The following is a 72,089-nucleotide window of genomic DNA, read 5'->3' on the forward strand; positions in this document are numbered from 1 at the left end:
TCAACAGAATAATTAATCGTCGAATCTTTAAATGATTAAAACCTGATTAAAAGGTGCAGTTTGCACAGATAGATGATGTCTTTAATCTTCCAAATTCGCAGTTTAGTTTCCGTAACTCGAAATGATCATGATATCATGATCAATGTTAATATGTAATTTGTATAATTATATTTCTTAATTTACCTAATTTTAGTGTTTACTTTACGTCGATAATAAGGCTATACAGCACATTTATTGTATCTGACCGTAGACAAAGAACCAGGAATTACCTTACACTCTATATTAAACTGTTAACAGACATTTTGCAATCAATAAATTATTAATTATTGACCTATGGGAGTGAAAAGAAAAATATTGTTCCAATTTTACGACAATAGTTGATTAAAATAGAAGGTACAATTAGATATATTGTTGACGCAAACTCTTTATTTGTCTGAGGCAAAGCAATTCTGGTGATTTTATTGTCTAAATGGATTTTGTAATTATCAAAAATAAGCAAAATGTTATCGTTTAAACACCATTTCAACAAAGGCATATTATTCTGGAGCTTTAAAGAATACATTACGCAGATAGTTTGCATACTTTTTTTGTACATTATTTTAGAATTCATAAATGTTCATTATTGTATCTTGTTGTGATACAATCATGATAAAATAATAAGCAGAAGGTTAAATATTAATAGGCTTTTCATAAATATAAGGTTCCGATATTTTGTCTCAAAAATATGCCTTTGGTAGACGATCACATTTTCGGACGTTTCTTTGAGAACGGTAAATGGAAAAGAAATTGACCAATAAACATGTTATTTCTGAACAGACACCACGCTGGAATGGCACGTTATATATTGCACAATAACAACTGGACAAGATGCACTCAAAGTGTGTCAACAAGAAGCAAAATGTTGTTCCATCCATCACAAATGTAATTAGACAATAAAGTGTAAATCCGCGGAATATTATTATTTATTGCTAAACATCACGAATTTTCAATATCAAGAATAAAATATCGCTTGGCATTTGTTTTATGATAGATAGATACAAATATTAATAAGTGAATTAATTTTAATTGTTATCAAAATATGAAATATATATTTGTAGAATATAATTGCTTGGCATTTCTATGATAGATAAATGAAACTGTTTAAATTGATTTCCATTGCTAGCAAAATGTGTAATATATATATTTTTAGATTAAGGAAAAAAACTACAATTTAATTAACAAAACTTTGTTTACTGAAAGGAATGTTAACTATTGTAAAATTACAAGGACGACTAATATCTGACATTGTGTTACAATACTTTAATCCCCTCCTTAACGTACTCTATTTTGTGCCCCTTTGTCAAGCCTTGGCTTCATTATTGTTTACTTCAACCAAATTCAAAAGACGATTATATTGCATGACGTCTCTTTTATAGCATGTGCACGTAATATGAGAGACATTGACGAATAAGCAGGTCATTCTGAATAAATCGCCACGTTGGCTCAAGATTGTGTTTACAACAGCAACATATAAACGTTCATCAACAAATAAAATATATCGTTACTTGCAATCAAAGTGTGTCAACAATACGCCCGGTGCTGTCCCATAATTCAAAGACGAACATATATTTTTTATTGGATTTCCATTGTAATATTTCTTATGAGAATATGAAAAAAACGTCGGTTTTATTTTAAAAAAAACGTTGTTTGCTTATTGTGAGGTTCTAACGCTTGTAAAATTAAACTCAACGCCGGTTTGATAACGAAACATGCTATTTTATAAATATATATAATATAAAACGATTGATTTAAATCATCGTAGAAAAATGGAGAAAAACATGTTGATACTAAACAACAATCAATCAGTTTTTCGTAGAAATCGTTTGTATTTTTGCCACCTATTTTGATGTTGACGACACAACGGAAAATTGTTCAATAGCATTAAGAATTGAAAATTGAACATATTGCGCTAATGGTCAAAATTGACAATCGATATGGTGTTATATTATAAAATATTGTTATTACGTTTTATTAAAGTCTTGTAACAACCGTTTTTTGACGCTATTCGAGGTGGTTCAGGATGTTGCTATCTGATGCAAGAAACGTGCAGATAAAACTTTGAAATACACATATCGGATAATTTTAATGAAAATGCTTTTTATAATTTCTGACATTTCGCGAAAAGTTCTAATTGTATTCATATAACTCGAAACATGAATCATTGTAAAGCCTCAAGTGCTTAACAGATAAGGTTTATGTTCAAAATGCCGTTATTTGTATATGTAGGCATATAAGCATCAATGGTTGTGTAACAAATTTTTTTTGAAACCTTCGCGTTTACTTGAGGACTAATGAGCGAATCAGTAAAACAGCTGTAAAATAGACTAGTACATGTCAACTTATAAATAACTCTGACCATTGTCTGAATCGTAAGTTTCCCAAATAGCATGTGTGCTTATCAGTATCAATTATATTTCCGAATTATCTAGGAAATTATGAGAGAAGCAATTTGTTTTGTAAACAAAATTAGTGTTTAAACTTACACTAACTTTTAACACAAATAGTGTACTGTTTACTACACAGACTAGTAACAAACAGCATTTCAAACGGCAACTAATATAACTATCGTTTGCTAAAATCTTTCAGTATGTTATGATGAAATATTCACAATAATTTATAAAATGCTTAGTTTGTTGCCTGGGTCATAATCATTAGTATGATTTTACAAACAATTAACAGCTTGGCATATCTCAGTAATGGTTATTATCTGGATTCAATGGAATCCACATAAGGAAAGATTGCTTTCTCACTTTCGTAACTATTACAAATAGCCATTGCCATCGTTTAATTGAGATTGACACCGTTTACCAGTGTGTAGTGTACTATTCAAATACAGACATGTAAATTGTGTAATGTAGTTTATGGCTTTTGAATATTGAAATGTGTCTTATCAGTGGGTATATTTCGAGTTGATTTGGACAGATACATTATGGTATCAGCTTAGAGATTAACCCTCCCACAATAATATCAATGTTGCAACATAAACATTAATAGCTATCAGCAGCATTATTTCGACCAAGGTCCCCTACCATGTCTCTGTATATATACAACTAGCACGCCCTTCCCAACAGTTAATTATAGAGGAAAATGTATTTGAAGTTTCAATTAACCATTCAGAACTGTTGCAAGTATCCGTTCTGTACTGATAATTATTAAGCGTAAAACGTTGTCACATTTGAAGCGACCAAAATGTAGATCAACAATCAAAGAAATCAATACGAAAGTCTGTTTTGCTTCGACTTCTGTATAAAACACAATAACGCAAGCATGTATTTACCAATACGTATTTCCAACACGATTGTTGTATTGAGCATCTACACAAGATTCTTTTTAAAAAATCTGACTGCCAGTAACTTAATTCCGGCTCATACTAAGTTTACTATCATCTTCCATTTGTCATGGTGTGTCCTTCTTAAGGTACAAGAAATATCACATTCGAAGCCCTCTAAAGACGGTTCCTGATTGAGAGAAAAAACATGTGACGAAGGTTTCGCTTTTCACATCGTTATTGAATCGGAGTGAGGTGCAAACACTTTCTATATGCACTAAATTCGATAAATAAAGGGTTTAACGGGTTAAAAAACGGCCTTTTGCCTCTAATATTTATTTAAAAAAATAAAGTTATAGGCGAATATATCACGCATATGTAGCACATATGATGTTATTGAGATGATAAACGTGTCATTAAATAACTCGCCATTACCTGTCAGCATACACTACAACGCTGCTACTTAATGAAATTAATTATGCCATCTAAAAGCAAGTTATTTTGTGAGCGACCTGTTGCCATTTGAAGAAAAGTTTTCTGTATTGTATTAACAACACATACGAAACCAAGTCAAACACTAATGTGTGATACAATAACTAACTCACTCTTTGTGTAATATGTTAGTGAGTGCAATAGCAAATGGACATTTTCATAGACAGACAATTTCTGTTTGTAGAGTTAAATATGTTTATGTCAAAGTGTTGAATTGTTAATTAATTGAACTGTGTTAATAACCAACACAATATCAAAACTAGATTTTTGCTGGACCAAAGGTTGATAGTTAACAACGTAACATATAAGTTATGTTCATTTGTTGAGGGCCGTATACACAGGTCGTCGATTCAAATAATGTTAAACATAAGTCTTATTTATTATTTAACTGTATTATAATTACATCAAATGCACAGAACATAAATATGTCGAGAAAAGAAAATACACCCCTGAAATAATTTCAGTGTAGCATACTGATTTTACGCTGAGACTATTTAATTGTAAGTGTAAGGCAGACATAAGCTGACATGACTAGGTTTACCCGGTGGGGAAACTTCCCAAATTTTAGGGAAGGGGTGTCCCACTGAGACTTCCGAAATGTGAACCTTTTTTATACCGGAATTCTGATAAAGTAAACCCATTATTTATTGAATTTGCTATTATATGTTTATTTGTAAATTTCATATATGTATAGTACAACTTTGCCATTTAAAAATATTTCTGTATATTGTAGTCATACAACACAATTATTGGTTAATTCGTAAAGGTTAACTCTGTCCTCATTAGCATAATTATTGTGATTTTCAAAGCACATTTAATATATCACGTAGCTTTGTACTTTAATAATGTGGCTATGTTTGCTACACCGATTCATAAAATATTGCATTCCTCTTGCAAACAGACTTTCGTGTACCATCACTGGATGTGATAGGTTCTATTGTCAAACTTCTACGTCCACCATCATTATCACTACAACTACTTGGTAAGGGGTTCTTTGACACACGGACCTTAATTTTCTTCATTTTGTGTTTTAGAGCCACTTTGATCAATTTAACACATCCATTTTGATACTGATACGTTCGAATCTATATGCATTTATATACAAGTAAATGTCTGATTTCAATACTCATATATATATACTAAGCTGCTCCAAATCCAACCCATATCTATAATTTTAATCGTAAAACAAACACCATATTTTCGGCACACCCCTATTTACCGCATATAGCAAGGTACCCCCACCCCCGGATGTTTTGCTTCACGGTATTATAGAAGTTAATCAGTATAAGAATAACAACATGATTTATGACAGGATGTATCCGTATTGATGGCATAAAATTATTCATAATTCGTAATATGTAAAATATGATATTGTTAATAATGTATTACATTTGTTTACTGGTACGATGCCTCTTTCTTCCTGTTTTGCGAGTGTTTCATTGTTTTTAGTCCCCAAATGCTTAGCATGTACCATTCAAATGCAGGTGATCTAAGTTTTAATAGTCGTATATATGTGGTTGGTGTTCTGTTATTAAAGTAGTGGACAAAAAGAGAGTTTCTCTCTTGATAGAGATTATTGCGTTTCATTGATTGGTATATAACATACATAAACGAGACATTGCATACATTTATTATTTTTAAGTCAAAAGAATAAATCATCTATACTAATTAATATGTGTTCATTACATGCAAATTCACATAACTGAAATAAACGCGATTGCAACAAGTCCCTGATAACAAACGTTGTATTCTGCTGATCGCGACAACTACTTTACTTTCTTGTGCTTGTGGTCAGTGGGGTTCAATGCTTTAATAAATGAGAGGAAATACGAATTGGACCTCACACACTGAGAACTATACATAACGTTAATTTCTTCAACGTCAATCTTTTCACATGAAGCTGAGAGTATTCTGTGCACTTACAATCTTCAAACAATAAAGCATGCCATTCTGAATACTGATGACAACAATTGACAGTTATTTCGTAGTTATTAAATAAAAAAAAAACAATACGATAATGGTTAATTTCAGGGTGATATCAGATGTAAATAGAGTATTGCCTATCAATGAAACTCAACACTGCAAAAAAGGCGTCTTACTTGACTCTATGAGTCCATAAAAACTCCTTAAAAACTGCTGCATATCATTGAAGACCAAACCAGACAAGACGAGAAAATGTATTTCTAAGATCATATTTTATACCAAGATCTCGTCCATTTTTTAAATTGCTATGAATCCTTACAACTTGTTACTTTATACTTAATTTCGTAAAATATCTTAAGCTTTCAATGTGTCGTCACTTAATGTAATGACAACTTCAAAATTAATGCATAGCAAACTCATCTTTACTGCTATTTATTTGAAAATTGGTTTGCGGTTATTGTGACGCGGCAACGAGTAACGACATACCGTACGCGTGTACTCTTTATTCAATAAATGAACAGTATTTCAAAGTGTAATGAAGTTAACAACCGTATGTTTGAAATATCAATAACAAACGTCACGCGTTTCCCGGTGTGGTTTTTCTTGGCACAACCAATATTTATACAATAATATCTTGGGCCACAACAAGTTGTAGATTTTTTCTATGGAGTCTAGCCCCCCTAAAAAAAAATTGGGCGAGCGAAATAAAAATGAATTCATGTTTATTGTATTTTTTATCACAGGTGACCGAAAAGCGAAAAATAAAAATACATATATTGCTATATTGCTTATGTTAATTGATATATATTGCCAAATAAATGCACGATATCTGCAAAAGACCAATACAAGATCCTTTAATAGTAATAACTCAGTTTTAGCTATTATCCAATGTTTGTAAAAATAAATAAAAAATCTCCAATAGCTGTTCTGCTTACTCACACACACCAGTTAGTGACTCTTTAAATATTACATGGTACATCGCTGGAGATTTCATTATCATAGTTATATTAGAGGCTCGGCTTTCTGTCAAGTATGGTTAAATAACATACACACATTAATAATACAATAAACATCAAGAATAAGCAGTGATTTTTACTCGCGTTATATTTTACAGCCTGTGCCATTTTTATTGGGGAAAAGTGCAATAACCCATGAACTTGGGAAAATTAAAACATTATTATTATTATTATAAATAACAGTTATCAGTATAGCAATTGTTAATAAGTGCATGTTAAACTGCGTTCATAAATTTTTATTATAAAATGCTATGGAACTTAAACTGCTGTATGACAATTAAATTGCGCATTTATACAAAAATTTTGGCTATTTTTGTTTTCTTTTTGAAATTGGGAAACAGCCTTTTTTACTTTTTGCAATTTGGACTCAATTTTGGGAGAAAAAACAAGACTAATACAAAATCTCTTGAATATGTATTATTTCTTAACATCGTAGATTATGGTATTATACAATAGTCTATGCATTACTTATGTTAATTTAGCACTGCTAAAATTAGTTATGAGAAGTTTAAGTTGTGTAAAGTAACAAAGCAACATAACGTTCTAATGAAAGAAAAAAAAAGACATGGGTAGTAAACGTTTTGTATTTTAATATAACGAAAGTCAATCAAATCCAAGTAAAGTTGTTGAGGTCCAATAAGTTTCTTTACTTTCGCGCCTATGTAACTTTCATGTTTTTGTGGCATTAAGTTCACCTTATACTAAGTACTTAGCCATCAACATTTTGAACTAGTATATAGGAGGCGTTTACTATTGATATAATACTCGACATCGTTTTGTGTTCAGGCCAACGGCGACACTCAGTTGCATGTAATGTTTGCTATTTAAACTTAATCAATACCAACAAGTTTATTGGAGATTTGTACCAAGCGTGCGAATATCAGCGACATTTCAAATCCTGATGTAGATGCGGCTTAAATAAATAAATTACTAAGATCATCTGCTACCTCATTATCCCGGAGGATATTAACATTTCAATTTGTGTCTTTTGCCGACACAACAAGACAGACCAACGCCGCCATGTTTTACCATTAACCAATCTTAGTACGCAAAGCGTTTTAACAGTCTATGTCGTGAAATATGTAGGCTATATGAAAATCAATAATTTAATAAATAGGTGCGAAGCACACTTTTTGCTGCTGGCTAGAAATCAAACATAAAAATATTTTATTCCCTTTTGAGATGTTTATGTGCAACAAATCCGACGAACATTTAATCAATTTGGTGTGGTCTTGCCAACATATACAAAATACAATACAATAATATCTTGCCAACAAATTTATATTTTGCGAAAAAAAAACACATGAGCATTTAAAAAAAACAATCATTTCTTTATTGGCCTTTTAAATACATGAAGTGCAAACTATGTGAAATCCATGAACAAATTGGTCTGATTATTTAACACTTAATCAGATCAAACGAGGAACACAAAACAATAAGAAATACACATATTTTTAAATATATCACTTGAGTAAATGTGCATGTACAATTAAACAATGATAGTTCTAAAATATTCTGATGTTCACGTATTACTAAACAGCAACCACTTCGCGCCTAAAAAATACATCCAACAGCGAAAAAAAGGGTTGGAACAATATACCTTGCAATACTAATGGCAGTTAAACACAAAAAGCATATTGAGATGAAAAAACGCACATCTATAAGGTGAATTGGTGAAATATATGGAATATACCTCCAAATTGTACTCACAATGAAAATTGTGATTTTAAAACATAAACAACGATATTTGCAAACCACATACACTGATTAATAAAAATGCAACCCTGCTGTGGATTTAAAAAACATTCATAAATATTAAAAATATGAGTTTGTTTTGCTTCAGTTGAAAACAAATTATTAGACTATTTACACTTACTTAAAACTAAATGTGTTCATATGTCATACACGTAAATAAATGTACACTCTGATGCGATAGTTGTTCAAAAACAAGTAAACATTTAAGAATATTGTCAATATCAAATATACTATACAATTGGATCGACATAACACAAATATTCATTGTTCTATGTATTAAAGGGTTATATTTCGATTTAATCCCAAAATTCACCAAATTGTAAATCATCGAACAAATAAGTGTTTAATATATAATAAACATCAACATAATTGAATAGTTTACATTCTGGCTTCAACAGATAGGTTAGTGTTTTTAGGAAAATATTCCAGGACTTTGTAATTGTATTGCAATAAATCTTATAACACTCACATACTAGTTCTGTGCACGTTTTAACGTGTGTAATAACACATCTTTTCCATAGCCGTTTAGTTCAACGCCTCCCTAGCAATTAAACAATTATTTAAGTATGTTCATTCGACATCACAAAATCATTGTATCCACTTTGGAAAATCACGAACAAAATGTGTGCGCTCATTGGGGTCGAATGAGTCAACCCCACAACACGCAATACTCAAACGTAATATTTACATAATACTGTCGACTTATTTAAGTATGATTACATTATTTGATTACATGTATAAAAGCGTGTGAAGGCTATATAGCTAAACCTTAAAGTATTAAACGCGGAAACCTTGGATACTGCACGATATGTTATGCGTGGATCTAAATTGTTAAATACAAATAATCACGGTATTTGTCAAGTCAATCAAAAAAGGAAGTAATAGAGCTTTTAAAATTTTCAGTCAGATCAACATCTATGCGTGACAACATTATAAACGTGTAATCATTTGCGTCCATTATTGATATTGACGTTTGATATTGTAAGAAAGAATCATTAAATTTTTAATTCTCTCACATCGTCCATAGGGATTCGTGATAAATACGCCAGAGAAAACCGTTACCACGTGGCAGTGTTTCCATACAGAGGAATCAAATGTTGTTAATTCTAGGCCTTTTAATTTTGGTCAAGTGCATGTAAGCATATCGTGTATGATATGTGTTTTTCGGCAATGTGTTTAAGATATTTCAATAACCTGTATATGCTTCTTAGTTGTATTCACGCTCTATGTAATATTCAAAGACACCTACAAAACATTTTGATTTGGAAAGTTTGGTAAGGAACCGTTTTACCCACCCATTATTTCCACTTGAAATGTCAAACAGCTTTAGACTCAACATTCAGATTATATTGTTACACAACGCAATTCTGCATCCATAGAATTATCGATTGGTGACGAACAAAATAAAAAGCTTGTGCGAGCACTGGCGGATGCACATTCCCAGGTTACACAGAGTAATTGGCAAACTACGTCTTGTAAACATCGGCGTCCCATTGATTTACGATCCCCGATATCGGGAACTTAATGTTGATGTAGGAAAGTATGTTGTAATTCTCAAAAAGCGCATCATAAGCGATTATTGCGCAATAGACTTGACATGGTTAAATATGGTACATATAACATGTTCATACGATCTTATTCAACGCAAAGGCTATGACCAGTAGGGAACGCCGACACCCAAAACCCCTATGGCATAACACATTCTACCCAGTCTACGGTAACACTTAGACTTTTCCACTATTTAATACCTTTCCCCCGTGCAGAGTCGATCTTTCTCGAGCTTGTCGCATATTCGAGTAAGTCGATGGTTTAGACAATTCTACATTTGTTAACCACGTGGTTTATTACAAATATAGAAGTCTCTCTTTTCAAATGAGAACTTATTAAATTATGGACAGTTTTATCTAGTTTGTCAAGTTTACATTTCGAATATAATGTTCAGTATATATTTTGTGGCAGATAATAAATATTGGCGTGTGTTTTAAATTCAGGTAGACCGACTGCGTGGTTTCATAAGTTTGTTTTAAACTCTCCATTTCCAATGGAGAGATATCTATCTCTTTAGTTGTATATCTTAAGTGGATTTTTTTATAGTACAAACAAATCATTGTTTATTCTGGGAAAAATATTTAATAGTTTGCGTTGTTTTAAAGAATTAAGATAGACTGACTACGTGATGGTGTGCTTCTGAAAATTGTGTTTGGTTATTTAAATAAATACTCGATAGTCAATTGCCGCGAACCAAAAGACAATGCTGTATTCTTATATGTTTTATTTTTTTATTAATTTGAAATAATTCTCTTCGACACGATTTTATTAACAAAACTTGTATGTTTTATTTGTATAATGCCACCATGGACCAAAAACGTCGGGTTGATATTGCGCAGCCGTCGGAAGCCATTGGCACGGATATTTGAATGGGAACCAATCGCAAGGAACCGTAGGTAACGGCGCCGAAACTAGAAACCGTAGAATCGTCTGAGCGGGTTTCAAGTGAGCAAGGTCGGTTAAAGGTGTTAATGTTTCATGTATCGCAAAAATTTGAAATGGACAATTTTAACTTGTGGTCTATTTCACAATTCATAGAAATTGCACAGCAAAAAGTCTAAAAAGTAGCATTTATTGTGTCTGATTCAAGCGTCATAAAATTCATTAAAGGCATAAAATGGGTGGTCGAACGTTTTCATGATTTATATGGCTCGACAACTTACAATTTTTGGAATCAGTACCAATAATTTTATTTTAACATTTATTGGGTGTCAAACTCAGAAATTATAAGAAATATATCAGAAAAAGATAATTGGCATTGCTGTTGGTGTGTGTTTTGGTTAACATCAATCGGTTCAGTCAAAGACCGCAAATCTCCCTTTCTATGTTCGCAATCCCTAACTGCATTTTGCCCACAACAATAAGGGGGTTCTCCGCCACTTTGTGGTGGCCTATTTCTCATGCGAGATACTTTTGATTATATGTATATATATATATATATATATATATATATATATATATATATATATATATATATATATATATATATATATTTGATTTAAACACATAAATACGCCGTGAAAATTAAATTAAACCATTAAAGTTAATCCGTATAACTCAAACCATTCAAAATATTTCAAATATTTATACACGCGTTTTAAAACAGGCCATTTTGTTTAAAATACATTATTTATGTATTTATTTGCATGCCATGTGCGCATGATAATAGTTGAATAGACGCACTATTTTAATCTAACGATTATTATTTTTCTCCCAAGTAAACAATATAACGTTGACATAACATTGATTCCTCGCAATAAAATTGCATGAAATGCAATACATAAAAAGGGATGTTATGATATCACCGCTGCAACAACAGCTGTGTAAAACTAAAAACCTTAACAGTTTAAAGGTCAATTTTATACTTCTTTTAAGTATCAGGATAATAAATGGAACAACAATACTTAAACAACAACAAAAACTCGTGACAAAATGAAATTTAGTAATTGCTAAATTGAGAACAGCCTTTAAGTACAAACGCCATTGTGCTGACAATGTGACAAATATAAATTAGCACTACGAATAAAACGATTTATCACTTAAATTGTGTCGGGCTACTACCCTTACGCGAGTTTGTCTTGCCTGACTCAATGTCAAAAGTCATTGCGAGGTCAATATAATAACGGTTAATAATGGCACAATAGTATGCATCAAGGCTAAAAACGTACAAGTATCATTGCTGTGATTGTGTTCGTTTGCATTTAGAGTAACCCAACTGACCTGCATTGTCACAATCCCATTCTAGTCTGTTTGAAGTATCGTCCAGGCTTACGGAGCCCGCTCCTCTCTCACTTCAATTACAGCCCACTTACCATTTATCGAATTAATGAAGTTGAAAAGAAAGGAGCCTGCGCAACGAGCGTAGACAAAAACCGTTACAAATTCCACTTTTTTTATAGATGGTGAATCAATCAAGTTGAGCAATGTCGCTTCTGTACCCGGGATCAAAGCCAATCCGACCCATGCAAGTATAACATTCTTTAGAGGCTATTATTTTTCGCCAACAATTGAAGGATGCCTACGCTTTTAATTCTCTGTCTGTGCTCAATCGTCAAAATTATAGGCTAGCATGACATTAATTTTAAACACGACCGGGAAATAAAATCGTTTCTTTAATATGATTTAATAGGCGTATATATGTACAAAAAACAACAACAAAACGCGAATGTTTATTTCTGTCCATTCTAATGCATGTTGATATTACACTTGAAGTCTGATTTAGTAAAGCTAACAGACTCATACGATGGGTAAAGCAGAATGGCCTATTATACCTTGGTAAAAGCGCATTTCCATGGTCTCTATTGCAACAAAGGCTTAATCAGCTAACAACTATGTTATCGCAGTCATAGTCTTTATACAAAAATACCAAACATACTGTGGTGTATTTAGATAATGTCTCTAGGTCACGCCTAGCGTAGCAATGCTCCGCTCCCAAGTTATATATAACTGCATGTTGACCTATGATCTTTGTTAGTTAGTTGTTAGGCATTGCTCGCTTCTTTCGTTGAATAAAGTAGCCACTGAAATTATATGCGTCACACTTCGCTTGTTTACCCAAACATAACACACTGGCAACGAGTATAAAACTGTGTGGCTTTTATGTCGAGAATTTTATCCGTTTAATAAGAAATTCCAGATGTAAACACAAAATGGCAACGGGCCTGATTGGGAACATTAACGCATATGATAGCAATGTCAAAACATAGACTTACTACCAGGAACAACTTGAACAGTACTTTATGGTCAATGACATCGATAATGAACGAAATGTGGCAGGACTTTTAACTCTTCTCGGTGAAAAGACGTACGGTTTGTAAAGGAAACTTACCGTACAAGTGAAGCCGTCCGAGAAATCGTATACATGTGGAACTTCGTTAGCATTTACAGACTCATTTGCGCCCGAAACCGTTAATAATCGCGGAACGATTTCGAATTCACAAGAGAAATCAAGCGGTGGGCGAAAGTATGATTTTTTACGTAACTTCACTTCGGAAGTTTTGTGACTTCGGATCGAATTTGAACGATTTGTTAAGGGAAAGGTTCGTTTGTGGACTTAAAGATGCAGGAACACAGCGAAGGTTATTGTCTATCGCTGATTTGACACTGCAAAATGTCATAGAAATAGCGCTTGCCATAGAAGCTGTACATAAGGATGTCGCCGAGTTACAGTTATCGTCAGCCGCCGATGAGCCCGTTCACTGAGTTGGAGATTCAACAAAACCCAAGGAATGGAAGCAATAAAAACATGCCAAAGAGAGCAGGCCAGCAAGTGCTTCCATTGTGGGAAAACTAACCAACATTCCGAGAAACGCAGAAGGATGCAGTCTGTCATAATTGTAAGGCAAATGGACATATAAAGGCTATACGTAGGAAGCTTAAGTCGGTGAAGTATATGGAGGAAAACGTTTCAGGGATGAACACTGTGAACAAAGGAGACAACGGGAAATTCATCATTAAGCCGAAGATTAACGATGTCGAGATACCCATGGAGCTGATACAGGAGCAGCAGTTATTCTCATATCAAACAAGAATTTTCGAAAACGATTCGGAAATATGAAGCTCGATCATGCTTATTCAATACTGAAGACATGTTCAGGCGATGTCATAGAGCAACAATGGACGTTATGGTGCATGTTAGTTATAATGGACAATCGCAGACAATGCGACTTTGCGTCTTAAAAGATGATGAGCCTGTACTGTTCGGAAGGGACTGGCTGAGTCACGTCAAACTGAACTGCGACACACTTTTTAAAGTGAACTCTGTGACAATGGAAGGCCTGAGGTAAAGTCTAAATTCTATACTTGAAAAACATAAACACGTGTTTAGTACGGTATAGGACTGGTGAATGGAATTAAGGCAAGGCTCACCCTAAATGAATATGCTCAGCCACAATTCATAAAGGCTAGGCCGGTACCGTACTATATTAAACCTAAAATGGAGAGAAAGAACTGGACAGTCCTCGAGAGTCAAGCAATCATCTCGAAATTGGACACCAATGAATGGGCGACACCGATCGTTTCTGTCGTAAAAGGAAAAGGCAATGTCAGAATATGCGGTGATTTCAAGGTTATCCGTAAATCAAGCAATCAAGGTTGATAAATATCCTCTCCCAAGAATCGAAGGACATTTTCGCCAATATGTCAAATTTGCGAAAATACAGCAAGCTTTATATACAATAAGCGTACCTTACAACTAGAATGCGAGAACAAAACAAAAGAGTTGCTAACGATCAACACCAATCGAGGATTGTACCGTTACAACCGACTGCTATATGGGGTTTCTTCTGCTCCAGCTAAATGGCAACGCATAATGGACCAAATTCTTCAAGGAATCTCTGGAGTCAAGTGCATGCTGGATGCTAGGCGGTATTGAATACACCACCTCCATGTGATGTTGAATCACTTAGGGTATATCTCGAGGTAATCAATTATTACCATCGTTTTCTGCCAGACCTCGCGACCGTAACACAACCCATGAACGCGTTGCTTGAGAACAATCGAAATTTCGTCTGGTGAAAAGAATGCCAGAGCGCGTTCAAAAAGTCGAAAACACTTATAAAGTACGGAACCGGTTTTTGCACACTACAGCCCGGAACTTCCGGTTAGGCTCGCGTCAGATGCCTCACTGTTTGGTATTTTCGGTATATTGTCACACGTTATGCCAGATGGCTCAGAGAAAGCTGATCACGTTTTCATCAATGTCACTTACCAAAACTGAAGGAAATATGCTCAAATCTATAGGGAAGCATTGGCAGATGGTCCACTATTATACAAAGTAGATATCGGGAATAATATGGCATGGAAACGCCATGTTGAATAGCTTCGCGCCACGGAAATTCAGAATTATTCTGGTATAAATGTACGGGTTTTCACACCCTTAGATACTACTTTAAAAGCCGCGGACACAAATGTCAGTGAACTTCAGCCGGCACCGAAACCGATGGAAATAAATGAGTACCGGGATAATCGTAGTAATGAAACGGATTTACGACTGCAAGAAAGACGCTATCCTTTACGAAATAGAAAACCGCCCGAACGCCTGCAGTACTAATGACACTGATGGTTTGATGTTAAGCCAATTACGTTTTATAGTTGCATAAAGAAATCAACTTTATTTGGCAGAAGAGAAAGACAGGTTATCGGTTGTTTTTACAACCTGTGTCGAATTCAGACGCTCACTAATGTTCTTAAATTGCATGCTATAATGAAGAAAAGGTCATGCTTAGTTAAAGAGGTCATGAACGTGAAATGTTCAAGGTTTTATTAATTATTAATTATAATGGTTAGAATTGTGTACAATGATATTTTACATGTAAACGCATTTGTTTGTATGTTCATTTTTTATTTACAGGTATGATCAATGAAATTAAAAGGGGTGAATTGTGGTGTATTTATATAATGTCTCTACGCCATGCCTAGCGTAGCAACGCTTCGCCTCCAAGTAAGTTCTATATAACTGCATGATGACCTCTGATCTTGGTTAGTTAGTTTTTAGGCATTGATCGCTTCTATCGTTGAATAAAGTAGCCACTGAAATTATATGCGTTACACTTCGTTTGTTTACCCAAACACAACACATACTATATTCATTCATGTGCGGTGGTGCGCATATTGCAACACCTGTTATGATTTCCATGCAACTTAATTATAATAAATACATATAACGATGATAATAGTAACAAAATATAACATACATTTATAATATAACTATAAATAACAAACGGCAATATATTGGTATACATTCTTTTGTTGTATCCTAAATATACGTATTCGTGAATTTTTAACTAATGGTGTTTATACGGTGTGCTTATGTTTAAAATGCCCAGTAACAAATTTGATTATAAGTAAATAATAGAAAAGTGACGTTATCTTAATCACAAATATGACCATAATGGTTTATAATCGGTTCATGGTTGGTTGATTGTGAAAAGCCAGGAGATCACTTTTGGCAAATGTAAATAAATATCAAATTCTTGTTAGATACGCCGTCCCCGTGTGTCTAATGGAATCGGGTACCTAATTCCGGAAGAACATCAAGGTTTTTATATACAATGGCACATGGTTGGTTGAGAATGCGATAAATGTGCTTCTATATTTTCACAAAAATAGTGATTACACGATTGTCAATTTGCTTATGGTGAATAGCACGTTGATCATCTTTGGTTAAATTAGATAATTATCAGATTATTGGTAGATACGCAGTTCCAATAGTTTACTGGTGATGCAGTTAATGTGCTTATGTATTTTTAATTGGCGGTGGTAAAACGATCGCCAAATGGGCTTTTGGTAAAAAGCCGTGATCACTTTTGGCTTTAAGTAAATAAATATCAAGTTCTTGGTAGAAATGCCGTTTCCGGGTGTCTACTTGAACCGGGACTTAATCCCGGAATAACGAAACGGTGATTATATACAATGGTTCATGGCTGGCTGATGATGCGATAAATGTGCTTCTGTATTTTCAATATTATAGTGATTACCAAAATTGCCAATTGGCTTATGGTGAAAAGTCAGGTTTGAGTTTTGGCTAAAATAAATATGAGGTTCGTGGTAGTTCATGTGTCTTCACTGGTACCAGGACTTACTCTCGAAAGAAAAAAAACAAGGTGATTATAAAATGGTATATGGATGGTTGGTTGTGCAGTTATTGTACATATGCATTTTTATAATTACGGGGGTAAAACGATCGGCAAATGGCTAATGGTGGTCAATTTTGGCTATTAACAAATATAAAGTCCTTGGTAGATACGCCGTTTTAGGGTGTCTACTGGAAACCGGACCTAATTCCGGAGGAACAAAACGGTGGTTATATACTATGGTACATGATCCGTTGGTGGTGCGATAAATGTGTTTGGCTTATGGTGAAAACCAGGTAGTCAAGTTTGGCTAAAATAAGTGAATATCAGGTCCTTGGTAGATACGCAGTCAATGTGTCTTAACTGGAACCGGGTCTTAATTCCGAAAGAAAAACATGATGGTTATAACATGGTATATGGTTGTTGGTAGTGCACTAAATGTGCTTATGTATTTTTAAAACTACAGTGGTAAAACGATCGCAACATTGGTTTTTGGTGAAATACAGGGTTATCACGTTTGCCTATAAGTAAATACAATTTCTAAGTAGATACGCCGTTCCCGGGTGTCTACATGAAGCGGGGCCTAATCCCGGAATAAGAGAAAGGGTGTTTCATACAATGGTACAAGGTTTGTTGATGATGCGAAAAATGGGCTTCTGTATTTCAAAATTATGGTGAATGCAAGGTTTCTAAATGAATACGTTTACGGTGAAAAATCCGTTGATCAATTTCGGATGTTAAATGGTAAATATCTGATTCTTGGAAGATACGCAGTTCCGCTTTTCAGAGTATTGTTATATTACGATATCTCTGTGGCTTATGGCGAAAAGACCCGTGATCGAATTTACAATAGACAATCAAAAGGTTCTTCGATGATCTCTTTTGGAGGCCCGGAAGAACAAATTCTATCAAACAAAACACGAATATAGTTGGACTACCTTGTGGTTAATTTAAAAGAATAGGAGCTATAATTCGCTGCTCAGTAATAGACAAATAATTCCGTTTTAACAATAATTCGTTCGGACAGTACGTTCAAAAGACGACGGAATGTGCTGAGCTTTCGTTGATAATGTTAAATGTAAACGAAATCGATGAATCACAAATTCTCAGTTTCACAATAACAATATAGCCTTGTATTCCGAAGTTTCTCAAAAAAGCCCTTGGTTGTCACCATTGGATTCATCAGCAGTAATAAAACTCTTCCAAATATCATGTACAAGATGTAAAGGTCAATCTCGATATATATTGGTTCTTCTTGATAAAACAATGTCATTTAACGTATTGTTGAAATGAAGTAAACTCAATTACATATAGTACAGATGAGGCAAAAGTACAATAAAGTATCGCGTTCGGTATAACATTACTGTTATTTTTCGAACACTTGAATGAAGATATTATATTGTCAAAACCAACTAGGCGTCTATTACTTCATTTTTGTGTGGTATATATGTGGTAAATATGTTCAGGAATATAAGAACACTTTCCATCATCATATTGTTCAGGGTATTGCACAATTGATTAAAGCTCCAAATTTATGAGGAAAAAACTCGACATGCTCAAATTAGCACAATTACTGCTTTGAGGAGCCTTTTTCTGAGATATAGTGTTTGTCTTGGGATAATCTCAATGCTTGAAGACTGACAGTGTTATTGACCATGGTCAAGAAAGATTTCCAAACATAATTTACACATAATAAGAATGTGTTAACACTCAATATTTGTTATACACCCACTTTTAATTGAGAACGACGCATTTAATATCGCATTGTCGTTTAAGTCAAAGATTAATTTGCAAAACGTATACTTAACCTACGTATTTGCAAGAATAATATTGTCCTCCGACGCTATCCCAAAATGCCAGCAAAGCAACTGTTGCACACCACATAGATATTATATACTGTAGAGGCATTTGATCACTTGCCTGAAATAACGAGCATGTGGTTGTTAACAAGAATTCCTCAACGTATTATGTTTCTAAGTTTTCCGTACCAGGGGGGCACGCCTATACGGGAGCTTACCGCGTTTAAGTGAGAAAGTTGTTGCAAAACTTCAAAGATGGCGTCGTTTTTCGTGAAGGATTAGCGGATATTTTCACCCGGTAAGTCAGTTTATATTTATATTTCTTTTAAATGAATAGGACCTTTCGGCTCTACGGTGTGTGTTCTTCCCTCGGTTTTTTGTTTCAAAACCGTAGACGTCGGAATAAGAAAGTTATTGAAGCAAAACCGTCAACAAATTTGTTGTTTAATTTCTTGACCTTCGAGATGTAGGATGTTCGAATATCATTTTCTCTCATAATAAACAGTATTTGTGCATGTGTACAGTTAAATATAACATAAATCACGAATATTTTATTATCTCGACGCGTTGTTATGTCTATTAATTCATTTAATGCCGAATTATAACGGGTTAACCCCCCCCCATTTTTGGAACTAAACTTCCTTTTAAGCACATTTTGGGACCTGACTTCCAAATGATTAACAGCTCTTTCCTATGTTACAAGGTTTTATGCGAAACAACTTTCGTGAATGAATTCCGAATTGGTTCGAATGTCTTGGAAATCATTTTCACTTGAAGAAATCAAGAGTTTTCTTTTTTTCTATTAATTGTTTTATTATTAATTTGTATTATTATATGTTTTATCGCGTACTTAACGCTAACATTTAGTGTGTGTAATATAAGACATTTGACGGTATTATAAACACAGTGTTATTCTTACCTGTTTATTTTAACACATATGGACATACTTATGTTTGAATATGCATCCAACGGAATACTATGCTTACTATTTCCAGATATCTAGACGCCAGTTATATATGTTGAGGATGCCAAGAATAAAAAAGACGGCGTAACGAAGTGTGTACCGCTCTTGAATGCGATAGGTACACGAAAACCCACCAATCAAACAAAAAAGATTACGTCGAAGTACCTTGCCAATCAATCACATATACGTGCAATAAAAGTGTAATGAAAAACAGAAGAGGGTAAAGCCGGTTTGATACTAGTATAAAGTTGATGTAACCAAATACTGCCATTGTTGCGATTCGGAATACATAAAGCAATTTGAAATACCTGACATCTGCTTAAGAGATGCATATCGGTTGATGTTTTTTTAATGATACTTAACTATGAATTGTTTAATACAATGACATTTGACACGTTTTACTATAACGATACTGATACATGTATGTGACTTTGATGTGACACATTTTGGACGACCTTCTTTTAAAAAAAGTGAATTTGTAGTGGATAGAAAGATTTGTGCAAATGCAATACACGATATGATTTCAGTAGAAGTGATCAGTATAATTTGTATACATGTATGTTTTTTCTCTTTTATACCTATGTGAATACATATTATTTATGACTGTTGTATTGAGAGAATAAAGTATTGGTTCACTTAGAAAGATTATTTCGTTTGTTCCTAACATTGCCTTCTAATCGTAAGTAATGTTAAAATGTCAAATGCATAACGAATTAAATCCGACCCAAATCTTTTTTTAATCATGTATGTAAGTGCTGAATACAAGTGAAAATTTATGCAGAGACATCGTATGAAGAAATGACGTAACACAGGTCATGGTTTATTTTCATAACAAAGTGAGAAACTAGCATCATGACATATACGGAATAAAACGTGTAAGTAAGTAGCACTCATAGCAATTATATGTCAGGCGTGTCTATGTAGACTTTATAAATAAAACAAAAACACTACAAACATCAGCTGTACATGTTTTGTTATGTTCGTGTTTTTTATTTGCTGTTTTAGTCCGGCTCTGTTGACAGATTCTTTCTTGCATATTCTACATTTAAACTCATGTGGTCCATGAATGGGGCATGATATCTCAATCCTCCCCTGATGTAAAATTCCTCATTACATATACTGCAATGAAAGATGCACTTATTTTCGCCCTTTAACCTGCATCATCTGAAAAGACAGTAAAAGAATGGTTAAAAAAAGTTCATAACAGAATAAGGTCGACATGTCATAAATACATGACTATAATATTGAAGTACACATATACACTTTATTTAAGATGGGTAGGTATATCATGTCAAGCTCTTTTACATATGAAAGAGCTGTTTGTCATTTGGAAGTAAGGTCCCAAAATGTGCTTAAAAGGAAGTCAGTTCCAAATAAGGGGGTTAAACCAATAATATTTGCCAATAAATTAATTATCAGTGATAAAACGGCGTCGGTAAAATGAAATAATCATGATTTTATTTATATTTAACTGTTCACGTGTGTCAATACTGTGTATTATAAGAGAAATTATATTTGTACATCCAATTTCTCGAACATCCCGTAAGTAGACAACATATTTGTGTACGGTTTTCCTTCAATAACTTTTTTATCCCGACGTCTACGATCTTGAAACAAAAAACCCAGGGAAGCACACACACCGGAGAGCCGAAACGGCGTATTCACTTTTAAAATAATTATAAATACAAAGGGGCTGACCGGGTGACAATATTCTTCCTTCCTTTAAGAAAATCCAACAAACGACACCATCTTTGAAGTTCTGCAACAACTTTCTCACTTAAACGGGGTAAGCTCCCGTATACGCGTGCCGCCCTGCTTACATACATTTAACATAAAATGAACAATAGTGCAAAGTAGGAACATACCAATATATAAATATACCCAAGATTGTTGTGACTTTATTGACTTGCAATAAAGTTTTGTCATCGTTGGGTGTCATTTATTATTCATATAATAAACTGTCAGACTACAAGACAACAGGGTGTCTAAATGCTAATAAATAGGCCATCAAAATTCGTGTGATTTTGTTAGGCGTTGCTGTTGAAGCTTTACCAGGTCCGTTATTGCATCAACAACAGTCATGTTATCGAGCGATGTATTTGAAGCGACTGATACACTTTATAATAACATGGTCGGTCAATACTTTGTATTATAAAATCAATTGAAATTACTTCTGAGGTGTCCAGCTTGTTTGAAAAAAGGTTGTCGTAAGTTATGAACAATAAGAATCACATATGGTTTTGAAGTTTTATAAATCATATTATATGTTGTTAGTGCATGCAAATAACATGTTAATGACACCAAAGCGGCAAGTTCTTTACAAATTTCAATGTTACCAATACGATAATAACATATAACCAGACATACATCTCGCTCAGTGCAATAGAGCATATTGTTGTATTTTTTTTCAGATACATTTTTTTTTATTTGGGACCGGTTTGAGTTAACTTTTTTAAAGTAATATGTGTTGTAAGTTTAATGGTTAGTGGATTAACACAAGTTAATTATTTTTAATAGCAATTGCAAAAAAAATAATTACTTATGTAAATCCACCAACCACATAATTATAAATGGTCGTCTAAACAGTGAACAAGAAAACCAGTTCACATTTTCATCAACACGTGGCTTGAGTATAACTGATTGCTTAATTATAAATGCGAACGATGCTGAAAGCATACGTGAATTTGAAATACTCGACTGGACATGTTTTCCGATCATGCTGACATCCTTTCCTCTTTAAAATGTATCTCAAGAAACAAAGAAAAACAACTCGAATGCACAGAAAGGACTAAAAGTGTGTTCAATTCGAGTCTGGTTGAGCAATTCCAAACCTCCCTTTACGAAAATACAATTATACTATTCATTCAACACTCACAACAATATTAATGGCGAAATAAAATGTATCACATAATTATATCATATATAACAATGGGGTCAAAGTATTTGGCAAAACTATAAGAGAAAATGAGCATTATAAAAATGAAAATAAAAATTTTCATTTGTGAGGACTTTGAACTTAAAGAGGCTTGATTAATATATACATAGTGTTGTTTTATACTTGCCTATATATATAATACATGCTCATTTTCATATGTTAGGGCTATGAACTTGTATAGGGTTTATTGATGAATACATGTTGTTTTGTTGTATACTTGCAAATATTAAATTAAAGCTCATTGTCATATGTGAGGGCTAAGAACTCCTAAAGGCTTTATTGATGATTAAATGTTGTTGATTGTTGTATATAAATCTCATACCATACACAAAAAAGAATGGTATAATAATATGATGAAAATTAGCATTATGGGATTTACTTATTTTTTTAAGTAATGTATTTAAAATATTACACGTAATAAGATTGTAGTTATTTCAGAAACAACCATATATAACATTCGTTATCATAAATTTTTATTTCTCCAAATGATTGTGAAAATTATTCTTATATATGTCTTGTAAGTAAATTAGTAATAGAAGATGTGCAGTTGCAATATTAGATGCTATTATGTATTCCCTGCATAACTAACTATCTTAAACAGTTCATAACACTATCGTTCAATTTCTATCTTCTATGATTACTTAAACATTGAATTATGCATGCATAATGTAGGTTACGGGCTTGTATAAGCTTTACCGATGAATAAACTGGTGTTGTTGATTGTTGTTGTATTCTTTAAACATGGGTAGATGGCAACTATGGGCATTATGCAGGTCATTTCATTTCGTTCTGACGTCAAAAATTCTGGTTGCTATGGCAGCAAATAGACTAGAAATACTGCTGAAAATGGTTGTTTTCTGGATCCTGCAATAATGTTTAAAGATTCGAAATATTTTTTCATTAACTTGAAACATGGATAGATGGCAATATGGACATTATGCACTGTCATTTCATTTTGTTCCTAAATAAAAAATTTGATTGCTATGGCAACAAATATATATATAACAATCTGGTATTTCTGACAATGGTGGAGCCGGTAGGGGACTTATATTACTTGACAATAGTCTTGGTGTGACTGTTTTCTAAATTGTTTCTATCAATTGTAAAAACATAACATGTATCTTAACACTCGTAATGAAAATTAAAAGTAACGTCAAGTGAATATATTCAAGTGTGTGTGTTTTTCGCACAAACGACGATGTTAGGCTCAACATGCAATTAAAAGTAATGCGCACGCACGTACTGGAGGTGTCAAAGCAACGAAGTTTGTTTAGGAGGATTTTTGCATTAAATATGTTTACGACGTGAACGTTAACAATCAATTTATCCCAGCGAGACACTCACACATTTATAATAAACAATCCGACAATTGCAGGCAAACATAATTCTGAAAGTATAAATCAATATAATAAGTTCAGTATTTGCATAAAATGTTGGCGCGTTATTTTAGAATATTGTTCACATCATCGTTTCTATATAAAAAAACACGAATTTAGTTCGATGCAATCATGGTAAATTCAAAGGAATTTTTGAGCGCATAATACGCTGTTTAGTAATATACAAACATTTCAAATGTATTGTTTTTCAAAAAGTACGTTTTGAAGACGAAGGATTTTGCTGACCTGTCGTTGAGAATGTTAACTGTAACATCAATCGACGAATAACAGTACTTTCTTTATAGTTTTTCATCTACCATTGGATTCACGATATCTCAGTTTCACAATAACACCATACCCTTTCAATCTGAAATAGAAAACAATCGTTTTGTGCAATCAAAGAGCTTCACAAATAAGCCATATGTTGTCCTTGCGGTCAACAGTGGAATCTGACCAATAATGATACAATCCACAGAATATGATTAAAACCGTGCCAGACATCTCATACAGCGGATTTACAAGATGTTATGGACGCTTGGCAGATATATTTCGTTCTTAGCGATAAACTAACAACGAGACACAATGACCGATTGTAATAGGGAATAGAGAGTCAACGATACAGTAAAATATTGCTAAAATATTAAATTGTTGGTTCACTTTCAAAACACCTTAAATGAACCGAACTTAAATTTGAAACGTGATTATGATTTTTTGTTGTTGAAGATGTTTTCAGAAATACATGAACACATTCCATCGTCTTATATATTAGGGATTTTGCATGATCATTACACCAACATATGAACTCGCCATGTTAAAATTTGAACAGAAATTTATTTTAGAAGACCTTTTCAGAGCTACAATGTTTGTGTTTGGAAACTCTGAACGCTTCAGGACGACGTCGGTATTGATCATGGTCTAGCAACTTGTTCGAAAAAAATAACACTAAAAACGAGTGCGTAAACACATAGTAATGTATAATTCGACTTTATATTTCGATTTATGACAACAAATCAAAGGCCAAATTGTTGTTTGAGTCGATGATATATTCGTAAAACATATACGTTACGAACGCGTTTACGAGAACATTGCTGTGCACCGACGATGTCCAGAAATGCCAGCAAAACAAATCATGCAATGCAAATCGGTGCTTTTATCCTGTATTTTATTGGAATTTGATAACTTGCCTGAAATCCAGAGTCCGAGGATTGAAGGAACAAGTTCTTTCTGGATTGTATTCTGAAATTGCACTATTTGTATTGATCACAGTAGTGCATAGAAGCAACAGACATGTTTCGATATCAGAGATCACGGTGAATCTATCATTCTTCGAATTGCTTGAGAGCATCTGTGTGTGTCGTCATTTTACTAATTTAATTAATTGTCAGCTTACAAAACAACAGCGGTTCTTAACGGTACAAAATAACCCAACAAAGTCCATGTGATTTTGTTTGGAGTTGTTGTCAAAGCGTCAACAAATTCTTTATATTGTCAACAACAGTTATATAATCAAGCGTTTAATTTTAAGAGACATATGCACTTGCAGTGCTTAAAATATATAAGTGATTTAGCTAAGTCATTGTATGGGTTCCTAAGTGTCAACTTCTTAAAACATCTGACTGTGAACAAAATAATGATGTCATATAATTAGGGATACAACTCGCTTGTCTAAAATAAGAAAATATTCCATGAATATACATTTACAAAGCAGTTTATAATATGGGACCTTTCTGTTTGAATTTGTTTATATTCTGATGTGGACATTATACTTTTGAGTATTCTTTTTATTTCAGGTTGGATAGGGTTATTTACAAAGTTATTGGATATAGCCGTGTCTATTGTAAATGCTTCGTCCGCTTCTCAAGTAGGTTCGATGCGCACATGGTGTTCTACTTGTTCTCGTTGTTTGTTTTCTGATAATTGTCTTAGTTTGTGCTGAAGTTTATTTGATTTAATAAATGAATATATTGTACTAGATATAGCAAAGTGCGGTTTTGCAATTTTAATATGCTAGTCAAGCATCTAACGTGTCATGAAGGATAATGACTCATATTATATCAAGCGAGCGTCGGTGTTTCCGTAGCACGTTAGACGAACTGATATCGTACTGACGATGTTGCCATACATGCATTGTTTTTTGTAAGGAAAACACGCTTAAACATTACTGTGACAATTAATATTTCAACCAAAATGTTTAAAGTGGCTTTGGTATCGAACAGGTCCATAATATTTAAAATGATAATTTGAATATCGACGTTTCAATGATATTTTTTTATTTACTGAATCACTAGTGAACATTATCTTGGAATCATAAATTGTTAAATATCAGAATTTTGAGTTAGCAATTTGACTTCATTCATCTTTTTGTTTCATAAATTTCAGTAGACAATTATTAACTTGCGAACGGACGGTCAAGAAAATCGATCCGCTAATAATTTAAACCCTTCAAGACAGCGTCGTAAGTTGAGTGAGCAATACGACGTATACTGTGATTGATCTCATTGATAGTATTGTTGTTTTGGAAAGTATCGATAATATGATTAATCAAATGTGTTAAACAAAACTTAATTAACGTCTAGTAAAAATGTACACTCTGTCAGATACAATGATATCGTTTACATACGTTTACAACGTTTACAAGTTAAGACATTAAACATTTGTTTGGATTGCTTTGAGAATGCAGACTGCTTGTCTATTAGATATAACTTAATATGTCAGAAAAATAGTTCCGCACTTGCGCGACCTTGCTCAGAAAGATTGGCATATCGTCTTATTGCTAATCGTTTGCGTCATGTTTGTCTTAGAAATCTGATGATCGTATTCTTGAGGATTAAAATGAGGTTCTCGTGATCAGAGAGAAAACAAACTCATGAAGTAAAGTATTAGTTCCTGATCTCTTTCAATTTCTTAAATTCCTTTGAAAGTAACAGAATGGACAGGGCTATTTTAAGATCAATGTTTACGCTCTTCATTGACTTCTAAATGTGTGTTGGAACTTGTTGGTTGGAATTATTGTCTCTAAATGTTAATATATTTAACTAAAAAACACATATTGCTGAATATCGAAATAACGTCTAATTTAACATATAACACAACCCAGAACGCCTAGTATAGTGCCAAATTGCCCAGAATTCTAATTCTCATTATTTAAGTCTAGAAAGACTATAAACAAACGAAACGATTCTTTTATTTTTCAGGGAAATTGGTTTCATTTCAAGTATTGCGGTTTCGGTTACTGGCGTAAGTATGTGCACTTAGTTTTTGTTGACAACCTTACCCTGGAAAGTGTGCGTTGCTTGGCTGACCAATAGGATTAAAATACCAATGAAAACGACGACCAATCCAACAAAACAATCTGAGCGTGACAGCAGTACGTAAACACTTATTTTATCCCCGTATTAAATATCCCTCGTGATTGACAAGAAGATACCATCGTTAGTATATTAAATAAATTGCTAACGGCATTTGATGATGAATTGACATAATAAGAGCCTTTTAACGGTGACAGCATGTCCGGGGAGGAACAACATATTGGTTGAGTGTAGATTTGTACGTGGTCTTGTATATATGCTGCTATTATATTCCAGTACATATCTAATATACTTTAATAACATGTTATGGTTATCTTTGAAAACATTCATGTATAAAATATGTTTACCATACCATTTTTCATTGACATCGTTTTCTTGGACTGACTTATTGCAGTAAATAAATATTACGCATTTACGCTTTAAATGTCAAATATAGCATTAAGTCATTAAGAGAAAATCTGGACAAATTAGCTGCTTTTTTAAAAATAGCTTTCGTGTTATTAAAAATATTTCGTCGAGAATATTTAATGTAAAAATAATACAAATAAATGTGATTATTCGGAATACACAGTCTCTTCAAAATAAACAAACCAGCATTAGTTTCACAATAACAACCTTTTACTCCCTAAAAAGACACTATCGTTACGTGAAATCAAAGAGCGTAAACAATAAGCGCTGTGCTGTCCCATCTATCACCAATCGAGTCTTACCATTGATTGCAAAATCCGCTAAATAAGTAAACTATGCTATTCTTCGCTCATATTGCATTCTTAATTTCAAGAAATGATGGCTGTTTGGGAGGTCTATTTAGTTCTCAGTGATACAATTATTATCAATTGCGGAACGGATGACAGCGTGAAAGAAATTTGGATTGGTTTAGGTAGCCGCTGCTATACCGACTATATTGAGAGCAACCGCATAAGAGACGATTTCGCAGTCAAAGAAGGTGGAAAACACTAGCCGTTGTTAACGCATATATAACGCAGCAAGTAGGATATTGTAATAAATTACCTTTTCATAGAATATTGATTTACATAAATAATGTAAATAATTTACTTATGTTTAATCTTAAAGTACGTTATTTATTTACAGTTTCTTGATTAAACGGGAAACACATGTACGAGTACTTGTGAAGTGGTACTTGTAAGATATTTGAAATGACACTTAATTGATATAAAACTATGGAATACTTTATTAACCCTAATAATGGAACTAATCCAGGTGCTGGATTAATAAATGTATCATTACCATTGAACACGGACGAGCATATTCTGGAAGAAAGACTCGGCCCAAAACAACGGGAACTGGTGGTTGTCATCGTTTTGCTTTGCGTGTATTGTTTGATCTTCATAACGGGAATAACAGGGAATGTTTTGACATGTGTGGTGATACTAAAGACCAGTTACATGAGAACCTCCACGAATTACTATCTCTTTAGCCTAGCAATATCAGATGTAATGCTTCTTATTGTAAGGTAAGTTTAGTGATCGAACTCTTCAAAATAATACCCTCTTGTTGCATATATTTTTTTTAAACTTAATATTTAGGGTGAGAAATGTTTCGTTGTTTTTTAAGTTAATTTAGTGTCGAGTTAATTGGCATGGTTATTATTTAATTTCGTGAGTACACACTATTATTAAACTTGTATTGCGTTTTTTTTAAATATTATTGTGTGTGAAGCACTTGCTGAATAAATATAACTTCAATAATTTGAATTATGAATATGAACAATAATTTACACTTAATTGTTATTAACTTCTGTTTTACTATACGATAAAATAAATTGTGTGAAAATAATTCAATAAAATATATCAATTCTCAATTAAAAAATAATGAAGTAAAATTTAAATAACAAATAAGAGTATATTCATGTCACATACATGTACATAGTGACAAATTGAAAGCTTGATTATAAGCTTTTAACGGACTGTCGCAAAGAGAAAGCCATATGATAAATACCACATATAATTGCACTCGCTGGGATATTTGATAGAGATGCAACATACTTTTTGTGTGAATAAAACAAAAATCGAAACTTTTTGGCATGAGTCACTATTATCACGCCAACAAATGCAAAACAAAGAACGCCAATATTTCAAAAATGATTCTGATTTGAAAATTACCAGCATATCTTGCATTTATTTTTACAGTTAGTTTTCTAATCAGTATTACTGGCTGTTTTCATATCCGAATTTCAGATATAAAAATATATTGCCTTTGTGCGGCACTTTTTGTTTCAAGTTGTAAAAATAATGTCTACGCATATTTATCGTAAAAACATACATCCTATATTGCGTGTTATATGAATTGACTAGGTGCCGTATTCACCAACAATTCTTTACTTAAGATTGAACAATAAAGAAAATTATTTATTTTTTACTTTTCTAAGAACGTTCTTGGGTCGATTCCTTATCGGTATTCACCAACGCTATTTTTAGCGTTTTTTTACAAAGAATTATTTATTGTTGATGTAAGCGACATTGGTACCCTGTAATTTCGGTAACGCATAGAAAATTCGGAACCGTTTTCGTATCTTCTGTCACAACAAACAAGATGGTGGGCACCAAGGACGTTAACAATAGCAGAAATCGTTGGGCCGAACAGGAGGAAACTGCTCTTGCTAGTGAAATCACAAAACACCATGATGTCCCAATAATCGGTTGTGGCGCTATTAAAATAGGAGAGGTCAGACGTCGAGGCTGGGAAGCCGTAGCAAATGTGCTGAACTGGTTGGTTGTTACTTATGTTCCAAATATTTCTAAATTCTAGATCAAAGAAATATGTTTACAGTTGATACATTGCTTGTTTTAATTATTATATCATTTGTATTGGTGCAATTTTTAACAACATTTAAAATTATATAAAATAAATATCAGTTTGACCTTTATATTAATAGCAGTAGATCTATTTTGATTTTAGAACCAAAAATTGTCCAAAGATTGTTTCACTTTGTTGAAATTAGCCTGCCATTCTGTTTAAAAAATACCAATATTTTCAACAACACCCATACTTTGCAAATAATGATGTATTTTTACTAGTTTATTACTTTATAAATCATAGATTTTGTTGTTTGCTCCCAAAACACATGAAATGTAGAATGCATTTGGGGAAAATGTAGTAGAAACTTAAGAAAATTTGCTATAAAATTGTGTACAGGACAATGAATATGAAAATAGTCTATGTTAAACAGTATGTCAGTATTTTATATAAGTATATTATAATACATTTGTTTACTGATACTAGCAAAATTATTACAAGAGTTTAGTGGTTTCTTAGCATAATGATAACAGAACATATTGCTTCATGTAGAAAAGATAAGAAAAACTCAGTGTTGCTATATACCGGTAGTCTACATAGAATTTGCCTCTTAATAAAAACATGTCTTAAATGTAAGTTATTAGCCTTTATTATGTTGTTAAGACATACATGTTTAAGTTAAATGCCTCAAACTTATTGAAATTGTGTCCCTACACTTTACAAAGACAGCCTATGTAGTAAAATATAGATACATGGACAGAGTATGTTAATTGATTTTTATGAGATATCATATTGTTTTGCAAGGTTCATTTAACCATAAGTGTTTTTATTGGTTTATTAACATAAATAAGTATGGATCCGATAAATAGATAAATAGATTTCAATTATGATATTTTATTTTTATTTGTTTATGCATTTTCATTTTTGATCAAAAAACATCTCCAATTGCATTTCATTTTTTTCAGCCAATTTTCCAGCTATAAGAGGACTGGGGCTGAAGTAAAGAAAAAATATTATAACTTGAAAGAGAAGAGTAAGTGAAATTGTGAACATTGTCATATGAATAACCAGGGCCAAAAAACCCTTCTTCATAAGGGGACTCTTTTTCTTCCCCTTAACCAAAAAAGGCCCTTTCCCAAACAGAAATTTCTTTAAAATAATGAATTTTTCTTTAGATTTCCAAGGTATCTTCGTATTTTTCATTTACCAAAGCCAGAAAATTGTGTCAATTTTCCCCGTAAAAAAGGCTATGATCCTTTTCTCAATGTGGTGTTTTGGCATTGATAACTACAATGTAATTTGTCACTGGTCCAGAGTCCGTAAGCTACATAATCTGCAATTTTAGATACATGAACAGTGCATTAAAATAGCATCAAATTAAAGAACATAACTACTAACAAGGATATTACTGTTGTTGATGATGTTTATTTTTGACTCTTTAATCACACAGTCTCATCTCAATATAACTATAGCACGCAGCAAAAATATTGAGATGAAGAGACCAGGTACTGGTGGAGGGCCCCGTGTTAAAGACTTCTCCATACCTGAACAAATTCTGTTTGAGCATTTTGGGGACTCTGCCTCTCTGGCAGGGGTCCCCAATGCAATTGACACAGATGGTTTGTATAGACTATATAAAATATAATAACACTTGTAATTGCTAATAATTATATTACCATTTTGTTGGTGCTTTAGGCTTGTTAAGTTAATTTGAGTGGTTGCTCTTTCATTCATACTTATGTGATTGTTGGAATATGTTTGGGTACTTATTCATGAAAGTAATGTTTAATAAACTTATTATTTATTCATACACAGCATGAAATACAATCAATGATTGAACGGCGTTAGAGAAGTATCTATTAAAGATGCATCATAACTCACCTTGGTCTGTTTGCTGATATTGTTTTCAGTGCATATAGAATGGTGTGTTTGACTGTTTATTACCGGTATAATTTTTTTAATGTATTTAATTTATCGGTATGCTGTTAGTCTCTTAGCTCCTGAGGTTGCTTCAATGTCCAGCAATGTACATCATGTTATTGAGTTGGGCAAGATTCCTACAGGTAAACAATACAATTATACTATGTTATTCATCATGTCTTATTACATCATGGTGAATGAAAAAGATTTTGGGTTGAACATAACATGACAATAAATTTCTATCAATTCATTACTAACTTTGTAATATTGTTAAAATGTAATGTGAAAACTATGTCTAACTGAACGAAATATGTTTTATATGAACATATACTCATTGTTTTCAATATATATATAGCGCCTGTTGTCAAATGCCATATCATCTTTACTAACATGAGGCTTATGAAAATGTAATATCATTGTTTGTAATGATTATCTTCCCCAACATTTCATGTGATTTTATGAATGATGTATGCTGAAAATAAAATTAGATCTGCAAATGAGTGATTCAAAATTAAACTGATGCTATATGTATTTATGTTGTGTTTATTACACAGATGGAAGCACTTTCACAAATGGAGCAACTTTTGTGACTTTCAATTTAGGTGAAAGAGGTGAGTGACATTTTAGTTCACAGTTTTGCATTATGACAAATAATTTGCTAATATATTCTCCAGATTTCAACCCCAGACAGGTGCAATATTTTCATGTCAAGTTAATTGGTTGATGAAAATAAGCATTTAAAACTATTCGAAATATGAAAGTTGTGTAAGTACATTAATGTAATCACAGTTTTCAACTGGTAAATTAGTACAAAAATTCCATTGTAAATTCAATGAAGAAAATTAAGAATTTTAGCACGTGAGTTAACTTCTTGTGAAGATGAACTTTGTTTATTACAGGAATGCATTTATTTAAATTTCATTATTTTTTATTAAAAACTAACAAATTGTTTGATATGTGAAGGTGCTCATAAGTCATGTGACAGTCAACAAGTAGTGGCAGATTTAGCTGTACCATGTTCTTCAAGGACCACATACAGTGAGTACTATTAGTAAATGTATTTCATCAAATGTATTCATAATAAATTCATGCCTGTTTCCCTCTGTATTTAGCCAATTTCCTTACACATTTACAGTGCTATGTGTTATTTTAAAATACATTTAGCTAGAATTATTTAAAATTTTAGCTGAATTTTAACATTAATATTCTTCCAGCTCAATTTCCTCAGAACTGTCCGAGCTATATTATTTAAACAATGCCCTGGTTAAGGTTTATGTGTAGTATCTGCATATCACACAACGAGTAATGAATTAAAACATGTGTTTTGACGTAGTAATTTTGTTGATGTAAACATGCAACAACTTCATATCTCTATCCAATTGAACCATCACACATGTTATCAATGTAATTGTGTGAGGTCACCAACCATTCCTCTAGATGACATGCATACCTATGTGGTTTCATTTGTGGCTAGTTAGGTCAAGGGCCATGTCAATGTGATGGTATGAAAATGAAGAACTAGAATAATCATTGCAAACGCTTAAAGTCCATTTCAATGCACTTTCAGGATACCTAGAACATGTTCAAATACTTTTTTTACATAGACCAACTCAATGAAAGTGGCCACAATCAACAGAAGCAAAAGAGGTAAACATTGATTGAATACTCACAATTATTTGTATTATAGTATTATAGTCATTGTTTTTAATGCAGTTGTTATACATACATTTGTATGTGTGTACATTCAATACTGTATGACAAAGACATACATACATATAACATAACACTTAGTAGTAAAAAGTGAAATTCACCAAAATGTATAGAATATATTAATTTTTAATCCATAGTGAACGCTCGAGAAATATTTCAATGCCAGAAACATTTGATAATCAACAAATACATTTTTCATGAAACTGAAGCATGGATAACAATATAAAGAAGATTAACAACAACAACTAAACTTGTGTTAGTCAATGTTAAAAAAGCATTGGTACTGATGCAAGTAATAAACAATATACATGTTATAATGTCAATATGACAAGTGTAAACTTGCAGTAACAACACGTGTCTTTTCTTTGAATGGTTGTCAATATAAATGTGTATGTGTCGCGTTCTGAGAAAACTGGACATAATGCATGTGCGTAAAGTGTCGTCCCAGATTAGCCTGTGCAGTCAGAACAAGCTTATCAGGTACAACACTTTCCGCCTAAATTATATTTTTGCTGACTGCACAGGCTAATCTGGGATGACACTGTACGCACATGCATTATGCCCAGTTTTCTCAGAACACGACTAATATGTGATATGCGTGAAATAAATATATTTATGAAACTTTCAGGGCTAAAAACTGTAAAATAGGTTTAGTAGCATCTTACTCGATTTTTTTTAACATTTCCACGCTTTAGGTTTTTTTTTTTGCATTGATAACAAAACAACTAACACATTTTAATTTAGTGATGTTATTTGTTTCAGTTAGGACAAGTTTCAACAAATTGGCAGAGGAAAACCTTAATGCTGAAAAATAGAACATCCATCTACAACAAATTAATCTGCGCTTGAAGAATCAGTTGCTACTGGCCCAATTGAAAGTTGCTAAGTTAAAGGCCAAAAAAATCGAGGAAGAAATTCAAATGTTAAAAGCTTTAAGTAATGAATGTTAAATCTTTAATCTCAAATGATGCCATCCAAAGTGTTATTATGGTTATTTTTACACAAAGTTTTGAAGATATTTTATGAGTATATGGGTGTTCTTCATTTCATTATTTAACCCATTTATGCCTAGCGTCCAGAAAAAAGGCATTGGCAAACAGCGTAGACCCAGATGAGACGCCGCATCATGTGGCGTCTCATCTGGGTTTACGCTGTTTTCTTAAAAAAAATTCTGTAAGAAATATTATAAATATAGAAATACATATACTAGACATCCCTAATTTTGGAAATAAATTGATCCAATTTAGAAGGATGGGAGAGTCCACTAGGCATTTATGGGTTAATTCAATTAACAAATCTCTGAACTAATTGTTGCCTTACTATGTTGCCAACATTGTTTATATTAATGGCAACATTTTCATCATGATCATCTTCATTTTCAACATCAGCAACAAAGTCCTCTTCAAGGATATCACCTTGTTCAATTCCGAAATTGTGCAATACAAGCGGTTATATAAGTAACTGTTGTTGCCAAGTCATGTCGTAGTCCATAGTGCAGAATTGAAAATCTTCTTTTGATTATGCCAAAAGTTTGCTCAACGAGCACTCGTGTTCTATATAGCGCTAGGTTGTATCGCTCTTCACTTGGGGATTCAGGAGTCCGGAAAGGGGTCATCATGTATGGGGTGCATGGATAACCCGAGTCACCCAAAATGAAGACATTATGAGCACCTGTTTAGAAACAAAACATTCTATTCATACAATGAGTCAATTTATACACTCTGACTACACGATTCTGAGGTCAAAGATCCATGTCACTATTGCTTATCACAATAAATATTGTTTCTGCAAGGTATCTTGAGAATACATTAAGGTATTAAAATGAAAATTAGTATAGGAGTTACTCTTTAAAAACTGGAATATGACTATTAATTTCAAGGTCAAAAAGTTCAATTTCAAAAGGTTCTTAAAATAGAAAATCAGTTTTTCAATATATTTGAATAACAATTTGGCCTGCAAAATGCATACTGGTATTGGTTACATTTAAAGAAAAGAGGATGCATTGTGATTTTGATAGCGCCAGGTCAATTTCCAATGAGCTTGAAACAAGAAATTGAATTTTCTGCAACTAGCTGGTGGTGGGGGTGGGTGTGGAGAGGGGGATACATGTTTAACAAACGTCTCTTGTCTGACTACATAATGCAGGACTTATTTTAATATTTTTATTATTTATGAAACTCATCTACGTAATTGAATTTGTATTTTTTTTTAATTATTGATATGATACTAGTTGTACATACTTGTTTGGTCATACGTAGACATGTTGGGTATTTGATAGTTACCTTGTTCATAATGGTTACGTAGATGACATTCCCTCCATATCCTAGAGTCATGCATGCTGCCTGGCCATATAGCTGTTAAACTCCGCACTCTTTTGCTGTGGTCACATACCATCTGATATTTAAAAAAATAAAAAAGTATTTATTATTAGTTTTTAATTATACTGCTATAATAGTGGACTGTTGACAATAAAATGTTCAAGCAATACATAATTTGCTTATGTATATATAATTTATGTGTATAAATATGTAGCCTTTACGAAAGCAATCTAACTGATTTTTGTCTGTAATGTATTTCTTAATGTTTCTGCAAATGTGCATGTCAATGAATTTTCACTATATAGAACAGTCGGTAGTGTACTTGTTAAAAAAACTGTGTTTGTAAACTGCTATATCTGTTGTAAAATATCTTACTTTACTTGGTAACAACTTTTTTCAAATACATTGTATAAATATATGTAAACAGATTATTGTTTTTAAGGTATATAGACCTTTTAGACTAAGTATATAATGTAATGCCAAGTATTTTAGGTAATCTTTGTGCTGCCTTTTATCCTGTACTAGAAAGTTATGGCTAATCAGTTTCCTTATGATCTGATCATAGGAGATAAATGATTTCTTCTATATTTTTTTTGGTTTCAGTGTGCACTTGCACTTTTTTCAATTCTGTGTTTTATTCTAGACATTTTATTGCAGTATTTAACTATTAGGTTAGCAAAAACAATCTATGTTTTATGTGTAAATATTTTGGTTGATATGTAATTGTGTTATTAGTAAGTTTTATGTGTTGATATACATTGTAATATAAAGGAGGATAACTTGGAAGTGCTTATTTACAAATGATACAATATGAGCTTCCGAGTTAATTCCCATTTCAATAATTTCTAAACAATTAATTTATCTGTGATGTAAGGATTAACTAGTCTATTGTAAGAGTGTCAGCAATGATTGTGTTTTATGCTTAAATGTATTGGTCTATTTGTGTTTGTATGCAATTATTAAGATGAAACTATAATATGTATACTATCATTTAAATGACCTTAAAGTGTAAATTAGTATTTTATTGCTATTACAATATTGATTGAATAATACTGCTCATGTACATTTTGAGTGAAATGTTAGTGAAATGCAAACGGGATATTTACTATAAATTGTTGTTAAACAACAGTTAAAAAATAAATATATGAATGCAGAAAAAGTATGGAATAATGTAATGTTTATAACAAACAAGTAAACATACTTGCACATTCAACGAATGGTAGCCTGTCCTATTTACAAAATCGGCTTCGTGGTTCTTTGGCCTTTTAATCCGGACATGGGTGCCATCAATCAATCCGATTACATTTGGAAATTCTGAATAAATTGTTAGATAAGTGATATTTACAATACAATCAGTGGACATTTATAAGTGTTAACATTGTAATGTATGTGAAATTTTATATTTCTTCACTTGTGAATTAAATGTAAATATTTGCGGTTAAAATAAATAGCTGTGGAAATGTTAGGCAAGTTATAATGTATGTACAGTAATTGCATTTCACGTAAGCAATTGTGATTACACTACATATTTGACAGATTTTCTGGGTATGTTTTATTAATAATAAATTTCAGAATATCAAGTTGTTAGGTCAATGCTTATACTACTATAAATATTGCATGCCCCTTTAGACCATGGTCAGCATATCCATTAATTGCATTAACACATACATTACATATGAACGTTCCTAAGACCCCAAGTTTATGTGATGGAACATTTTCTTCGATTTAGTAAGGATATGTAAATGGAATTTAGCTGTAATGCCGGAATCATTCCTTCAGCACAACATATATATGCCTATAAAATTTTATCAAGATTTTTCATGAAAATCTGTTAACAATGGGTGCATGAGATATGGTGTTGGGAAAAAAAACGTATCAGGGGCGTATAGACTGAGGGGTGGACGAACATCATTATTATAATCACCAACCCGCTTTGCAGTGGGTGGGGGTGACGTAAGAAACTAGTAAAACAAATAAATATTCAGATGCAGAGGATACAATGGTATTAACCAACGATAAGTGAAATGATGAGAGAAAAAAGGGTATATGAATATATTTTTATTTAATCATGACACTGTGAAATCCCCTAGAGAGACACACATAGTAAATACTTATATTCTCATTTTGATAGATAATGCTTTACGACAGTGCAATAACCACAATGTCGTAATTATCAAAATGTCATTTTCAGTTAAGAATGAAGATATATAATATTACAATAACTGCGAATAAACGACATGAGAGAAGTATCCACTTTGGACTAAACTCCGGTGACATCGCCCTTCAATTAACGTATGCTTCACCTTTCTGTGAACTTGCATTTGGCCTAATGCAGAATGTATCATACAAAACATCAAATAGATACAGTGATAACAATTACTGAATTTAAAATAGTGTATAAATCATTTGATTCAACTACATCACCTGAAAAAATTGTTGGTCCTAACTGCGTATGTTGTTTATGCAATAACGTCGACAATGCCCCCACAAAAATGAAGTGCAAGTGAATGATTTCCCTTGTATATTTTTTCTCAGTCAAGGTCATTTAGACAAACAAAAATCACAAACTCAACAGCAATGGACTGAAATTTTGATTTCAGAGTTTTGCACTCTTCCCTGTCAGGGAACCGTATGTAACGGCGAGCTAGTCGAGTTATGGCTCGTCCAACTCGTCGGCAGCATCTTGATACGGATGACTGACTGACCCGAACAGTGTCTCCTACGACAAGTTGGAAGGATCCAGTCGCCATGGCACAAAGAAATATGCATAGCTGCTGGATAGGCAGGAGAGGAGAATTCCTCAGCGTTCCGAAGACCAGAGAATTGGCGAGCAAATTTAATAAGGTCAAGACAGTTGCCGGACAAAATCGGTATCTCCTATAAACCTCAATTTCCGACAAATCGTCTAGAGGATTTTCTCTGTCAAACAATCTTCTACGCGGGACATTTTCGACGTTTTCAAACAAGATATTGGCGTAAAAACGCATTACGCGAACGGCCCTCTTGGAAGCTTAAAGAATTATTCTAAGAATGCCCCGAAGCATTCTTAGAATTTGAAACAAAATTCTTTATTCTTAAGAAGTTTCTTTAGCAAATAGAGTTGGTGAATAAGACTTAAGAAATTTTTCTTATACTTAAGAATTTTCTTTATTTCTAAGTTTATTGCTAAAGAATTGTTGGTGAATACGGGCCCAGTATATGGCGGAAATCCCAATTTTCGTTTAAATACGCGTGTGTGTGTTTTATTTTGTATGGATTATCAAGTTACTGTGAATCACTTCAGATTGTACGGCCATTTGACATATGGGCACTTGATATCTTATAACGGTATCCCTAATGCTTGTGTAGCTGAATTGTCATTTCAATAATATTTAAAAAAAATCTTAATGTAAATAATAAATTGATATGTGTTTTTAAGGCTGACATCGTAACGATAAAAGTGCATAATAGCAATCACACATGTGCAAGCTCAATATGCACGCAGCTTTTGCAGTCACGAAATCCTGCCATATATATAGAAATCTGATTCCTGGTTTATGGGGAATTTAGTACGCATACATAACGAGGAGCGGCGAAAGTCGTTTGCCGTTCTTCTATTTTAGCGATGCATGAACAGAATCAATACTAAAGAGAGAATAATTGCAATAACTTAAATTGTTGTATCGCCCCTCTCTGCGTTGTTATCCTTTATACAGAGCTCATCGGTAGCAAGTGTAATATCTTAACATTACCGTAATCGAACACATATAGCTACTGAAAATATATGAAAAGTAAACATATAACATTATGCTAAATATGGGTGGCATAAATTCACTTAGAACGCGAATCTATTTTGAATATTGATTGCAATTAATATTGTAAAACATCCAGTCTTTAAAACCTGCTGTTGATATTTATTTTGCACTTAGTTCACACAACTGGATTAGTAACCATAACACAGAATTGATACACGTTTAAATTAAAGCGCGTGTATATAAAATTATGTATAGCAACGTTCATCAGACGCGACATTGGCACTGTTTGAAACTAAACTACTCATGTTACTGATAGTCAAAAGCACTAAAAATAAAACTTATTAAAAACACAGTATATTTTCATTTTCCGCGTAGTAAACATTCATGATCCTTTCGCCAGATTAAAACGTTATATCATTTCAAAATGTCTCATATAAGATATTTCAACAGAACGAACATACCAGATCAACTATAAACAAGTTGAAACTGTCGTTGCATCCGCATACAATTATTCCGTTTACCACTTCATGGTACTTAATTGTCTGACGAGTGACCACCGATCCTACATTGAGAAAGAGGAAACACATACATGAAGGCAATACAAACCCATAAATAATAATATAGCATTGTCGGTAATTCTGGTTGTTGTTGGACACCAAACCTCACGCTTAGTCAAGAAGCAAAACAAATAGCACTAAACAAACTTAAAACAGACAACACTCCGAAAATGAATATATCTGGTAACACCGCCATGTTGATGCATTGGAGCGATCAGCAAACATACTTCAAATAATATCTATTAACACCAACACATGATTATGGTTAAGATAGTGCTTGCTAAACATTGCAGATTTATAAAGAATGGTTGATGCACGCATCCGATTATGTATATATTCCGATATATCTTTTTATAGTTCAATATTCCTCGATATATCGATACAAATATTTTTAATTTATCAGTTTGATTATCAAAACCCTATATGGAATTTAGAATGACCATTCTTTAAATCCCTGATACAGTAGCAATGTCAATTACGAAACACATCCGAAAAACGGTATAAACCTGTTGTACTGTAATTTGTTGTAAAAAATATATCGACATTAGAATATAAATTTTATAAAAGTATCTGGCAATTGAGTTACACATAATATACAATTGCATTGAAATTGTTTGTACAATAAAAATCTACAAATTTAAATTCGGTTACCTCCTCTGATGAAGCTTGTTTTAATATATCAAAAAATGGTTAAGATTAGTTCAATTCATTTGCAATGATAATAAATTAAAATATATTAATTTTAGAGTATTCTTCTAGCCTTCTTTCTTAAATATTTATAACGTATAAAATGTTTCGGAATGTAATTACATGTATGATTTGTAGTTCACTGTTCGGAAATCTTTGCAGGTGTTCAAGTGGTCAGCCCTTTCTAACATTTTAGCATTTTGTGCAAACTACAGTAATACTTTTTTAGATATGAATTATTTCTTTGCTTCTACTTCATTACACAACTTACAACATGCTTAAGAAACTGTTCGCTGAAATTCAATTTGCTGTCGTTTGAGATTTGTGTCAGGCAGTCATAAATCAGTACCTGGCATGCAGGCTAACAATTTTGTATCCTGAATTCGTTGTTAAAGGATTTACGTCAGCAAAGCTATCTTCAATACTTAGTCTAATGATGCCATGGCGTGACGTCAACAGACTTTAATTAATTATCACATGAAACAAGATATTACATATACGTAATTTGTTTATACAAACGCAACCTTATTTAAATTTATTAATACAATCGATTCAAATTGAATCAAGTTAAGTTCACTTACTTTTTAGCATGGATTAAAACGTATTTAACAACTTCACCATCTTTAAACACAAATCATTTATTGATTTAAATCTATATGACATTGTACTCAACATCGGATAGGAATAAACTTTGACAAGTCGTGAATCTCTACATGGTAACTGTTGGAAAAAAAGCGCTTCAAGTAAATCTTAAAAAAATATGTATACAACTAAGAGTAAATGAGTGTATAGCTGCAAGATGAAGGCCGTTTAATCTGTTATTATTAAAGCTTACAATAAGGAACAATGTGTTTCTTGCGCAGCCCTAAAATGAATTTCCTGTTTCTATTACTGTAAGAAATACAGCTATTAATAAATTATATGAAAATGATTTAACTCACTAACAGATGTTTTGTGATGAACAGGCTGAGATCCAAACCGCTTTTGATGATAGCAAATACACAAATCAGATGTCCGTTTAGAAGATGCATTATTTCAATTTAAACTCTTAAAACTAAACAATGTCCCAAACTAAAATGATGAACGCTTATATTATGTTCTTGTTTTTTTCTTTCAAAAGTTTCATTATGTTTAATCGTTTGTTTTAAGTTAAATTGACAGCTTTATGGATAAACTGTTACCGTTATTTACACAAAAATGAAAGAAAAGTTGCTTTACCTTACTATGTCTAATTTATTAGTGTAAATACATATCCCACCGTTAAATAATTGTGTTTAAATGTTTTAAAATAATTGACAAAGTTCTCGCAGTGAATAAATAATACTATGTAGTTAGAGTAAACCCAATAATATGTGTTCAGAACAACGATGCAGATCTTATAACAAATTAGCAAAACCATAATTAAGTTGTCTTTATCGTAGTTTTAAAACAGCTAATTATTGTTTCTACAAGAACAATAAATGTTTTGCCGTTTAATGTTATGAATCACTCGTCATTGTAGGTCTTCCCCGAGAGGCGTATTCAATCTGGGAGAGTTACCCTTGGCGTTTTGGCAAGGCGTTTTGTATCATTAAAGCGCTGATTCTCGAGATGACATCCTACGCTTCAGTGTTGACCATAACAGCTTTCACCATCGAGCGCTACATTGCAATTTGCAAGCCGTTGGTATCCCATAAAATACTGGCGTTTTCACGCTGCGTGAAGATTATCGTGACAATCTGGATAATTTCTTCCTGCTGTGCATTACCGTATCCAATACACACGGACTTATTTTACTACGTTCACAACAGCCATGGCAATCCAATTTCAGACTCCCTGCAGTGTAACATCCCGCAAATGTATTACCGTCGCATGACGCACGTGTTTCAAATGTCTTCCTTTGTATTTTTCTTGGTGCCGTTAACTGTTATTATTGTGCTATATGTTCTCATTGGTCTAACTTTACGACGCGCTGAAATGCGCCGAGAGGCTTCGGTAAAGTATCACCACCCACACCCACGCTCTGGCAGTCTAGGCAGCAAGATTCAGCACGAACGAAGTCCGCCATGTGCCGCTAGACGAAGCGTTCTGAAGGTGCTATGTATGTCAGCAATTTTCACTTTGCATATTTGATTGTGCTATATGCAATGCGCAAATTATTTATTGTGTTAAACTCAAAAATAGACACAATACCTATAAAAGAGATGATGATGATGATGATGATGATGATGATGATGATGATGATGATGATGATGATGATGATGATGATGATGATGATGATGATGATGATGATGATGATGATGATGATGATGATGATGATGATGATGATGATGATGATGATGATGATGATGATGATGATGATGATGATGATTTGTATGATGATGATGATTATGATGATGATGATGATGATGATGATTTAAACTCTTTTCATGCACACAGTTGCAGTGGTGGTGACCTTCTTCGTCTGCTGGGCTCCTTTCCACGCTCAGCGTCTGTTGACAGTCTACAACACCGATTGGTCCCCGGATATGCTCGCTATCCAAAGCTCTCTCTTCTACGTTTCAGGTACGCTTTCCATATTGAAAAAAACTGTTGTATATGCTTATTTCTAATTTACAATTATATATTTTAATTGCCTTATTTAGATGGCCATGTTACTTATGCTATTTACAGAATGCCCAAATAAACCTTTGTGCGCGATAAGTGAATAGTGATGGTCCATTTGGATATGGCAAATAACACGTATACAAATATTGTAGGAAAAGGACAGTTGTTTTCAGGCAGCAGTTAATGTTGACATAAAACATGGCATGGGATAGTTTAATTAGCAGCAGTAAATTTTCGCATAACACATGGCCCGTAAAAACCATTCAAGTTGTTCAGATTCAACACAGTACATACGATATATTTTTCTAATATGGAGAATTATGTTCCATTATAGGAGTCCTGTATTTCATTGGATCAACTGTGAATCCAATATTGTACAACGTCATGTCGCGCAGATACCGTCTGGCATTCCTTGAAACTATTTGTAAGACCAAGCCAGTTCGGACGTATAACTCAAAGAGACCCGCGAATGGCAACAAGACTACTAAATTCTCTATGAAAGACAACGTAAGGAGTCCGGTTGAAGCCGATTTTGGAGACGCTCCGTTTTTTACCAACGGTATTATCGAGCATGACTGCGACCACCATGAATCGTCTGATATTGTGGAATGTTTTGATCCTCAAGAGGCCATTGACCATAAACGCGATCACATTATACGTAAACCATATAACGACATTACGAAGGCAAGTCAATCTTCACCAAACGAAGGAGTAAATGTGTATCTATTCACAAACACATACACAATGATAACGACTGTATAAATAGAAATGGACAAGTTGTGGTTCAGAAAATAAACAGCCATTATGCGTGTCGATTGTTCCACCAAAGGTGCGAAAGACATGGCAGCGATGTGTGAACATACTTTTCAAGTATGTTTATATTGCTCACACTTTTCTGCTAAAGGTGCAACCATTGGATAAATAGTTGAAAAATACACAGTTCATTATTATCAAGGTATCTATGTTATAAAACGTTCTTTATTTGTTAAATAAACATGAGTGAAGTGCGCAGCTCTGTTTTTGACATGAACAATAAGCGCGACTCACGATGTTTAACAATTCATCACGTTACTTTAATAAATATCACAAATGCATTGTTTATTTTCTATATTTGTTTTAAATGATTATTTAATTCATTGAAAATACAAAAGTACATTTTATAAATGAAATAATATAAGATGGTGCAAAAATTGCTATATAATATTTATTTATGCGAAGACAGCGCCGTATGATAATAAATTGGAAGACGTTATTAAGACATAAAACGAACACAATGCAAGTATGTTTTGTTTCCTCGCGAGTGCAAATACATTACATATGTTGACGCGGCATGCATGTTGACGTTGCTAAATACGTATTTTTCAGTTTTCAGTAACCACAAGTTAAATCGATCGTTTGCCAGATATCTAAAGATATTTGGCACGCAAAATAGAAAAGCAATATCAGTAGACATTTTGTTCAGAGATGGCATATTTAAATCCTTACCAAACAAAGTCAACGTATTATTTCCACAATCGCAGTAAGGTGTTTATTTTTGTTTAAATAAATAATGTTACGCGGTCAACATCTAGAAGGCTTCAACAAAGAACTTACTTGATGCTAATAATTATCAGTTCTACATTTTAGAGGAAAAAAACAACACATTGGCCATGGATGTACATATTGTCCCATTTTGAATGCATTGTAGTTTTCGTTTTGCAATTATTTTCCAGAGAATGCACGTGGTGGGAAGGTAATTATCTTGAATGTTAGTGAGGCGTAAACATATCTAGAACAATTGATCTGCGTACAATACTGTTCAGAAGAAAACTATTGACATATAATCGCGTAAACATTTAACTAATATTCTATTCGAAACGCCGTTAGACCGATAGTGGGAACAAATTAATATATCACGTTGACAAAACAAATAAAAGTACAAAAACAAACACAAGAGAAAGGATACAGATTTGAAACATATTGATATGAATAGTTTTAAAACGTAAATGTCATTTATTAGTTAATTAGATGATACATTGTAATGAACTTCACTTACAGATAAATAGATATTATTGATATATACATAGTGTTATTTTATACTTGCCTATATATTTATTATACATATATATATATTGCCTATACATTATTATATATATATATATATATATATATATATATATATATATATATATATATATATATATATATATATATATATATATATATATATATATATATATAATAAATTCTCATTTTTATATGTAAAGGCTATGAACTTGTATAGGGTATATGGATGAATACATGTTGTTTTGTTGTATACTTGCAAATATTAAATTATAGCTCATTGTCATATGTGAGCGCTATGAACTCCTAAAGGCTTAATTGCTGATTAAATGTTGTTGTTGTTGTATATAAATCTCAAAACATACACAAAAAAGAATTGTATAATAATATGATGAAACTTAGCATTACGTGATTTACTTAATTTTTTTAGTAATGTATTTAAAATATTCTAAATAATAAGATTGTACTTATTTCAGACAAAACCATATATAACATTCGTAATAATATTTTTTTATTTCTCCAAATGATTGTGAAAATTCTTCTAATCTATGTCTTGTAAGTAAATTAATAAATATAAGATGTGCAGTTGCAATATTAGATGCTATTATGTATTCCCTGCATAACTAAACATGTTAACCAGTTCATAACACTATCATCCAATATCTATCTTCTATGATTACTTATACATTGAATTATGCATGCATAATGTAGGCTACGGGCTTGTATAAGCATTACTGATGAATAAATGTTGTTGTTGTTGTTGTTGTATTTTTTAAACATGGATATCTGGCTATATGGACATAATGCAGGTCATTTTATTTCGTTCCAACGTCAAACATTCTGGTTGCTATGGCAACAAATAGGCTAGACATATTGCTGAAAATGGTTGTTTTCTGGATCCTGCACTAACGTTCAAAGTTCTTAATATTTGTTCATGAAACTTGAAACATGGATAGATGGCAATATGGACATTATGCAAGTCATTTCATTTTGTTCCTAAATAAAAATGTTGGTTGCTAGTGCAACAAATATATATAAAAAATCTGGAATTTCTGACAATGGTGGAGCCGGTAGGGGACTTATATTGCTTGACAATAGTCTTGTTGTGACTGTTTTCTAAGTTGTTTCTATCAATTGTAAATACATAACATGTATCTTAAAACTCGTAATGGAAACTTAAAAGTAATGTTAAGTGAATATATTCAAGTGTGTGTTTTTTCGCACATACGACGATGTAAGGCTCAAAATGCAATTAAAAGTAATGCGCACGCACGTACTGGACGTGCCAAAGCAACGAAGTTTGTTTAGGGAGATTTTTGTATTAGATATGTTTACGACGTGAACGTTAACAATCAATTTATCCCAGCGAGACACTTACACATGTTTAATTAACAGTCCGACAATCGACGCAAACATAATTCTGAAAGTATAAATCAATATGGTAAGTTCAGTATTTGCATAAAATGTGGGTGCGTTATTTTAGAATATTGTTCACATCATCGTTTCTATATACAAAAAAAACACGAATTTAGTTCGATGCAATCATGGTAAATTCAAAGGAATCTGAGCGCAAATACGCTGTTTAGTAATATACAAACATTTCAAATTTTTTGTTTTTCAAAAAGAACGTTTTAAAGACGAAGGATTTTGCTGACCTGTCGTTGAGAATGTTAAATGTAACATCAATCGACGAATAACAGTACTTTCTTAATAGTTTTTCATCACCATTGGATTCACGAAATCTCAGTGTCACAATAACACAATACCCTTTCATTCTGAAATAGAAAACAATCGTTTTGTGCAATCAAAGAGCTTCACAAATAAGCCATAGGTTGTCTTTGCGGTCACCAGTGGAATCTGACCAATAATGATACTATCCACAGAATGTGATTAAAGCCGTGCCAGACATCTCGTATAGCGGATTTGCAAGATGTTATGGTCGATTGGCAGATATATTTCGTTCTGAGCGATAAAACAACAACGAGATACAATGACCGATTGTAATAGGGAATCGAGAGTCAACGGTACAGTAAAATATTGCTAAAATATTAAATTGTTGGTTCAATTTCAAAACACCTTATATGAACCGATCTTAAATGTGAAACGTGATTATGATTTTTTGTTGTTGAAGATGTTTTCAATAATACATGAACACATTTCATCGTCTTATATATTAGGGATTTTGCATGATCATTACACCAACATATGAACTCGCCATGTTAAATTTGAACAGAAACTTATTTTAGGAGACCTTTTCAGGGCTACAATGTTTGTGTTTGGAAACTCTGAACGCTTCAGGACGACGGCGGTATTGATCATGGTCTAGCAACGTGTTCGAAAAAAATAACACTAAAAACAAGTGCGTAAACACATAGTAAAGTATAATTTGACTTTATATTTCAATTTATGACAACAAATCAAAGGCCAAATTGTTGTTTGGTTCGATGATATATTCGTAAAACATATACGTTACGAACGTGTTTACGAGAAGATTGGTGTGCACCGACGATGTCCAGTAATGACAGAAAAACAAATCATGCAATAAAAATCGGTGCTTTATCATGTATTTTATTGGCAGTTGATAACTTGCCTGAAATCAAGAGTCCGTGGATTGAAAGAACACGTTCTCTCTGGATTGTTTTTGAAATTGCACTATTTGTATTGATCACTGTAGTGCATAGAAGTAACAGACATGTTTCGATATCAGAGATCACGGTGAATCTATCATTCTCGAATTGCTTGAGAGCATCTGTGCGTGTCGTCATTTTACCCATTTAATGAACTGTCAGCCTACAAGAAAACAGCGGTTCTTAACGGTAAAAAATAACCCAACAAAGTCCATGTGATTTTGTTTGGAGTTGTTGTCTAAGCGTCAACAAATTCTTTATATTGTCAACAACAGTTATATAATCAAGCGTTTTAATTTAAGAGGCATATGCACTTGCAGTGCTCAAAATTCAAAAGTCATTTAACTTAGTCATAATATGGGTTGCTAAGTGACAACTTCTTAAAAAATCTGACTGTGAACAAAATAATGATGTCATATAATTAGGGATACAACTCGCTTGTTTAAAAATAAGAAAATACTCCATGAATTTACATATACAAAGCAGTTTATAATATGAGACCTTTCTGTTTGAATTCGTCTATATTCTGATGTGGACATTATAATTTTGAGTATTCTTTTTATTTCAGGTTGGATAGGGTTATTTACAAAGTTATTGGATATAGCCGTGTTTATTGTAAATGCTTCGTCCGCTTCCCAAGTAGGTTCGATGCGCACATTGTGTTCTGATTGTTTGTTTTCTAATTATTGTCTCAGTTTGTGTTGAAGTTTATTTGATATAATAAATTAATATATTGTACTAGATATAGCAAAGTGCAGTTTTGCAATTTTAATATGCTAGTCAAACATCTAACGTGTCATCAAGGATAATGACTCATACTATATCAAGAAAGCGTCGGTGTTTCCGTAGGACGTTAGACGAACTGATATCGTACTGACGATGTTGCCATACATGCATTGTTTATTGTAAGGAAAACACGCTTAAACATTACTGTGACAATTAATATTTCAACCAAAATGTTTAAAGTGGCTTTGGTATCGAACAGGTCAATAATGTGTAAAATTATAATTTGAATATCGACGCATCAATGATTTTTTTATTTGCTGAATCACTAGTGAACATCATCTTGGAGTCATAAATTGTAAAATATCAGTATTTTGAGTCAGTAATTTACTTCATTCATCTTTTTGTTTCATAAATTTCAGTAGACAATTATTAACTTGCGAACGGTTGGTCAAGAAAACCAATCCCCTGATAATTTAAACAATTCCAGACAGCGTCGTAAGTTGAGTGAGCTATACGACGTATACTGTGATTGATCTCATTGATAGTATTGTTGTTTTGGAATGTATCGCTAATATGATAAATCAAATGTGTTAAACAAAACTTAATTAACGTCTAGTAAAAATGTACACTCTGTCAGATAGAATGATACAACGTTTACAAATTAAAGGGGCCTTTTCACAGATTTTGGCATTTTTTAACTTATTTATTAAATGCTTTTTATCGATTAATGTAAACATTGGATCGTAAAAGCTCCAGTAAAAAATCAAGGATAAATTAAAAAAAGGAAAAGAACATTGCCCGGACCAGGTTTCGAACCAGTGACCCCTGGAGTCCTGCCAGAGTCCTGAAGTAAAAACGCTTTAGCCTACTGAGCTATTCCGCCGAGTACACATATTTGACGTATTTTATACCTTATATAAGCAATCTTTGTAGTTTCACAAAATTTAACGACAAAAACAGAACTCTCCAAATTATTCAATCGTTTCGCGTTGCAACGCTTTATAATTTTTAGGTTTTAAAATCGTCAAAAGATGCATATAATGGCTATATTAGACCATGGTTAATGTTCAGTATTACTGTTTCCTCACAAATATCATAACTAAAACGAAAATTTGCGAATCTGAAACAACTTTTTTCAATTTTGTCAATTTACCAAAGCGTGAAAAGATCCCTTTAAGACATTAAACATTTGATTGGATTTGAGAATGCAGATTGCTTGTCTATTCGATATTACTTAATATGTCAGAAAAATAGTTCCGCACTTGCGCGACCTTGCTCAGAAAGATTGGCATATCGACTAATTGCTAATCGTTTGCGTCATGTTTGTCTTAGAAATCTGATGATCGTATTCTTGAGGATTAAAATGAGGTTCTCGCTATCAGTGAGAAAACAAACTCATGTAGTAAAGTATGAGTTCCTGATCCCTTTGAATTTCGTAAATTTTTGGGAAGTAGCAGAATTGACAGGGCTATTTTAAGATCAATGTTTACGCTCTTGTTTGACCTCAAAATGTGTGTTGGAACTTGTTGGTAGGAAATATGGTCTCTAAATGTTAATATATTTAACTAAAAAAAACATATTGCTGAATATCGAACTAACGCCTAATTTAACATATAACACAACCGAGAACGCCTAGTATAGTGCCAAATTACCCAGAATTCTATTTCCCATTTCCTAAGTCAAGAAAGACTATTACCAAACGAAAAGATTCTTTCATTTTTCAGCGAAATTAGTCTCATTTCAAGTATTGCGGTTTTCGGTTACTGGCGTAAGTATGTGCACTTAGTTTTTGTTGACAACCTTACCATGTAAAGTGTTCGTTGCTTGGCTGACCAATAGGATTAAAACACTGATGAAAACGACGACCAATCCAACAAAACAATCTGAGCGTGACAGCAGTACGTACACAATAATTTTCTCCCCGTATTAAATATCCCCCGTGATTGACAAGAAGATACCATCGTTAGTTTATTAAATAAATTGCTAACGGCATTTGATGTTGAATTGACATTATAAGAGCCTTTTAACGGTGAAAGCATGTCCGGGGAGGAACAACATATTGGTTGAGTGTAGATTTGTACGTGGTCTTGTATATATGATGCGATTATATTCCAGTACATATCTAATATACTTTAAGAACATGTTATGGTTTTCTTTGAAAACATTCATATATAAAATATGTTTAACATACCATTTTTAATTGACATCGTTTTCTTGGACTGGCTTATAGCAGTAAATAAACATAACGCATTTACGCTTTAAATGTCAAATAGAGCATTCAGTCATTAAGAGAAAATCAGGACAAATTAGCCGCTTTTTCAAAAATAGCTTTCGTGTTATTAAAAATATTTCGTCGAGAATATTTAATGTAAAAATAATACAAATAAAGCGATTATTCTGAATAAACAGTCTCTTCAAAATAAACAAACCAGCATCAGTTTCACAATAACAAACTTTTACTCCCTAAAAAGACACTATCGTTACGTGAAATCAAAGAGCGTAAACAATAAGCGCTGTGCTGTCCCATCGATCACCAATCGAGTCTTACCATTGATTGCAAAATCCGCTAAATAAGAAAACTCTGCTATTCTTCGCTCATATTGAATTCTTAATTCCAAGAAATGATGGCTGTTTGGGAGGTCTATTTAGTTCTCAGTGATAAAATTACTATCAATTGCGGAACGGATGAAAGCGTAAAAGAAATCTGGATTGGTTAAGGTAGCCGCTGCTATACCGACTATATTGAGAAAGCCTAGCAATCGCACAAGAGACGCATTCGCAGTCAAAGAAGGTGGAAACACTAGCCGTTGTTAACGGCATATATAACACAGCAAGTAGGATAATGTAAACTTTAAATAGAATATTGATTTACATAAATATAGCAAATAATGTTCTTATATTTAACCATAAAGTACGTTATTTATTTACAGTTTCTTGATTAAACGGAAAACAAATGTACGAGTACTTGTGTAGTGGTATTTGTAAGATATTTGAAATGAAACTAAATTGATATTAAAATATGGAATACTTTGTTAACTCTTATAATGGAAGTAATCAAGGTGCTGGATTAATAAATGTATCATTACAATTGAACACGGACGAGCATATTCTGGAGGAAAAACTCGGCCCAAAACAACGTGAATTGGTGGTTGTCATCGTTTTGCTTTGCGTGTATTGTTTGATCTTCATGACGGGAATAACAGGGAATATTGTGACATGTGTGGTGATACTAAAGACCAGCTACATGAGAACCTCCACGAATTACTATCTCTTTAGCCTAGCAATATCAGATGTAATGCTTCTTATTGTTGGTAAGTTTAGTGATTGACCTCTTCAAAATAATACCCTCTTGTTGCATATATTTTCTTTAAAGTTAATATTTAGGAAGAGTAATTTTTCGTTGTTGTATAAGTTAATTTAGTGTTGGGTTAATTGGCATGGTTATTGTTTAATTTTGTAAGTAAACACTTTTTTGAAACATTCATTGCGTTGTCTAAGTTTTATTGTATGTGAAGAACTTGCTGAATAAATATAACTTTACACCTGAATTGATAATTATGATCCGTACAAATAATTTGAATTATGAATATGAACAATTATGTACACTTAATTGTTAAAAACTTCTGTTTTACTGTACGATAAAATAATTTTGTTAAACTAATTCAATAAATTATATCAGTTCTCAATAAAAAATATTGAAGTAAAATTTAAATTACAAAGAAGAGCACATTCATGGCACATACAAGTACATAGTGACAAATTGAAAGTTTGATCATGAGCTTTTAACGGATTTTGCTGTCGCAAATAGAAAGCCAAATGATAAATACCACATATAATTGCACTCGCTAGGATATTATATAGACGCAACATAATTGTTTGAGTGAATAAAACAAAAATCGAAAAAAAATTGGCATGAGTGACTATAATCATGCCAACACATGCCAAACAAAGAACACCATTATTTCAAAAATGATTCTGATTTTGAAATACTAGCCTACCTTGATCGTTATTTTTACCATTAGTGTTCTAATCAATATTACTGGCAGTTGTTATATCTGAATTTAAGATATAAAAATATTGTTATTGTGCGACACTTTTCGTTTCAAGTTCTAAAAATAATTTCTACGCATATTTATCGAAAAAAACATGCTATCTTGCGCGTTATGAGAATTGACCTGTATATGGCGGAAATCCCAATTTTGTTTAATTACTTGTTTGTGTGTTTATTTTGTATGGGGTATCAAGTTATTGTGAATCACGTCAGATTGTACGGCAATTTGACATATGATCACTTGATATCATATAACGGTATCCCTAAAGCTTGTGTAGCTGAATTGTCACTTCAAGAATATTTATATAAAAAAAACTTAATGTAAATAATAAATGGATATGTATGGTTTAGGCTGACATCGTAACGCTAACAGTGCATTATAATGATAACACATGTGCATGTTCAATATGCTCGCAGCTTTTGATTTTTATTGCAGTAACGAAATCCTGCAAGATAGTGGTAATCTGATTTCTGGTTTATGGGGAATTTAGTACGCATATATAACGAGGACCGGCGAAAGTCGTTTGCCGTTCTTCTATTTTAGCGATGCATGAAAAGAATCAATACTAAAGAGAGAGTAATTGCAATAACATAAATAGTTGTATCGCCCCTCACTGCGTTGTTATCAAAAATACATGAACAGTAAACATTTTAACATTATGCATAATATGGGTGGGATATATTTATCAAGAACACGAATTCATTAAATGCAATTAATATTTTAAAACATCCACTCTTTAAAACGCGCTGTTGATATTTATTGTGAAGTTAGTTTACACAACTGGATTAGTTACCATAACACAGAACACTGATACAAGTTTAAATTTAAGCGCATGTATATACAGTTATGTATAAATACGTTTATCAGACGCGACATTGGCCCTGTTTGAAACTACTCTACGCATGTTACTGATCCTCGAAAGCACTCATAGAAACCTAATTAAAAACACAGTCTATGTTCATTTTTCTGCGTAGTAAAAAATCATGATCCTTTCGCCAGATTAAAACGTTATATCATTTTAAAATTTCTCATATATGGTAATTCAATAAAACGCACACACATGATAAACTTTAAACAAGGTGAAACTGTCGTTGCATCCGCATACAATTATTCCGATAACCACTTCATGGTACTTAATTGTCTGACTAGTGACCACCGAGCCTACATTGAGAAAGAGGATACAAATACATGACTGCAATATAAACACATGAATATTAATATAGCATTGTCTTGTAAATCAGTGTGTTGCGCACCAAACCTCACACTTAGTCAAGAGGCACAAGAAAGAACACTAAACAAACTTAAAACAGACAACACTCCGAAATAATGGTTAAGATAGTGCATGCTAAACCTTTCAGATTTATTAAGAATGATTGATGCACAGATCCGATTATGTATATATTCCGATATATCTTTATATATTTCAATATTCCTCGATATATCGATACTAATATTTTTAATTCATCAGTTTGATTATCAAAACCCTATTTGGAATTGAGAATGACCATTCGTTAAATATCTGATACAGTAACAATATCAATTATGAAACACATACGAAAAACGGTATTAACCTGTTTCTCTGTAATTTGTTGTAAAAAAAATATCGACAATAGTATATAAATAACATTAAAGTATCTGGTAATCGAGTAACACATAATATACAATTGCATTGGCATTGTTTGTACAATAAAAATCTTCAAATTAAATATCAGTTACCTCTTGTGATGAGGCTTGGTTTTATAAAAAAATCGTTCAGATTATTTCAATTCATTTGCAATGACAATAACTCAAAATATTGTAATTTTAGAGCATTCTTCTCGCCTTCTTTCTTAAATTGTCATAACGTATAAAATGTTTCGGAATGTAATAACATGTATGCTTTTGTAGTTCACTGTTCGGAAATCTTTGCAGGTGTTCAAGTGGTCAGCCCTTTCTTACATTTTAGCATTTTGTGCCAACAAATACTTTATTAGATATGAATTATTTCTTTGCTTCTACTTCATAACACAACTTATAACACGCCTCAGAAACTGTTCGTTGAAATTCAATTTGCTGTCGTTTGAGATTTGTGTAAGGAAGTCATTAATCAGTGCCTGGCATGCAGGCTAAACATTTTGTATCCTGAATTCGTTGTTAAAGGATTTACGTCAGCAAACCTATCAACAATACCTAGTCTAATGATGCCATGGCGTGACGTCAACAGACTTTAATTAATTATCACATGAAACAAGATATTACATAAACGTAATTTGTTAATACAAACGCAACCTTATTTACATTGAGTAATACAATCGATTCAAATGGAATCAAGTAAAGTTTACTTACATTTTAAATGGATTAAAACGTATATAACACTTGTATGATTTATCAACTTTGCCATCGTTAAACACAAACCACTTATCTGGTTTAAATCTATATGACATTGTACTCAACATCGGATAGGAATAAACATTGACAAGTCGTGAATTTCTATAAGGTAAATGTTGGATAAAAGGCGCCTCAAGTAAATGTTTAAAAAGATATGTATACAACTATGAGCAAATGAGTGCATAGCTGCAAGATGCAAGCCGTTAAATTTTTTATTATTGAAGCTTACAATTATGTACATTATGTTTCGTTAGCAGCCCTCAAATGACTTTCCTGTTGCTATTACTGTTAGCAATACAGATATTAATTAATTATATGAAAATGGTTTAACTCAATAACAAATGTTTTGTGATGAACAGACTGATATCCACATCGCTTTGATGATAAAAAATACACAAAGTAGACGTCCGTTGAGAAGATCCATTATTTCAATTTAAACGCTTAAAACTAAACAATTTTCCAAACTAAAATGATGGACGCTTATATAATGTTCTTGTTTTTTTTTTATTCCAAAAGTTCAATTATGTTTAATCGTTTGTTTTAAGTTAAAATGCCAGCTATATGGGTAAACTGTTCCCGTTATGAACATTGAAAAGAACAGCACAAAAATAATTAATTTACGCTACACCCATTTAACTTATTTACAAAAATTGAAACAAAAGTAAGTAACCTTACTATGTCTTATTTATCATTGTAAATAAATATCCCATCATTAAATAATTGTGTTGAATTGTTTTAAGATAATTGACAAAGTTCTCACAGCGAATACAAATAATACTATCTTGTTAGAGTGAACCCAATAATTTGTGTTCAGAACACCGATGCAGATCTTATAACAAATTAGCACAACCATTCTTAAGTTGTTTTTATCGTAGTTTTTAAACAGCTAATTATTGTTTGTACAATAACAATAAATGTTTCGCCTTTTAATATTATGAATCATCCGTCATTGTAGGTCTTCCCCCAGAGGCGTATTCAATCTGGGAGAGTTACCCTTGGCGTTTTGGCAAGCCGTTTTGTATCATTAAAGCGCTGATTTCCGAGATGACATCCTACGCTTCAGTATTGACCATTACAGCTTTCACCATCGAGCGCTACATTGCAATTTGCAAGCCGCTGGTATCCCATAAAATAGTGGCGTTTTCACGCTGCGTAAAGATTATCGTGACAATCTGGATAATTTCTTTCTGCTGTGCATTACCGTATCCAATACACACGGACTTATTTTACTACGTTCACAACAGCCATGGCGATCCAATTTCAGACTCCCTGCAGTGTAACATCCCGCCTATGTATTACCGTCGCATGACGCACGTGTTTCAAATGTCTTCCTTTGTATTTTTCTTGGTGCCGTTAACTGTTATTATTGTGCTATATGTTCTCATTGGTCTAACTTTACGACGCGCTGAAATGCGCCGAGAGGCTTCGGAAAAGTATCACCACCCACACCCACGCTCTGGCAGTCTAGGCAGCAAGATTCAGCACGAACGAAGTCCGCCATGTGCCGCTAGACGAAGCGTTCTGAAGGTGCTAGGTATGTCAGCAATTTTAACTTTGGGTATTTGATTGTGCTATGTGTAATGCGCAAATTATCTATTGTGTTAAACTTAAAAATAGACACAATGCTTATAACATAATTTATATTTGATAAATTATTATAATTAAAAGCATTAGAAGAACAAAAGTAGATAATTTGTGATTAAGATTTTGAATTACTGAAATGTATTGACATAAGACGGAAAATACTCCTTGGAACTGATACACTATTAAAGAAAATTCTGAAAAGGCGAATATGATTTATTATGAGCTAAAGTAGGAACATGTCTACGTAGATGATGATTGTGATGATGATGATGATGATGATGATGATGATGATGATGATGATGATGATGATGATGATGATGATGATGATGATGATGATGATGATGATGATGATGATGATGATGATGATGATGATGATGATGATGATGATGATGATGATGATGATCATGATCATGATCATGATCATGATGATGATGATGATGATGATCATGATGATCATGATGAACATGATGACGATGGTGACGTTGTTGAAGATGATGATTTAAACTCTTTTCATGCACACAGTTGCAGTGGTGGTGGCCTTCTTCGTCTGCTGGGCACCTTTCCAGGCTCAGCGTCTGTTGACCGTCTACAACACTGATTGGACCCCGGATATGCTGGCTATCCAAAGCTCTCTCTTCTACGTTTCAGGTACTTTTTCCGTATTGAAAAAACTGTTGTACATGCTTATTTCTAATTGACAATTCTAGATTATAAGTGCCTTATTTAGATGGCTATGTTACTTATGCTATTCACAGAATGCCCAAATTAACCTTTTTGTGCGATTAGTGGATAGCGATGGTCAATTTGGATTTGTCCAATAACACGTATACAAATATTGTAGGAAAAGGAAAGTTTTATTAGCAACAGTTAATGTTGGCATAAAACATGGCCTCAGAAAGTTTTATTAGCATCAGTAAATGTTCGCATAACACATGGCCCGTAAAATACATTCAAGTTGTTCAGAATCAACACAATACATAACTCTATATTTTTCTAATATGGAATATTGTGTTCCATTATAGGAGTCTTGTATTTCATTGGATCAACTGTGAATCCAATATTGTACAACGTCATGTCGCGCAGATACCGTCTTGCATTCCTTGAAACTATCTGTAAGACAAAGCCAGTTCGGACGTATAACTCAAAGAGACCCACAAATGGCAACAAGACTACTAAATTCTCTATGAAAGACAACGTAAGGAGTCCGGTTGAAGCCGACTTTGGAGACGCTCCGTTTTTTACCAACGGTATTATCGAGCATGACTGCGACCACCATGAATCGTCTGATATTGTGGAATGTTTTGATCCTCAAGAAGCCATTGACCATAAACGCGATCACATTATACGTAAACCGTATTACGACATTCCGAAGGCAAGTCAATCTTCACCAAACGAAAAAAGTAAAAGTGTATCTATTCACAAACACATACACAATGATAATGACTGTATAAATAGAAATGGACAAGTTGTGGTTCAGAAAATAAACAGCCATTATGTGTTTCAATTGTTCCACCAAAGGTGCGAGAGACATGGCAGCGATGTGTGAACATCCATTTTAAGTATGTTTATATTGCTCACACTTTTCTGCTAAAGGTGCAACCTTGGATAAGTAGTTGAAAAAAACACAGTTCATTATTATCAAGGTATCTATATAATAAAACGTTCTGTATTTGTTAAATTAACATGAGTGAAGTGCGCAGCTCTTTTTTTGACATGAACAATAAGCGCGACTCACGATGTTTAACAATACATAACACTATTTTAATAAATATCCCAAATACATTGTTACTTTTTTATTTTTGTTCTAAATGATTATTTAATTCATTGAAAATACAAAAGAACATTATATAAATGAAACAATATAAGATGGTGCAAAAATTGCTATAGAATATAAACTGATGCGAAGATAGCGCCGTATGTTAATTAATTGGAAGACGTTATTAAGACATAAAACGAACACAATGCATATACAAGTATGTTTTGTTTCCTCGCGAGTGTAAATACATTACAGAATGTTGACGCGGCATGCAAGTTGACGTTGCTAAATACGTTTTTTTGTTCAGTTTTCAGTTTCGACATGTGAAATCGATCGTTTGCCAGATAGCTAAAGGTATTTGGCACGCCAAATAAAAAAGCAATATCGGCAGACATTTTGTTCAGAGATGGCATCTTTAAATCCGTACCAAGCAATGTCAACGTATGTTTTTTCACAATCATAGTAACAAGGTGTTTTTTTTTAAATAAATAATGTTACGCGGTCAACATCTAGAACGTTTCAACAAAGAACTTACTTAATGCTAATAATCATCAGTTCTACATTTTAGAGGAAAAGACAACACATTGGCCATGGGTGTACATATTGTCTCATTTTGAATGCATTGTAGTTTTCGTGTTGCAATTAATTTCCAGAGAATGCACGTGGTGGGAAGATAATAATCTTGAATGTTAGTTAGGCGTAAACATATCTAGAACAATTGACCTGCGTAAAACACTGTTTAGAAGAAAAATATTGACATATAATCGCGTAAACATTTAACTAATAATTTTATTCGAAACGACGTAAGGCCGATAGTGGTGCAATTTAATATATCGCGTTGACAAAACAAATGAAAGTACAAAAACAAACACAAGAGAAAGGATACAGATTTGAAACGAACATTTTTATATGAATAATTTGAAAACGTAAATGTCATTCATTAGTAAATCAGATAGTACATTGTAATGAACTTCATTGACAGATGAACATTGTCCTTATTCGTTTCTTAATATAAACATTGTACTTACATTTAACATGATAAATAACAAGTGCAAAGAATGATTTGGGGGAAAATGAAGTGAACAGAGGGGAACGAACTTGGAATAATTGAAAATATGTACAGTACCGGTGTAATTACAGTCACATCTTAATATTCGCTAATATCCGCGTACTAACAATCACAACAGATAGCATGTGTGCTCTGTATTATCACTTGAAAGCACACAAACTGTGTTTGACTTGTTGTTACATCTGCCATGAACCGTTTGCTGTAAATGAGGAAAATCTATTTTGTAATTGCGAGTGGAACTTAATTGACAATCTTAGCTCTTGAATGTAAATCGAAATCGCTGACAGTAATAAATTATCTAACTGTCCTTACGAATCACATTTGGGTTGTTTATTAATCTTATTTATATTGCACTTTTCCGTAAGCATAAATATTTGTGTTAAATCTTTGTTTTCAATATCGAAATTACAAGTGAATCAGGGTTGGATTTCCTTAATGGGATTTTATTTACTTCCCTTATGTTATGCCGTGAGGCCTGAAAGGGTGGAACTAAATAACACAATATTTGCCGAATTGAAACCGATATCAAAAAACGAAAAATATCGAATTTCAATTCGATTCACGAAACGGTTATAAGTGATATCTATATCGATAAAGAATGCTTAGTTGGTTCCATTGATTTCATAGAAAAGCATCAAGCCTTTCTTATTTAGTTTATGTTCACGAACTCATAAACAAACAGATATCCCGCGCCACAGTTTGACACGACACAACTTAACAAACGCTAGTCACTAATGCAGTTTAATAAATCCTTACCAGAGACCGTTTAAAATTCAGAGCTATCATCAAAAAACAATCTGCTTTCGATTTTATGATCGGTTCTCAAGTTAAAAGTTTGACTCGTCTTTAATTAATGACACATGGTTTTCGTTCATTAGTAATCTTCGTTGATTGGTCTTTGACAAGACTGAGTGCATGTTAACATTTTATACAACAGCTCACTATGGTTAGATTGGATAATGAAATATTATAGCGTACATTTCAATACATGAAAAATATTAAGATGTTTTTTCATTGAATGCAGCGGAAAATGTAACAACGAGTGTATTGCATCATATGGATACCAGGTTTAGAATGACACAGATGAAATTCGAGTAAGTTGTATAATAAATAACATACAATTATGTTTTTTAGGTTGTGTCTTTTCTTTTGTTATATATTTTAAGAATATTCGCAACAGCTACCGCACTTAGACAAGTATTGGTTCTTGCTATTTTAATCCTATGAAAATTAAAAAATGTCTGATATTTCTAGACATTCTTTTTTAATTAAATGGACAAAATTTCTTTTCGTCAAAAAATATATAATTTCCTTGAATCTTATTGCGATCATGTGTAATGATGTCGAATATGTAGGTTGAATATATTACACAGACGCAAAACTGAAACAAATAACAATCCATATAATAGTATAATTACTTATAAATTTAAGTACCGCGTAATTGTATGTGTTTTGTTGTTCGTTACGAGCTCAATAAACGGCTCAGTACATCTGTACCGAACGCGTTTTATTTGTTTATGCATGAAATACACATGTCTGTGTGATATCATGCGCAATGATGTCTGTTGAGCCACGACGAAAAATATCGTTCATCGCGCAAATGTTGTAAAATATCTTTACATTTAGCGAGAATTTTACCTTACCTAACTTTGGCATTGCCATTTAATGAAAATGTTACCAACCGACAACATTTGAATATTTTTTTCGCAGTGACCAATTTTATTACGCATCATTGACTTGTTTTCACCGTAATGCATTAAATAAATGTAGCAGATTTCGGTATATGGAGAACTTATACTGCCGTGCTATATGAGCTAGCTTTTATAGCGACGCGGTAGAGTGTCTGTCTGATTTGGAACTGGGAGGTCCTGGGTTCGATTCCCATGATGGTCGAGAAATTTCCTGGCTGGGTTTCATTGGCGCCCAACGTAAAAAACCAGCATGTTTGTCAGACGTCCCACAGCTAAAATGGCCATAGGAAATTCGTGGAAGAATTTCACAATTGGAGGGGCGTGTGTATCAGGGTTCGGTATAAGGATAATTTATAATGCCTTGCTTATGAGCTAGCTTTTATAGCGACGCGGTAGAGTGGCTGTCTTATTTGGAACCGGGAGGTCCCGGGTTCGATCCCTATAGTGGTCGGGGATTTTTCTGGCTGGGTTTTACAAATAATGGATGAATTTAAAGAACAGAAAGATATCCATTCCTTAAACAAATGTTAATATACCTGCACGTTTTTCAGGAAATTACAACACAAGAAGTAACATCAAGACAAAAATTAGGAGAACAATTATTGTTTTCATCCGCTAGCTTTTTTTAAGCGGCTTTGAAAGATCTCATCAGAATTTGATAAAACATTTTAGGATAAAAAAACACATTGAGTTAGGTATTCAGTATCATAAACACAGTTTTTAAACATACCATTAGATAATATTCTTTTTAATGAATATAGCTTGTTTGTGTAAGTTAAAAATACATCATTAATATTTTAAAGACAGAAGTGAAGTTTATATTGTTGACTTTTGTTTCTAAAATGATTACGGGCAAATGTCACATTTCGTATTTGCATAGATTTGAAATCTTAAATATTTTTCAATTAAGTTTATACTTCAGAAAATATGGCAATATAACAAGAAATTAACTTCCTATACTTAATTCGTATTTTTCCGTTTGATGCAATGTCTGAATATTATTATTTTGTGGTTCAAATTAATAATGATTGACAAGTTCAATTAGGTTTTGCAATGTTAAACACAATAACAAATGTCAGGCTCGAGGTTTAAATTAGACCGAGAAATTATGGTTCAAATATCGGCACCTTGTCTAATCTTGCAGCATTTGTATAGTCTATAACTACTGCGCTTGATTGTATGCACGTAGTGGAATGCGGCAATTAGTTGTCGAAATCTGATAGAAGCCTTCGTTTAATGTTTAAAATATACGTGTTTGTGTGTGTTTCGACATTTTCAGCGATAAGTTATTCTTGATGAATTGATCTAGTCACACGAACAACTATACTTTTTACGACAATTCTTGATGAATTGATCCATGAAAGCTTAAAACACAGTACACAGTACACAATATGTTGGAAATAAAATGCATTTTTAAGTTGTTTAAATACATTCCCAATGCCAAATCATATTCGCATTTCATGTTCTGGTTACAATTTGTATAGTTATCGGATAAAATGTTATCATGTCTTTTTATGTACTTGTCCCTTTAGCATGAGAAATTTTTCTGACAAAACTTGAACATTCACTTAAATGACAATATCCTGAAGGGATTTCTTCAAGCAAAAAACAACAATCCTAAAAATATTAATAAAACTGTCTGGAGGAAAAACAAATTTTTTAAATACTCACAACCATAGCAAAAAGCAGCTACACCGAAACAGCCTAGCAATAAAATTCCTATTGAAAATAAAAATGTTGATGATCCAGATAAAATTAGATATGTATCGCTACATGAACCAGAACATGCTAATGCGAGGTTTTTAAGACTTATTGGGAGGAGAAAACGGTATTAATGGCATGTGCGTGCACAATATCAGTTGTTCAAGAAGTTGTCCGTGTATAAGGACCATGTGCGCGCTCAGTAACAATCGTCAAAACCAATCGAAACGCACCTAAACCTAAAAAATAACGCCATTAGCAATCGATGTATCCATTTTTGTCAACCAAAATGCGTCCTCATGAACAAATGCTACTTAAACAGTGTTTATTAGTGTGAAAACTGTGATATTATTATTAGTCCGTGTCCAATAACAATTGACGGTTCAGAAAATCGAGAAATATTCCATGACTTTTTTCCAAACTCAGACCAACCAGAGGAATACGGTTTATAGTCGCTGAAACTGCTTCCGGTTGGCCCTATGGTAGGCGTCATCCAATTAAAAACCAGTAAGTTATAAGGAAGATGTACCTGTCTGAAAACTCGATTTCACCATCGAATCGAGGCATCGGCGGCCATTTTTTTTCAATTCTGACTACGTGATCCCCCGCCTTGTTTTTATTTACAGAATTGTTTTTGTTAGCATTTCGAAAATGCTTTCTCTTTCGTGTACATACAGCTCGCCCCAGATTTCATTAAAAGATGTTACATAGAAGTTGATATCAGACTATTTTAGTAATTTCTAGTTTCTATTGTGACATGTTAAGCTGAGAAAACATGTATATATTCCGGACAGAGGGCAGTATGTATACAATTCAGTGACATTTTAATATCATTGTCATGCGAAATGATCATTAGTCGTGTTGGCGAGTGACTATTTTTATACCTGTGCTTTGTTAATAACAAGTTCATTTTGATGCATATGCAACGTTTTCGAAGCACTCTTAACATGAAGATCATTGTTGATTTACTTATAATATGTATATCTATATTTATCACAATATTAATATGCATATCATTAATTAAAACAAACAAATCTTGGCTTCGCTTGTTGTATATGTGAATCACTGTTAAATAAAATGTACATGTGTATAGAATATGTACAGTTTGGATAAGAAATGCTGATAAGAAATCGCGTTGCATTCAAAGTATCATAATATCACATCGAGCTATTTTAGTCTTATTGTACATATCCCGTATTAAAATACGAATAAAATTGTTGTTTACTTAAAATGGATGGGATATTTGATGTTTACAACACTTTACAAAATCTTATAAAAGCTGAAGATTTTGGTGTTCACATCCATGTACACATAACAGACCTGTAAAGATTGTATTTGCACCCTATTCTCACTTCTGACAGTATTTTCTATTACAATCACAACAAACAGTTACACCCTTATCTACTCGCTAAGGCGTCGATATCTTTTGATAATGGGTTAAGAGGTAAAATAAAGAAACTCAAATCCGACATTCACAGAAACTTATTACAAACCGACAGATTTGTTCTACTAAATAAATCAACATTTTTCACAATATTCCTTCGATTACGTTTTTCTGCAAAGTGCATGACGAAATTACCATGTCACTGAATAGAGCAGGTATATACATAGCCACTCGCCAACATAATAACGGATTTGTTTTCATTAAAATACTTTACAATACAACTGAATTGAATACTAACTGCCAAAGTCTCGAATGTATATTCAAATCAGTACATGTAAAAATAGAAACAGGAATTCACTTAAATAGTCTGATATTAAATTACATGTACAATTAACATAGTTATATGTAATTAAAGGAAGCTATATTTACAAAAACGAGAAATCATTTTTGAAATGTTAACAAAAACAATTTGTTTAATAAACATCAAGTAAAAGTTAATGCGGAAACTAGACACCAGTATTCGCCGCGAACCACCGTGGCTAATCTGCAATCAAAATATATATATATATATATATATATATATATATATATATATATATATATATATATATATATATATATATATATGAGAAAGACGTGATTTTAAAATGTCAATTTGATTAGGGCCAATAATACACTTAAAGCTGCGATTCCAATTAAACAACGATTTTACGAAATAGTTGTCTTAAGAAATTAGATTAAGTTTATGAACTATGACTGCGTTATCGACACAGGCCCTCAAAACATTTTGTCGGTTTTGCAAATGGCGCGGTACACAAATGAGAAGTTCTAAAGCGAAATTAAATACTAAATGTTAATAATACGTTGAATACAGGTTGGTAAATGGAAGGATACAACGTTACAAAGGTTAGTGTGGATTTTATTGCAGTTTGCACGTTTTTTTAATTTTAATTTGTTAGAAAAATAAGCATAATACATACTCCGGAAGTGAAATTCTGACATGTGAAGGTCATACGTCTTAGGATTACAAATCATCAGCATCGTCAAACTGGTTGTTAGTTTAAAAAGTGAAAATCAAGTCACGAACAAATAAGTGAACAACAATTCCTTACGTAAGTTTTCAAGATAATATTATTTAAGATGTAATTCATGAGATTGAACCAATTCGATTCAGTGATAGTCAAAATTCTGTCTAACATTAACAAGTTACAATTGAATAATAATCATCAAATCAAAATCATACATTAATAGGATGGTCATGAACATGTTGAAAAAAAATTAATGTAGGCAATGAGTCGGAATATTTGGTTAATTTGTAAGTTTCCTCAGATTTCCTTTAACATGTTGACACTTCTTCCATTGAATGTTCTCAAGTCAACAGTAACACAAAAACAACTTGAAGAATTATTTGAAAAGGCATATTGCTGTCGACACCTCTTCTTAAATCCTTGCAATGACGCTGTTAACGTTCACTGATATTATAGAACTTAATTGTATTTACATAAAGCAATCAACATTTATATCTGGTTGTAAAATCAGACTTAGAAACACGTCAACCTTAAAATGTCTGTAAACAACGAAAAAGACCAAGTCAAAAATACTTTATTTTGATATAGGAAAACAATTTTGTTTAGCTTTTTTCCCCGATATATAATGGTTAAAACACATTGCAAGCAAATGACTCGACAAGGACGGACTTGTACCATACATTAAAAAAACAATACCACATAACAATTTACCATTTAATATAAATTTGGAAAGCTGCGTAAGAAGATGCATATGAGCGGTCACAACTGCACACCTATTGTGTATGAGACGTTTGATTTCTCTGACTAGCAGTTGTTTGTGCCTTTGAAGGGACTTTTTCAGTACAATAAGATTGCGTTCGGTTCAACAGATACTGGATTTGTTACCTGCATTGAACTTGGCCTTGTTGAGGAAACCAAGTTTAACTTATTGATAAAAGGTGTCAGCGTCAATGAGGTACTTAAGTTACCATTGCCAGTCACAATCTCAGGAGCGGGATTTTCAGCTGAATAACAGTAGTATTTATGTGATAACATACTGGAAGTTTGCAGGTTAAATGTGTTGAAATTTGACATGACTATTGCCTTATGTTGAAAGGCCTGGCAAACCAAATAAAAGAGCAGTTTATTCAGGTTGGGGTAATAACACATGTTTATAATTTGATTTATTTTGCTTTCTCTTCATTGGTCATACTGTGTAAATGGACAACTTTCAGATCACTTATGTAATGGTCAGTTATGTATTGGTAAACATATTGTTTAAGCAGTTTTTTATATTCAAGATAAATAATCAGTACATTTACTCAAGATACCATTAACGTGATATTACCCTCTCAGACTTTTATTTTTACTTAGCACGAATTTATTTTTTGACAGAGGTTTTGACATGCACATATGCATGAATGTACCTACAATTAAGCAAAGAATGCCACTACAAATGATTTGAAAAAAATAGGTTCTTTCAGGCTAAATAATATATAAAAATGTCATCATCTGTTATCAACTTTTAGACAATGTATTTCAGAAAATATTTCACCTTGTGAAGCAAATGACATAATGATCAGCTGTTAATAAGTTTAATGTTAAAACATATTGATGATGCTCTGGAAAACTATTTAGATCAAGAATTTGCGTGTATTGTTATCACTGTTAATGTCATATCATTTATGTGCCTGGCATAGATTTACTGTAACATAGCAGACTATGCATTGGAATGTAGTGTTAATCATGTTTTTTTAGTTCATTAATATTGTACATTATTTTGAACGATAGTGCAACATATTTTTATTTCGGGAAAATTGCTTCTTTTGTAATATTTTTTTAATTTGAATTTGTCTATTTTGACTAAAAATGCTGTAAATAAAAAATATCTAAATTTCATTTTCATTAGAATAATTATAACCAATACAATGAACGTATTTTATTTGTAAAAACATTTGACAGTTATATAATTTATAAACAGCCAAAGACCTACGTTTTATATTTGTTAAAAAAAATAAGTCGCATAATTAATGTATAGCCAAAGACAAAACTTGTGTTCTATGGCCTTTTTTATTTATTAGTTTCCATGGCAACCAACAATACATGTGTTTGATATTCATATAAAATGGGGTTACATGTTTATTGTGTAAATAAACAAACGTGAGACATGTTTGTTTAAGTGTTTAAGTCAATTTGCAATGACAATAGCTCATTAAGCATAATGTGTGGACATATTATGTTGAAAAGTGAAGTCAAACACCTTTAGTGAGCATGGTTTGTTTGTACATTCTTGTCTTCACGCAAAAATGCTGTTGTATTATTATAACTGCTTTACTCAAGGTTTCAGAAGGTACACCTGAAATATGAATAATAAAATATACATATATACAATTGACATATGCAATTTTTATTTTTGTATAGTAAAATAAATAACGACAGAAACATTATTTAATTGAAAAAAAATCAAGATTTTAATGATGTTACCATGGAAACCTATTTAAAAATATTATCAGAGGACACAACTAAAATGTATGTATGTATCGAATTAATTATATAATGCACTTATGGAATAAAGTTTAAAATTAGTGCTATATATTGATCATCTTCTAGTGTTTGTCTTATGTTAATTTTGTGTAAGCATATTTACAAAATATAAGTCATTTGCAAATAACATTAGTATTGCGTTAAGGTCAATATCTCGAAAACTAACAATGCTATATACCTAATTTTTTTGCATTTAGATTCTTAAGCAATGTGGAAATAAAATATATAAAAACCCGAAAATGTGATTTTTTTAGCTATTATACACATTTCCATGCCACTGCCACATATATTTAGTGTTATGTTAATATAGTTGTTAAATAATGTATAATGTTTATCCTAAAATACACAAACACTCTAAGACTAATGGAATGCTATGTTGAACAGAACACTGCATTGTTTCATATGAAAATGACACTGATGAACAGCACTTAAAGCAATTGGACTCAATTCAAGGAATGCAATGATTTCTAAAGAAAAATTAGTTAAATTGTATTAACATCATGATATGACTTCGTATAAACTATGATAACAGCATATGTATAGGATATCGATGATTGATTTGGAATTCTGTTTCCGTTATGCTTCTATTCCTCCACAACAATGGAACAGATATTACATTGCATACCATGCATACTAAAGTATCAGGGTTTACCTATGCACAAAACATATAATTAATCGTATTCCATACAATGCAACAAACTCAAATGTATAGCTGTACGTAGAAATATATATAGAGAGAGAAATGGCTTATAAACCACTTTCAACTGACCGTTTTATTTTTGTAATCAATGAATGTAATTTCATGTTTACTGAATATTTACTGAATAATCTTCAATTATTGCATGGTTAGCTCGCGTGACATTCACGAATATATAAAAGGTGACTTTTAAATTGTTTGTACAAATAAATTCGTCAAAAAGAAGCAAATATAGTTATTTAACATCCATTTTTCTGCTATAATGGATTTTTAAATCGAATCGTATCGATTTATGGAATTATCGATATGGAACTCCGGTACTCCTGCACTACTGCCAACTCATCGCACTTTAAACTTAATGTCAATGCACTTAATGTGTTGTTTTTTTAACTAATATTAGTTTTCTGCCTTAAACGAATCCGTTGAATATATTTGGGTATTTTGAAATAACAGTTATAATGTTATGTATTTTTTATATGATAATTTCAGCACCGAGAAAAAGGCAAAATATAAGCGTTCTAAAAATAAATATAATATATTTAATTGTAAATGATTTTTTAATTCAATATTAAACATACAATGTATACATGTATATGATAATAAAACATAGTGATACCATGCAGCAGCAATAATGTTCAAACATGTTATACAAGATATGCTGTTATATATTTTTTGACCTTGTGGTTTCCTTTTAATTCAAAAAAAAGAGGTTAATAGGTGTTTAAAAAAAAGAAAAACAACAGAATAGTTAAGAATAAGGATGAGTTGCATAAAGTGGGTAGAAAGCATACTGGATTTGTTTATGAAAGTTTAATGTGTTTCCATTTTTGTTCAAATATATGAAGTGAATCGTTGTTTAGGGCTATTTCTTTTTCTATTTGAATCTTCAGTTTTAAATAATTGAAAAAAAAAACAGTTCATTATCGGCGTTTGTTTTTTTGTATTTCATACTGAATATAAAATATTTCATTAATATAATTTTGTAATTCACAGCGTTATTAACATCTTGTATTTTGAAGGTATTTCCCCTAAACTGACGTCTGAGAGAGATAGTTTAACATTTAATTGTTGTTTCTCTAGAAAGATTATCGATTGATTCCATAGAGATGGAGTATGTTTACACTCCCAGAAAAGGTGTTCTATTGTTTCAATATGTTCACTACACATATTACATAGATTTTTGTAATATTTGCACTTAAACATAAATTTATTTGTAGCTATGATTCTCTGGATGTATTTATATTGAAAAATTGTCAGTGTGCTATCAGTAGTTGATCTATATGGCATGACAAATATTTGTTTCCAATTAAATTCTTTTTCTCTAAGAAGGTTTTGCCATTTTTATACTTTAGAGATTTCTGCAGGGTTTTTAATTTGAAGTGTGTAAAATATTTTGTTTGTTTTGATTTGTTTTGCAATTATGTTTTCTACGAATGTTTTTTGATTACATGGTGTATTATTTATAGTGGTAACAGCTTTAATATGTATTGGTATACTTTTAATCAATGTGTAGTACATCAGGAAATTACTTGTGGGTATTCCGAATATGTAGCATAAGTTATCAAAATAATAGAAGTCGTTTATTCTGTAGTCGTAAAATTGATCTACATGTTTTATGTTTCGTTCGAACCAATGTTGATAGAAAAACGTTTTTTGTTAGTAATTATGTCTTTATTGTTCCATAGGATGATGTTACTGTTTAGTTTGGTTTCTAAATTATGAGTAACTTTACACCATGCCGATAGAAAATTCGACAGAAATATTTTTTTGTTGAAATTTCATCTTAGATATTATTGTCGATATTACATTCAAAAAGTAACGAGTCACTATATGTTTTAAGAATTTACTGGTAGAATAATTTCCATTTACTTTTATTTGTATTATCTAAATATCTTTTAACCCAACTGCATTTGAATGCATTCAGGAATGAATCTATATCCGTTAGTCTGATACCTCCATATTCTACTGATTGAATGAATAGAGTTCGCTTAATTTTATCAGGTTTTCCGTCCAATATGAAATTAGATATTTCTGATTTAATGTATTCAATAATATCGTTTGGTGGGGTTGGGAGAACTGTAAGTGTATACATTAATTTAGGGAGTGCAAATGTTTTCAACACGGTATTTTTTCCGATAAGTGTAAGATTACGATGCTGCTATGATTTTAAACAATTTTCAAATGTTTGTAATTTAGGCAATATATTTTTTAGATTTTTTTCATTTTCATTATTTGTAAAGGTTATTCCTAAAGTTGTTGCTTCATCTGATGTCCAGTTGAATTTCGTTTCTTTTTTAAGATGAATATTACTTTGTTTAAATTTACCTACACGTGGTACAGTGCATTTACTTTTGTTTAATTTAAGACCCGATGCCATTCAAAAAAGGGTTAGCGATTCTATAAGATTATTGAATGAGTCACTACTGTCATTTAAAAAATGTGTTGCATCGTCAGCACAAAGGGACTGTTTAATTTCTTCGTCAGGTTATAACGATATTCCCTTTATATGTTTGTTTGATTGAAAATAGTGTGATAGATACTCGATGCATATAATTGTAAATTATGTTGTTCTAATATGTATTTAATATAATAATGCTTCAGACTATTCCGTTTTCCAATGTGTCATTCTACTCATTAATATGAGCTATATTTTCTTAATATAAGCGGAGAGAAACAGTTATGCAATACTCAATTAGGTATAATCAATTGCTTTCCAAAAGACATGTTCGCAAACTCTTTATTATGTTGCATTTTCATATTTTTTTATACCAGTAATAGTGATCATTAGAGTCACAATACATTCCATACGAAAATTGCCCAATCAACAGCAACAGCGTCTCCTAATTATGTTATTCTTTACAAATTGAAGTAATGTCATCTGTATTTGTTTCCCAACATTGATCGAATGTAATTAAGTTTGTTTTTATGTCCTCGCTTGTATGTACTTACCAGCAAACCGACGGGCATTGCTTGCAACATACTTTATATTCATCGATTAAGAGATTTGGAGATTTAACAGGATAAACAATGAATCCTTAATTCGATAATGAGGCCCGTATCAAAGACGCTGATCAAA

At 32.5% G+C, this 72,089-nt stretch overlaps 2 protein-coding genes across 2 annotated transcripts; both read left to right on the plus strand.

Annotated features, from left to right (window-relative positions):
* Positions 1-13,693: 13,693 nt before the first annotated feature.
* LOC127852699 (pyrokinin-1 receptor-like) lies at positions 13,694-49,012 on the plus strand. Its single transcript, XM_052386648.1, has 9 exons — positions 13,694-13,821; positions 14,180-14,323; positions 25,979-26,049; positions 28,718-28,965; positions 30,757-30,760; positions 42,681-43,259; positions 43,598-43,723; positions 44,100-44,449; positions 49,004-49,012. Exons 1-9 carry the CDS (start codon positions 13,694-13,696, stop codon positions 49,010-49,012), a joined length of 1,659 nt encoding a protein of 552 aa, XP_052242608.1.
* Positions 49,013-52,180: 3,168 nt separating this feature from the next.
* On the plus strand, positions 52,181-58,710 carry LOC127852700 (pyrokinin-1 receptor-like). Its single transcript, XM_052386650.1, has 4 exons — positions 52,181-52,472; positions 56,536-57,114; positions 57,687-57,812; positions 58,187-58,710. The coding sequence occupies exons 1-4, from the start codon at positions 52,181-52,183 to the stop codon at positions 58,708-58,710; spliced, it is 1,521 nt and encodes a 506-aa protein (XP_052242610.1).
* The last annotated feature ends 13,379 nt before the right edge of the window (positions 58,711-72,089 follow it).

Source organism: Dreissena polymorpha, chromosome 12, assembly GCF_020536995.1.
Source record: "Dreissena polymorpha isolate Duluth1 chromosome 12, UMN_Dpol_1.0, whole genome shotgun sequence".
Lineage (NCBI taxonomy): Eukaryota > Metazoa > Mollusca > Bivalvia > Myida > Dreissenidae > Dreissena > Dreissena polymorpha.

Excerpts from the sequence above, each read along its gene's own strand:
- LOC127852699 (XM_052386648.1), top strand. The coding sequence starts at position 13,694 with ATGTCGCCGAGTTACAGTTATCGTCAGCCGCCGATGAGCCCGTTCACT. Across the intron at positions 26,050-28,717 it reads ATGCTTCGTCCGCTTCTCAA|GTGCTGGATTAATAAATGTA; the intron begins GTAGGTTCGATG and ends GAACTAATCCAG. Across the intron at positions 43,724-44,099 it reads CTCTCTCTTCTACGTTTCAG|GAGTCCTGTATTTCATTGGA; the intron begins GTACGCTTTCCA and ends GTTCCATTATAG.
- LOC127852700 (XM_052386650.1), top strand. The coding sequence starts at position 52,181 with ATGGAATACTTTGTTAACTCTTATAATGGAAGTAATCAAGGTGCTGGA. Across the intron at positions 52,473-56,535 it reads TGTAATGCTTCTTATTGTTG|GTCTTCCCCCAGAGGCGTAT; the intron begins GTAAGTTTAGTG and ends CCGTCATTGTAG. Across the intron at positions 57,813-58,186 it reads CTCTCTCTTCTACGTTTCAG|GAGTCTTGTATTTCATTGGA; the intron begins GTACTTTTTCCG and ends GTTCCATTATAG.